This window comes from Mustela putorius, unplaced genomic scaffold, assembly GCF_011764305.1.
Source record: "Mustela putorius furo isolate JIRA1106 unplaced genomic scaffold, ASM1176430v1.1 tig00000549_pilon_pilon_pilon, whole genome shotgun sequence".
NCBI lineage: Eukaryota > Metazoa > Chordata > Mammalia > Carnivora > Mustelidae > Mustela > Mustela putorius.
This window is the reverse complement of record NW_025421411.1, coordinates 514,655-586,743: the sequence shown is the minus strand read 5'-3', so window position 1 is coordinate 586,743 and position 72,089 is coordinate 514,655. Positions and strand designations below refer to the sequence as shown.

General features: G+C 38.7%; 1 protein-coding gene and 1 long non-coding RNA gene across 9 annotated transcripts; one reads left to right on the top strand and one right to left on the bottom strand.

Annotated features, from left to right (window-relative positions):
- The first annotated feature begins 4,781 nt into the window (after positions 1–4,781).
- LOC101685613 lies at positions 4,782–7,958 on the top strand. The gene is made up of 3 exons (XR_201332.3): positions 4,782–4,949; positions 5,965–6,057; positions 7,732–7,958. It is a non-coding gene; the product is annotated as an uncharacterized LOC101685613 (long non-coding RNA).
- Positions 7,959–12,714: 4,756 nt separating this feature from the next.
- VSIG4 (V-set and immunoglobulin domain containing 4) lies at positions 12,715–49,650 on the bottom strand. Of its 8 annotated transcripts, none has more exons than XM_013049718.2 (8): positions 49,459–49,647; positions 43,829–44,185; positions 42,809–43,090; positions 21,139–21,201; positions 20,550–20,627; positions 16,008–16,112; positions 13,802–13,823; positions 12,827–12,984 (listed from the first exon to the last, which is right to left on the bottom strand). In XM_013049718.2, exons 1-8 carry the CDS (start codon positions 49,511–49,513, stop codon positions 12,969–12,971), a joined length of 978 nt encoding a protein of 325 aa, XP_012905172.1. In that variant the 5' UTR covers positions 49,514–49,647; the 3' UTR covers positions 12,827–12,968. The 8 variants fall into 8 exon arrangements, with proteins under 8 accessions (XP_012905171.1, XP_012905172.1, XP_004780067.1 ...); XM_004780010.3 differs by having other exon boundaries at positions 12,844–13,464; XM_004780014.3 differs by lacking the exon at positions 12,827–12,984 and adding an exon at positions 13,216–13,405.
- Between the last annotated feature and the right edge of the window lie 22,439 nt (positions 49,651–72,089).

Below are 72,089 nucleotides of genomic sequence, written 5' to 3'. Positions count from 1 at the left end.
GAGCTAAAACTTACAGTGGAAGACACAATGACTCTGACTCAAAATTCAGTTTTTCTTTCCATTCTGGTACTGAGTGAATAAATTGATGTGTCTACAGTGTGGGACTCCAGAACTGCCTAACAGCTCTCTCCATCCAACTCTCTTCTCCCTCATCCTAAATGGGCTAACCCAGTCACCACCCCCTAACCAAGGCAAAAGGCATCCAAAATGAGAGAATTGTGTATCTTTTTGGTGGACAAGAGACCTAGAGGAAAAGTTCCCTTTGTGCAAAGTTGGCCCTTCTCAACATGCTTTGTGCTTGTGAGGTAAAGAGGAACTTCAATCATCCCAATATATTTGCTCTAATTCAGATCTTCTGCATAGATGGCATGATTTGTAGGTCCTTCTGGCTCCTAATGCACTCTTTCATGGACGTACTGTGTGGTTCAAAGTGATCACTATTAATTACTATTTTCGGTAAAAACATTGTCTCCAAAATGCCCCTGTTAAAAAGCTAGTAGGTTATTTTAACTGATGTGTCAGGAAAAAAAAAAGAGTGGAAAGCTGAAATTACTCAATATCTGTGCAGTGAGTAGAAAGGAGGTAGCCCCTCCCTAAGAAAGTGTCCACAGGACAATCCTGACTCTACCCCAAGCTTTTAGTCAGAAACAAAAATAAAAAGGAACTGAATCTTTCCAGAAGCCATATCTGGGGAAACTGTTCTCAAGGCCATAGCCAATAAATCATTCTGGTAGAAGGAAATTTCTGCAAAGTAGTGTAACAGCAAGTGGGAATCTCTCCTAAGCTGAAGCCCACAGTGAGGGAGGGGCAGGGATAGAGAGGTTTATAAAGAAACTAGGGTTAAAGCCTCTGCCTTCAGCCCAGGTCATGATCCCAGGGTCCTGGGATCAAACCCCAAATCAGGCTCTCCACTCAGCCTGGAACCTACCTCCCCCGCCTTCTCTCTCCACTGCCTCTCTTCCTGCTTGTGATTTCTGCCTGTCAATTAAAAAAAAAAAAAAAAAAGCTTTGGCCTGATCTCAAATCTACCAAGTAACCATGTGGCAGAGGGTCCTCATTTCCATGTTTTGGTGGATTGGAAGGGATGATACAATCTCCCTGATTCACAGAAATGGTAGTTGATTGTTGAAAACATAACTAGCAAAGTACTTTAACAGTTGAGAGAAAAAAATGAGATATAAAATTAGGAGTTCCTCAGAGCAGACTTTACACAAAATTTTGCCCAGGGGACCCTGTCACTTAATTCCTTCCATGATGATCTCTAGCTACTTAAGAACTTCCCTTTATGTTACATTCTTTTTCTGGGGATTAACTTCCAAGTTCCATACTCTTTAACTCTGATAGCCCATTATATTGAAGTAATATTTTTATCTAGTGTTAAAAATCAAACCAGTTATATGAAAATTTTCATGAGTAATTATATTTCAATAGGTTATTTTACTTACATGTTTACATTTTTTTCATCTTCATTTTCTACTTTATTTTTTTAATTTAGTTTTATTTTTTTTTTATTTTCAGCATAACAGTATTCTTTGTTTTTGCACCACACCCAGCGCTCCGTGCAATCGGCGCCCCCTCCAACACCCACCACCTGGTTCCCCCAACCTCCCACTCCCCGCCCCCTCAAAATCCCTAGATTGCCCTTCCAGGCGCCCCACAGGCCATAGCCTTTTTAATGGCCAATCCATTTTTCTAGTGTCCATTTAGACACCTAGACCAGAAAACTCTCACTAAAGATTCTATGTGCTGGTAAGATGATCATATCACATGAGTAACATGAGAGGCTTGAGGGGTAGTGTTTGGAGGAAAGCAAATTATAGAAATGGAACTATTTTAGAAATATTAACAACCCCACCACTAACTTCCTACCCTGCTCCATATACCACCAGAATGTTGCTTATAAATTTACATCACCTAATTTCACTTGCTTTGTTATTCACTCATTAAACATTCAGCAAATATTTATTGAGTATGCATGAAGTGACAGGCTTTATGCTTAATGCCTGCAACACATTAAAGAACAAAATAAATTCCCTTTATTTTACCTTATTATACAGATATTGCAAGATTTGCAAGTTCCTTAATAGCAAAATGCATTTTCTTTTGTTCAAGTACTTAGTCTCTCCCTACTCTGGCCTAATGAATATTTGCTAAAATTAATGGAATTGAATGAAATAGGACAGATTAGAATGAAATACAATGTGTTCTGACCCCACATCCTACACCCAGGTCATGTTTGTCTTAGGCTGTTTAGGGCTTAAATAGAGGCAATGAAGAATGGCAAATGTAGCAAACAACTGAAAATATGTCAGTGTTTCCCAAAGTAAGATCTTTAGGGTTGCCTGGGTGGCTCAAGAGGTTGAGCGGCAGAGGGTGCCTGGGTGGCTCAGTGGGTTAAAGCCTCTGCCTTTGGCTCAGGTCGTGATCCCAGGGTCCTGGGATGGAGCCCCGCATTGGGCTCTCTGCTCGGCGGGGAGCCTGCCTCCCCCTCTCTCTGTTCCTCCCTCTTTTCCTACTTGTGATTTCTGTCTGTCAAATAAATAAAATCTTAAGAAAAAAAAAAAAAAGAGGCTGAGCGGCAGGCTCCTGAATTCAACTCAGGTCATGATCTCAGGGTCCTGGGATGGAACCCTGTATCAGGCTATACAATTAATTGGAAGTCAGCTTGAGCTTCTCTCCCTCTGGCCCCACATCCCTGCCATGTGCTTTCTCCCTCCCTCTCTCTTTCTCTCTCTCTCTCTCAAATAAATACATCTTTAAAAAAAAAAAGAACTTTAAGCCATAAGCATCAGAATCATCTCAGATATTTTTTAAAAGTCAAAATTCTATAACAGCAGTGCAGATCTACTAAAAGGAAATCTCCCAAGGAAGTCTGCAGGCATCCTGGAGACTCTTCAGCACATTCAGGTTTGAAAACCACTGCTTTTAACCTCAAGTCATAGCTGGAGACAATAAAACAATATTTGTTTTATTTGGCGCTCTGTTCTCAGAGCACCAAATCACTTATAAATGACTTATTTTTGTATCTCTTCAGTTGACTCAAGTTCAATTGCTACTACTTGGTAGACAAATGACAATTTTTTTAAAGGCTCTTTAGATAAGGTCCTGGAGTTGAGATGTTATCTGGAGCTTATCAAGCATCTGATTTGGCCATTGACTTTTCTGGAAGTTCTGCAAAGAGCAAACAGCTTTTCTCCAAAACTATCTAGTGATGACTTTCTTTGGTTCTTTTATTTTATCTGAATAATTAACTCAAGTAAATGCAGCTTTTTGGTCTAAAAAAAAAAAAAACAAAAACAAAAAAAGGAAACCAGGGAATATTTGAGTTGGAGAGGTCACTAAGAACATCTAGTCAAGCTTCTACTGAATAGTGAAAAACCAAAGCTAAGGGAGGAAACAGAGCTAACAGATCTGGGACTGGGGCACAAGGCTCCTTCCTGACTCCAGCATATAGGCTTTTCTCTTGAACCTTAATTTAAAAGACTGTATATAGCTTGGATAGATTATTCACCAGGGCTTGAGCACTGCTCAGGGTCCTACTTCTGTTATGTAGATTAAGGACTGGAATTTGAGCACTGCAATCATTGAAAGCAATCACAGGTATACCCTAAAACCATTGAAAAAATTGTCTCTCCCTTCTGCCATGTTGTCAGGATTCATGATGTAGAGCACTGCATAATGGGAATCCAACGTCTTCTAGACTGTGAATGGGGACTGCCCAAGGATTGCAAACACAAGGTGCTTGGAAGTCACTCACTTTCTTCTCACACTTTTCATGAAGCCTGAAAGACACAGTTGAACCTAAGGGTCTTTTACCATAATTTCCTTCTCAAGGTCAGCTACTTTATTCTCTCCTTGTAGCCATTGTGAGAGAGTAGAAAATGCTTAACGTTTGGAATAAAAAAGATATGAATAGGAATTCTGTCTTCTCCATTAATTCTTAATTTTGTTTTTGTAGGCAAGCCATTTCTCTTCTATGTGCCTCAGTTTCTTCATCCTCTCATAGGGATGATGATATCATAACAGAGAGTTGACGATTAAATGAGATAACACATGTAAAGAACATAATCTTATTATTAATAGATGTGAATTTCCTTCAAAGTAGCTGGATGCCAAAATATTATTTATAGTCAGAGATGTGCCAGCAAGGGCTAGCTTCATAGGCATGTGACCTGTAAAATTTCTCAGGTACCATGCTTAGAAGACCCCACACAAACAAGGGTTAATGTTTTGCTGTTACCATCCTGAAATTCTTCTTCTTATTTTTTTTTAATAGCAGGCCCTCATTACATTTTACACTAGGTCCTGCAAATTGTGTAGCTGAGAATCCATGTGTAGGTGAGAAGCCATGCCACAGGAAAGTAAAAAGGGTATATCGGGATAAGGAGGCATTCTAACAGTGAAAAAACACTTGTTTTGGAGTTGATAGAAGTGGGTTTAAATTCCAACTATGCCACTAATTTGCTTTTTGATATCAGGCATTTTCTTTCATCTCTCAGATGGTCTGTTTCTCTATTTTGACAATATGGATTTTCATTTGATAATGTCTCAGCTGTGACATCCCAGTATTCTCTCATTAACATTGGGAAAAGCATTAATGCAGCTTGGAGCTCCCTTATTGTAGCTTGGAGAACCAGTATTTGTTAGAGGTCAGCTTTGAGTGGGTGGGGGTGGGGGCTGAGGGTGGTTTGTGGCAGTGGGAACTGTTGCTGCAGTAGTGAACCCTTTCACAACAGCACTGTTTTGTCATTTTGCACCCAGATTTCCGTTGGCTAACCTCAGCCTTATCTTCCTCATTTCTGTTTCCTCTTGAAGACACCAAAGGCCCTTCAAAACACACGGCCTTCCTACTCCAGGCAAAAAGCTCAATTACATCTGGCCTCTGAAGTTTGCCTCATCACCAGGGAACCTTTGCCTCCTCTGAGAACAAGGCACCACTCCAGTAACAGGTATAATATCTGTTTGTTCTCTCTGCTTGAATTCCAAGTTTGAGGTAGTGTCCGTGGCTACCAAATATGGCTTGGACCTGCCTATCACACTTTCCTTATACTCTCTTCAGAGATTCTGGGTCAAGAGTGGGTGAGAGGAAGGTTCCCAGTGGTCTTCTATCCTAAAAATTCTAATAGTGAGAAGGGAGGATGACATTTCTTCTTTAAACATGCTTTTAAAGAGATAGCCTCATGGAAGTGGAATATTTTCTGGACTCAGGGGTCAGGAAATTGAGTAGTAGCCCTGATTTTGCCATTTACCTAGATATGCTTTTAGTTTTTATAACCCTTATTTTGATGGTTGTCAACTCTCTGTTGAGAAAGGACATGAGTGATGCTGAGTAAATATTTCTGGGTGGGGCTGAATGTGGTGATGAACCATGCCTAAAAAAATCCATACTGCCTCCAGTATATATGAGGAGGCCCAACTGGATGAGGTGCAGTGCAAGTCCTGTTGTTTGTTGTGTTAACCTTGCCAGGGTAGGTCAAGGGACAAAGGATGTTGTTTTATGTAGTATTTTAGATCAAGGGAAGAGCTTTCAGAGTTCCTTAATATTATTATGCAGTATTTGTATCTTCTTCCTATGGGTCTGACCAGCCTTTCTCAACTGAACCTGATTTTCTTATGTATACTATTGTGGAGAGTCAGGGACTAGAACATCAAGAGTGGAAATAAAACCTACCTAGTTTCAGCTCAGCCACTGACTCCTTCCATTAATACTAGAGTAAAATGGTCTCTAAGCCTCTTAATACTCTTTGAGTGTACTAAGAAGAAATCTTTAGCCACTTCATATATCTCTCTCTCTCTCTTATGAAGTCAGAAAGGGCTTTCAGAAGGATACTGACACCTCCAGTTTATCCAAGTCTTCTCATAGGAGGTGGTAACCAATGAGGGTAATGAGAGAAAAATGCACCAGTCCAGTTCTCTGTCTTGCCATCCTGAACTCAAACTCCATTAATCATATTTCTTGGCTAGGCACACCCACAGGGTCTGAGCCAAAGTGCCTGAGACCAACTATATGGGAAGCTCTGGAAAGCTCAACAAACCCTTTCCTAACAATTCTGCCAGGTAAGTCTTCTTTTCCCCATTTCCAGAGAAGACATCTGAAGCTCAAAGAAAGATTTTCCCTATGTCGTGATTGGCTGGTTGGTACCCAAGGCATTAGAATCCAAGTTTGTATTACTCTTCACACTATAACATATATGGTGGACCAAGATTATTGCTTTGGCTGAAAGACACACACTTCTGGGTGGCTTGAGGTGGATTGACTAGGAACAGAAGTGAGGGGATGGGAAAAACTCTTTGTAGTCTTATATTTTAAATCACTCCTAGATCTCAAATTTGAGAAGCATGTCACCCTCTCACCAACATACATTAAACCAAAAGAGTTGAGTTTTTTGTTTGTTTTGTTTTTAAAACAGCAATGTTGTTGTTGCTGCTGCCACTATTGTTGTTGTTGTTCCTGAAAGACAAGTCCCTCTACCTTGTCTTAACTGGGAGAGGTCATTCTGACCTCATGGGGCAGTTTTCTATTCCTGACAATCTTGCAATGTTTGCCACTTTTCATCCCAGTATTTAATATAGGCCAGCTACTATCTCACAGATCAATTGCCACAGTAGGGAGGGTGAGACATTTGACACAGACAACCTGGAATTTTTTATCAACAGGATCTGTCTGTTACCAAGGGAACTTCCCTAGAAGTTCCAGACCTGACCATGTTGCTGGCAGCTTCCTCATTTCCCTAATGGCTGTGGGTGGAAAGATCTGTGTGCCTCATTGCCATGTTTGCTCCTTGTCTTTGCCATCCTTGTGCATGTGTCTCCCTTTTCCCAGAGAGATATACATAACAGGGAGGTAACAGAACCAATGAGGAAATCTGAGAGGCACAATGGAGTGATATAGGGCACAGCCTAAACTGTGAACCACTTGTATAATCTTTAGCAACTCTCTTCCTCAGTATGAACCTTAATTTCCTTATTTGTATGAGTGGGTAAGATTAGATGATGGTCATTTTATAGCTGCCATTCTTGAGTCCTGATGGGGCAAGTGGGGCCATGTTAAGCAAACCTGAGACCATAAAGCATTCCTGTTTCATCTGTCCTGACTCTGTTAAATCAATTATCAATGGCCCTTGCTTTCCTTCTGGTAGCACAACCACCATTTTTGAACATTTGTTATATATCAAATACTGAATTAAAGGTTTTATATACATTATTTCATGCCATTTTCACAATAACTTATTAGGTAAGTACTCATACCCATTTTGTGCATGTAGAAAACAAGCTCAGAGAGATGAAATAATTTATCTGAGGTTTCCTAGCTGCTTAATGACAGAGCCAAAATTCAAGCACATGTTTAACCTCAAAGTCTATGTTCACAACTACAAGACTGTGGGAGGGTTGAGAAGGGGGTATGGACACTGACTCTGGGATCTAATTCCTTCCTGAGGTCAGAAAGGCAAGACAATGACCAAATTCCCTCCCTACTGCACATAGGAGCCCCAGTGAAGCTTGAAACACCAAGAAATGCCATAGCTATAGTACATAGGCCTGAGGACACCAACTTGAGCCCTCGGGCCTCATCTGTGATCTCAACTTAGCCTTCCCATAGGATCCATCTTCTGATTGGAATCCTTATGTCTATTTTGCTCACTTCCATATTCTGATGTTTCAGCTAGTCCTTATCCTCTGCAGTTTCTCTGGGGCTCAGGGTGTGACTCCTTTTTCTTTCTTTCCCTCCAGGGTCACATCTCCCAGGAAGATTTTGCCTCCCCACTGAAGCCCCTGGTCTGGCCTCCTGCAGTGTCATGCTCCGTGTATTTGACAAGCTGAGTTGGACACTCCATGTGGCAGAGTGTCAGTTTGTCAAATACCCCAAGTGCGGCACATGCCTAACAGCTCCAGGCCAGGGTAGTTGGGATATAACAAATAAACTGCTGCTGGATACAAGATCACTTGCCAAACAAAAACTAAGCTCTCACAAGTTATTTTCAGTGACTTTGAAGGGACTGAAGCATTGTATCTGAGGTTGCCAGGGGGAAAGTGAGATGATTCTTGAAGCTCCAGCCTATACTGTTTCTATATTGTCAGAACCTGAGGGAGGGATAATGGTCTTGGAAAAGTACATAGGGCCTAGGGATGGAAGTGCTCTTTGATTCATATTTCCTTTCTTCACATTACTCTACAGAATCTTCCAGTAAGGATACCAGAATTTTCACACAAGCTTCATGACAGGGCTTAGAAACTTACTTTCCTAATTCTCAGCTTTTTTTAAAATTTATTTTTTATTTATTTTCATAACAGTATTCATTATTTTTTCACCACACCCAGTGCTCCATGCAATCTGTGCCCTCTTTAATACCCACCACTTGGTACCCTCCCCGCCACTTCAAACCCCTCAGATTGTTTTTCAGAGTCCATAGTCTCTCATGGTTCACCTCCCCTTCCAATTTCCCCCAACTCCCTTCTCCTCTCTAACTCCCCATGTCCTCCATGCTATTTGTTATGCTCCACAAATAAGTGAAACCATATGATAATTAACTCTCTCACACATTTTGTTTAGCATAATCCCCTCCAGTTCCATCAACATCAATGCAAATGGTGGGTATTCATCCTTTCTGATGGCTGAGTAATATTGCATTGTATATTCCATTGTAAATATGAACCACATCCTCTTTATCTATTCATGTGTTGAAGGGCATCTGGATTCCTTCCACAGTTTGATCATATGGTTTCACTTATATGTGGAACATAAGAAATAGCATGGGGGACATTAGGAGAAGGAAGGGGAAAATGAAGGGTGAAAATCAAAGGGGGAGATGAACCATGAGAGACTATGGACTGAGGGTTTCAGAGGGGTGGGGATGGGGAGATGGGTTAGTCCAGTGATGGATATTAAAGAGGGCATGTATTGCATATAGTAGGTGTTACATGCAAACAATGAACTATGGAACACTACATCAAAAACTAATGATGAGCTGTGTGGTGACTAACATAACATAATTAAAAAAAAAACTGGAAGAGATTATGCTGAGTGAAATAAGTCAAGCAGAGAGGGTCAATTATCGTATAGTTTCACTTATTTGTGGAGCATAACAAATAGCATGGAGGACATGGGGAGTTAGAGAGGAGAAGGGAGTTGGGGGAAATTGGAAGGGGAGGTCAACCATCAGAGACTATGGACTCTGAAAAACAATCTGAGGGTTTTGAACGAGCGGGGGGGTGGGAGGTCAGGGTACCAGGTGGTGGGTATTATAGAGGGCACGGATTGCATGGAGCACTGGGTGTGGTGCAAAAATAATGAATACTGTTATGCTGAAAATAAAAAAATAAATTAAAAAAAAACACATTTTGACCTCATCAATCTTTTTCCTCTTCCCCATGTCTTTTTTCCTTCTGGCAATACTTTCTCCATTTTTCTGCCTATTCAATTATTTCTCATACTTCTGGCCCAGCCAAAGTCCAAGCTCTCCAAGGACTTTTGAATGTTAACCTACACATCTTTTCTTCTTTATTCAAACACTCCTTGTCTTGGTCCTTATATGTACCCCTTTCTTCTCTTATTGCCTAATAGCACCTCTTGAACTATTAGTAAACTTTTCCAGGTGATATTTTTTTAATTCCCCACTAAGTTGTGAGGACAACACAGTGTTTCCTTGATTGCTGTCTCCCCTTTCCATCCTTACCCCAGCATGTAGCTCAGTACTTTGGTTATAGAAAACAGTAAATGTTTACTAAATGATTGACTCTCTATTAAACCATTATCCTTGGTTTTGATTCAAAGTGCCATCTATGATTTTTGTGAAAAAAAAAAAAAAAAAACTAAACTAAACTGTTGTCATCATAATGCTGTAGGGTATGTGAGGGTTTTTCCTCCTAAGAAATATAGTCAGGGTTGGAGGAGAAAGGAAAAAAAGAAGTAGGCTCATATGTAGCCTTCAGAGGGCTAATATGTTTTAGAATTATTTGGTAATTCAAAATTATACAGGTGCTTTATTACAGGATTTTCAGAGCCTTTAATAGTCTAATGTTGCATTGGAAATTTATAATAGAGAGCTATAGAATGAAACATTTCTCATGCTTATCCAATTGTGGAATTTTTTTCTGTAGGCCATTTCTTGGCCAAAACTTGAAAAACTGCCCTAGAGGGACCTCATATCTTCTTCTTCTCTTGGGAATCTCCTTTAAACTTCCCCTGACTAGTCATCCACCTAAAACAATTATATATTATCATCCCATTTTTTTTTTTAGCCTATCCTGCAGCTTTGGGCTAGCCTTATACCCAAGACTCTCTTAATGGCTTGTCTGGTATGGAAAGAAAGTATTAGTTTTGGGGCAAAGATGATACCCAGAAGTTTTCTGCTGCAATGACTATGCTCCTAGGAGTTCATAGACCTGCTTTCTGGTCTCTGTTCTGTCATGATATATGAATTTAGACTGTTACTGTTCCTCTGTAGGTTTTATTTCCTCATTTATAATAAGGGAGAATTAAAATCAATGATCCCTAAGCTTTTTAAGACAAGAGACTCTGAAATATCCCTGGGAGTCCATAGCTTCTGTGCGGATAACAGGGGAGTGTCCCTGGGTTTGGGGTTCCTTTTATTTTTTTTAAAGATTTTATTTATTTCACAGAGGTCACAAGTAGACAGAGAGGCAGGCAGAGAGAGAGGGGGAAGCAGGCTCCCTGCCAAGCAGAGAGCCTGATGTGGGGCTCGATCCCAGTACCCTGGGATCATGACCTGAGCTGAAGGCAGAGGCTTTAACCCACTGAACCACCCAGGTGCCCCTGGGGTTCCTTTTATTAATGGACATATGATTAAGATTCTCTTCTTAATCCTAGTCATCCCCTTCTCTAAGGGTAGCAGGAATAATGTGTTGTTGTTGTTTTTCTCCTGAGACTGTGGGGACTGGACACAGCTTTTTTTTTTTTTAATTTTTTTTCATTTATTTATTTTCAGCATAACAATATCATTATTTTTTCACCACACCCCGTGCTCCATGCAATCCGTGCCCTCTATAATACCCACCACCTGGTATCCCGACCTCCAAACCCCCTGCCACTTCAAACCCCTCAGATTGTTTTTCAGAGTCCATGTCTCTCATGATTCACCCCCCTTCCAATTTACCCCTACCCCCTTCTCTCTAACTCCCCATGTTCTCCATGCTTTTTGTTATGCTCCACAAATAAGTGAAACCATATCATAATTGACTGTCTCTGCTTGACTTATTTCACTCAGCATAATCTCTTCCACTCCCGTCCATGTTGCTACAAAAGTTGGGTATTCGTCCTTTCTGATGGAGACAGAATACTCCATAGTGTATATGGACCACATCTTCCTTATCCATTCGTCCGTTGAAGGGCATCTTGGAGATTCCTCAAGAAATTAAAAATAGAACTTTCCTATGAGCCTGCCATTGAACTCCTGGGTATTTACCCCAAAGATACAGATGTAGTGAAAAGAAGGGCCATCTGTACCCCAAAGTTTATAGCAGCAATGGCCACAGTCGCCCAACTGTGGAAAGAACCAAGATGCCCTTCAATGGACACAGCTGTTTTGTGAAGGAAGCTGAGGTTTCCATTGGGTGGATCCCTGATTTAAAGGCTTGTAAGCATGATGGGGAAGAGTAAGTTGCTCCTTTCAGCAGCTATATTAATCTGACATATGGGGGGAAACACTGAAGCTTTGACCGTGGACTTGGTGGGTTGATGGTGATGAAGCAGTAGATTCCTTCTTGTTCATTTCTTTGTACTATTTTAACTTCTGTAGTCATCCCAAAGGGGAGAAGCACTTGGTAAAACCTGAGCTGACCTTGGGACTGCACTGGAATCAAAAGTGGCAAAAACAGCTTCCATGAAGAGCAAAGAAGTTGATTTAACATGAATTATCTGAGGGAAAGGAAGCAGTGTTGAGCCAGCCTAGAATAGGTCTTCAGAGCGGAAACTGAAATAAAGCTGTATGCATGTGTGCACATATGCAAATGGACACACACACACACACACACACACACCCCTACATTCCTATTTCCCATTTATGCTTGATGAAGAAGACTTCCTTGCTTTTTTTAAAGATTTTATTTATTTATTTGACAGAGAGAAATCACAAGTAGATGGAGAGGCAGGCAGAGAGAGAGAGGGAAGCAGGCTCTCCGCTGAGCAGAGAGCCCGATGCGGGACTCGATCCCAGGACTCTGAGATCATGACCTGAGCCGAAGGCAGCGGCTTAACCCACTGAGCCACCCAGGCGCCCGACTTCCTTGCTTTGACCCTCACTCTACATTGTAAGAAGAGGCCAGGGGATAGAGATGACCTATGATGAATACAACTACTGCAAAGAATTTAGGATTCCAGGAGGTAGAAATTTTTGAGGGTGGCGTATTCATACTTTGGAAAGAAAGGGAGTCCTTTATCTCTGCATCTACAGTCCCCTGAAACAGAGAAAGGGATCCTTCATTTTCAATTGTCCAAATAACTTAAGAGAGTCATCCAGGTGGAGATGGCAGGGTGACAAAGAAAGGAATGGAAGGCATTTGGGTACTAACCTGCCAAAAATTCATTGTGTCCCAGATGGAGGACCCACCTCTAAAGTAAGGTAAAGGTGGTCTGGTGAGAAAGAGAAAGACCAAAAAAGAAAAGGTGCTATTTATAATTCCAAGTCCCCAAACATCTCAACTAGTCTCACCTTAATCACTTGGTAGGTATTTGAGAGAAGACCAATACAACCAAGGTTGCTATCATGATTAGATATTTATTGAGCATCAAAAGAACACCAGAGCACTAGAGTCACAGTTCAGGAGCAAAACTGAATCCTGGTCTATTGCATACAAATCTTAATTAAAGGCTATCTGGCCCTAAAAAAAAGGAAATGATCCTGAATACAACTGGTCCTCTGAGCTGGCAAAGCTGAGTTTCCCTCTGGTCTTCTGGTGGCAAGAGGCCAAAGTTGAGCAGTGTCTGGAGGCAGGATGACCAAGTCTTAATGCTATGAGAACTTCCCTCTGGTGTTTAAAGAGAAGCAGTAGAAGAAGACAAAATATAAGGGTCTAAGGCCTGATCCAGTAGCAGGCTTGCTGATGTGCATATGGTAACTTCTTAGGCAAAACCAGTCACTCTTAGAAACCTCAGGGTTGGGCAGGGAAGACACGTTCAGTCGTCCAGGAAGAGAGGTAGCAGGGAAGATGGCTATGCAGAAGGCTGAATAGGAAATTATGTCAGTAGGCCCTGGCTTAGCAGGACATTTTTAGCAGACGCCAGTGTCCTTGGTGGCCAAAAGCTCATAATCTGTAGAAGCTGTGTGCAGCAGGTGAGCATAGTCACTGTTGATCCAGGCGATGGTCTGGTTCTCCTGGCCCAGGCAGGGATCCTCAGAGTAGTCATTGCCTGGAGTCTGGGAAGATGGCTCTTTGCTGGAGCAACACCCTGTGAAAATTCCCACTCTCCAGGCTTCACCAGAATTGCTGGCCTCTCTGGCATGTGTCCTGTGGCCCAAGATCCCACCACTCATAAAGAGGGACTTGAGCCTGGAATTCTAGTTTCCCATACTTCTGTCCTAAATTTGCCAACTAACCCTTAGGTTCTTGTTATCAAGGCATTCTAGGAACAGAAGGCTGATGGATCTGGATTATCCTGTGTGATCAGTGAGCCAAGAAAGAACTTCAGGAGGTTCTTCAGAGAGGAAAGAAAGCAGTGCTCTGACCCTGAAGGCCTTTGGGCTTAGAATTGGGTTTGTGTCAAGCTCCCTTTCCTTCATGCCAGTGATTAACAGAATGAGGGCAGGGGAGGGTTCAGAAGATGGAAAAGCAGAGGCAGTCTTACCTGGCCACTTCATAGACATGCTCTAGAAAAGAAGGAGGCATCGAGTCAGAAGTCTCCATGGGGAGTGGACAAGGGCCAAATATGGACACTGGTTACCAGTCAAAGGGAGGGAAGGGGAGACAGAAAGGGGGAATTGGGGGGTATTGGGAAGGTAAACTGAAGCACAGAGATACAAATTTCTCAGAGAAAGGTTGAGGAATCACATTTGGTTATGATCCTCTTTGGCATACTCTGACTCAGAACATTGGGCTGGAAGAGTTGCCTGTTGTGGTAGGGGAAGGGACACTGGAACTGGACACACTCACCACCCAGGAATCTTGCCAAAGATCCCAGGGAGTTTTTGTGGAAACTAGCTGGCCAGGCCAGAGCCCGGGCAGAAGGGGTTGAATTAATCTGTCAGGGACCATGACCAAAGCCATTCTCAAATGTACTCATCTCCACTGGGCACCCAGAAAAGGTCTTTAAGTAGATCACCATTGCCCCCTAGTGTCTATGGAGAAGAACTATCTCTATTCTGTGCAGGCTTAAATGTTCTATAACCTGGTACAAATATGGATGTCTCTTGACACTGCCTCCCGGAGTTTATAATCTTACAGGAATACAACTGGGAATGCATGCTTTAAGCCACAACAAAGCAAACAGAGAATGCCCTATACCATCTACTTTGTGATACAGCCATATGTTTCCATGTCTTACCTCTCCCACTGGCCTGGTAGCTTCCATAACACAGGTGTTGTCTTTTTCATTTTATATGGTCCCTGCCTGACTGATAGTGGGCAATCGGTAACTACATGTTAAATTGAATTGATGGCCCAAGGCTATCTCTCTCTCTTACAGAGAAGTAAATAATAGAAACTTTGGGAAGACAATCCAGAAGGGGAAAAGCATAAGGCCATGAGGTGTGTGGTCTATTTGCCTGTTGGACTTCAGTGATTCAAAATGAAAATAAGGAGTGGTGGGCATAAAGAAGATAGGCTATATCAGAGAGGGCCTTAAATAGAATGCATCACATTTTGACTTCTATCCCCTAAGCCATGAGAAGCCTTGGAAGGTTTTTGAGAGAGAAACAATAAAATATGGTTACAGTTTATTCCTAGTTTCATTGAGACCATGATTAATGGTTTTTAGTATTCCTGGGATTTGTGGCTACCTGGGACATCTCTACTTTCAAGTTCAACCTCATGAGTCATAGCCATGCTAACTGGCCAAGACCAGAACTTATACTTCAGACCCAGGAGAAGGAAATTCTTAAGGCTCCTTTCTCCCTTTTGGCTGGAGGAAGTCATGGTGGAAACAAGGCTACTTGGGAATAGGAGCTGCTACAGGAAAAAAAAAAAAAAAGACACTAATGTTAAGCAAAATGGTGAGTGCAGCAGGTATTGAAGCGTAGCTAGGTTTTACTTAGAAATGAATGTCCAAACTCTTTTCCTGCTCTGTTTGCTCACAGTTGTTAAATATCCCTGAAAAGTGCACCTTCATAATGTCACTCCTTTGCTTAAAAAAATTGGTGACTTCTAGTTCCTTTGGAAGACCTAGAGAAAAAATTCCAAGTTCCTTAGCCTGCTATTTAAAACACTCTATAATCAGAAGTAAACTTCCCTTTCCCCTGCATTTACTTATGTATTTTCTACACTGATGACCTCACTCACCGTCACCTTTTAAGCATTTGCACCTTACTTTTGTAGTTTCTCCTTCCTATAATGCTGCCTTCTAATTTGTTTTCATCATCCAAGGCCTGGTCTAAGTTCCTCCTCCTTCTAAGAGTTCTTGTTAATCACTTAGGCACTGACTCTCTTCTCTGGAAACCTTTAGTATTGATTGTTTTCTCCTGGCTTTGAGTCTATAGCCTTTATTGTTATGTATGTATATTGATAAACTTCATGTTTCTACTTTGAATCTTCTAAATAAATTCTAAGCAACTTGAGGCCAAGGATTGTGACTTCTGTTTCTCTTGCACCCTCGTTAGACCATCCATTACAGTGAAGGCTTGTACTAGGCTTTGTACCAAAGACTTCTAAACTAACTTAAATAAATCATATTGTTATTGTTGGCTTGCATGTCTGTCTCCATGAACCCTAAACTTCAATCCCAAAGTATGCTGAGAGCCTTTTGAAGTGCCTAGCACAGTGGTTGATGCAATTTATGCTTAACTGTGCTCTCAGAATGAATTAATGAACAAAGTCACTCAGTCATACTCATCACTCACCTTGTTGGGATGTCTTCCGGCAAAGCATAACATAAGCCATGATGAAGACCACGATACAGCACAGGGAAATGATGAGAACAATGAAGAAGATAGGCAGGTCCTTTCCTAGAAGGCAAAACAAGACAAAGAGGTGTGCTGTTGAAAATGAGTTCAGAAATAGATTCCAAGGATCAGCCCAGACCAGCCCATAACCCTTTTTTACCCATTTTTAATTTTCTCCTAGCTTTATTAGATAGCCAGAGAGACAAACAAGACCCAAGACCTATGAGAAAGGCTGGAAAGAGGCTAAAAACTCCATGTATAAACACATTCTTCCAAACCCACTAATTGATGACTGATTGGTCTGGGCATTTAAATTAGTTCTCCATGCTTTCCATGGAACCAAGACGAGGAGTTTGCACCTACTCTTAAAAGAAAGTAGTATCTGACTTCCCACTTTACAAAAATCTTCGTTATTGATATTCTAGTCAATTACTGCTAGCCAAATTTTTCCCCCCTTGGGGAACCACTTGAAAAAGTGAGAATGCAAACTGGTGCAACCACTCTGGAAAACATCATGGAGGTTCCTCAAAAAGCTAAAGATAGACCCATCCTACAACCCACTAATTGCACTTCTAGGTATTTATCCAGAGGTTACAAACATAATGATTCAAAGGGGTACATGCACCCTACCTAATGTTTATAGCAGCAATGTACACAATAACTAAAATGCGGAAAGAGCTCAGACATCCATTCACAGACGCATGGATAAAGAAGATGTGAGATATATATATAATACAGATATATATATATCTCATATATGTGAGATATATGTCTCCCAGGCATTGAAAGGAATTGAAATCTTGCCATCTGCAATGACGTGGGTGGAACTAGAAGGTATTTTGCTAAGCGAAATAAGTCAGACATAGAGAGACAAATACCATATGATTTCATTCATATGTGTAATTTAAGAAACAAAAAAGATGAGCATCGTGATGCCTGGGTGGCTCAATCGGTTAAGCATCTGCTTTTGTCTCAGGTCATGATCCCCAGATCCTGGAATGGACTTCCACATTGGGCTTCTTCTCAGCCGGGAGTCTGTTTCTCCCTATGCCTTCTCTGCCTGCCACTCCCCCTGTTTGTGCTCTCTTTCTCTGATAAATAAATAAATAAATAAAATCTTTTAAAAAAGATGAACATAGGAGAAGGTAATAAAAAATAAAATAAGCGGCTTTAACCCACTGAGCCATGAGAGACTATGGACTCTGAAAAACAGTCTGAGGGTTTTGAAGGGGCGGGGGTTCGGAGGTTGAGGGAACCAGGTGGTGGGTATTGGAGAGGGCACGGATTGCATGGAGCACTGGGTGTGGTGCAAAAATAATGAATACTGTTACGCTGAAAAAAAATTTAAAAAAATAGAAATATAATACTTCTTAGTTAAAAAAAAAGAAAAGATGAAAACAGAGATGGAGGCCAACCATAAGAGACTCTTAGCTCTGGGAAACAAACTGAGCATTGCTGGAGGTGAGGTGGGTGGGGGGTGGGGTAACTGGGTGATAAGCATTAAGGAGGACACTTTCTGTAATGAGCACTGTTTTGTAAACTGATGAATCACTAAATCCTACCCATGAAACTAATAATACACTATATGTTAACTAAATTGAATTTAAATTAAAAAAAATTATCATTCCAATTTTAGTATATATGCTGCTGAAGCAAATACTAAATTAAAAATAAAATTAAATAATTCTTTTATTCACACTCTTTGGGCATGTACTCAGGTTTCTCCTTCTTCAAAACATATTTCAAAAGATTCTCCTAAATAGCTATCCCAACTGTGCTACAAACTTAAGGAAACCACTGGTCTGGGCTTCCAGGCCTGGATCTGTTATTTACTTCTTGTATGACTGTGGTAAGCAGAATAATGGTTATCCAAAGATGTTCATATCCAAATCCCCAGGATCTGTGAGTATTTAAGTTTAAATTATAAGAAGAAATTAAGGTTGCAGGTGTATTTAAGGTTGCGAGTTAGCTGACAGTGAGTTGGGGAGATTAGCTTGATTATCAGGGCAGGCTCAATGAAATCAACAGTGTCATTTAAAGTGGAAGAGGGAAACAAAAGAGATCAGAGTTAGAGAGAGACTTGAGGATGATACATTGTCAGCTTTGAAAATGGTGGAAGGCAGCCAAGAGCCAAGGAATGTGAGTAGCTTCTAGAAGCTGGAAAAAACAAAGAAACTGATTTTTACCCAGAGCCTCCAGGAAACAAAAAACAAAAAACAAAAAAAAAACCACATCCCTGCTAATAACTTGACCTGAGCTCAATGTGTCAGATGTCTGATCATCAGCAGTGTATGATAATACATTTGCATTATTTTAAGGCACTAAGTTTGAGGCACTAATTTTTACAGCTGTCAGAGAAAAAATAAATATTGTGATGACTCAGGTGTAGTATTTTTTACCCATAAGTTCAATGAAAAGTTGTATAATGTCTAATATGCTGCAGCTACAATATTCTGAATCTAGGCGATAAGATTAGGAGATAAAGAGGGGTAGGAATTCCATTGTCCTTAGGATTTTTTGCTGCAACTGGCTTTATTTTTACCAATCCCTAAAATACTTTGTCTTGGAAATCTGGAATATTACTCAGTCATAAAAAGGAATACAATTTTGTCATTTGTAAAAACATGGGTGAATCTAAAAGATATCAAGACATCATGCTAAGTGAAATAATTCAATCAGAGAAAGACAAATACCTTATGACTTTACTCATGTGGAATTTTAGAAACAAAGCAAAAGAACAAAGAAGAAAAGAAACAACAACAAAACAGATTTAAATATAGAAAACAAACTGGTGATTGCCATCACGGAATATTTAGGTGAAGGGGATTAAGAGTATAGTTATCATGATGAGCACTGTCAATGTATAGAATTGTTGAATAATTAAATTATTTACCTGAAATGAATATAGTACTGTGTTAATTATACTTGAATTAAAAAAAATAAATTTAAAAAATCTGGTATTTGTGGTCCTCAGAACTGTGGTTGGAGCTGAGAAAACTCAATTTACATTTCTTGGTTTCCTGGTTGACCTATTCATTGTTTAGTAGCATATTCTTTCACATCAATGTATTTGTGGTTTTTCTAATTTTTCTTTTCGTGTGCTTGACTTCACATTTCATAGTGTTGTGGTCAGAAAATATGACTGCTATGATTTCAATCTTTTTGCACTGGCCTTATTTGTGACCTAGTTTGTGATGTATTCTGGAAAGTGTCCCATGTGCACATAAAAAGAATGTGTATTCTGCTGCTTTAGGATGGAATGAGAAAACCAAAGCTATAAACTGATGGAGATTAGAGGAAGGATCCCCCTTAGAAGGAGTCAAGGAGTAAACAAAACAAAACAAAAACTGATGGAGGATATAGGGCGCACACCCAATATCTGAGAATTCCCATTCTTCCTGGGTTATCTTCCCATTTTCTGAAACCAAGTCTCCAAAAATTATCTTCTAATTCCCTTGTGTTATTGGATGTTACTCTGCAAGAAGCATGGAGTTATGGAAGCCTTTAAGCCAAAGGTGGCAATGCAAAAATATCCCATAAAACAGGTTTGAAAGATGGCTATAAATAGGCAAAAAAAACCCTGTGCAACCAGAAGGGGAGAATTACATGGGCATTAAGGAATGCACAATTATTGAACATAATAAAAATAAGTTAAAAAGTCCTCTCCCCCACAAAAAACAATTTAAAAAAAGTTAAGAAATCCACAATTAATGATACACAGAGGATGAAACCAGTCATGATAGTCATTACTATTTAGCATCAACTAATTGAAACAGATGCTTACTGTAAACCTGAATTCTCAGAAGTCCCCTGTTATACTAGACATCAACAACTTTTGTTGCGAGACCATGTGTGGTATGCGGAGTCCTAAGGGATAAGGTAGAGCAGCTCAGGTGATAATAGGTTGCTCAGTGATTAAGGAAATCATCTAATTATCAACTACTGTAACTTTTTTTTTCACTTTTAAACAATAAATGCAGTCATATTAGTGCATACAAGCTGACTATAAGCTTCAGGTGAAACACAAAAAAAGCTTCTCTTTGGGGTTTGTATCTTTGAGATCATAACTTAAGGATTCTTGAAACTTTGGAGAAATCATAAATCAGCTGCAAGCTGTTTGGTGAGCCCTGGGTAAGAGCTCAAGTAATGAAACCCTGAAATTACCCTTAGGTACTCCAATGTCCATCTCCCAAGGAAAGTTGGCTGAGGTCATGGTCCCATTCCTATTCCTGCTTAAAGTGTTTGGGAGGTGTATTACTATGACAACAGAGGACCAGCTAAGAACACATCTACCACTTAACTGCACTTTGACTTTGCTCGTTACTGAATTTGTATCTCTCCCTCTCCATATCACCCACCTTGCTCATCTTCAGGGCCTTTGACCATTGTGTGGCAATGTTTTGAAGAATTAAATTCCACAGAACAGTGTGTATTGTGGGAAGTTTTATTTGCAAAGTTCAGAGCCAAAAAGGAAGGATGGAAATCCTCAATTTTCCTTACCTGGCTCAGCATTGGTCTTCCCAAGATAGCCATCCACTTCAGTGGTCCAGTTCCAAATCAGGTTCATTGTAGATGTTGCTATGAGAACAAAGTGTTTGGCTCAGAGGGCTCTTTTCCAGCCAAGAACTATGAGGTAGAGGGTGACTGCAAAATTTGGGTGCCTTCACTGGGCATCAATGCTGAGCTTGCTAGAATTTCTGGTCATGTATTGATCATTATTACTATGAGATGAGGTATCTTAGTTTCTTATTGTTAGTGGTAGAAAGAGGCCCATGGAGAGGGTGGTGCAACATATCAAAAGTTCCATAGAAAGATGAGCAACAAAACAGAACTTTCTTTTTTCCCATATGTGCATCCCAATTCTCTCTTACTTTTGACTCAGAAGTCTTCACAAAGAGGAGTATACATATTTATGATTCCACTTTTTCACAACTTTTTAATCATTGCTACCTTTCTTTTATTTCCATTCTGTTATTTCCATGTGTCCTCTGAGGAACCCAGTGACCTCTTATTACCCATATAATGGCTCCTTTAGCTTCTATGGCATCATTTCAGGACTCTATTACACCTGAACCATAGTGAAACTCACCTTCCAAGGGATATTTCATGGTTGTAGGTGTTTCAGTCTTAGTCTTGATTGATTTTGAGGAGTCTGCAAGGAAAAGGGAGCCCAGTCAAGGGTGTTGGCACCCTACAGTGAACAGTTGCATTCTCTGGGGGAAATAAGTAAGTAAGAAAGCCAACTAAGAGGAAGTAAGTAGAGGCCAGTCAGGTCTATACCTGGACCTCTCTCAACACTTTTCTCATGATGTTGGAAAGGTGGGTGTTACCTGTTCATACTTCACATCATTTTAAGGTATAATTATTAAACCAGAGTTCATAGACCCCCAAGGAATGTGTAACTAGACTCCAGAGTGTCTTTCCATATGAAATGGAAAGACATTTTGTTTTTACTAACTTCCAAAATTTAGCTATTAATTTTCTTGAGAGGGACTTAGAAGGTATTACAAGGAAGGTGGCTATGGTTGATGTCAATGGGATTGGTAGAGTTATGACCTCTGGACACTTGTTTCTTCACAAAAGAAATACAATAACTGAGAACATTTTTAAAAATCAGTATTTTTTCCAAAATTAAAAAAAATAGTCAAAGGTTTGCATCAATCCAGGGAACATTTTTTAAACAAAACAAAACAAAACAAAATGCTTCCTTGTTAATAACAGCAGTTTTGTGCCATTTAAACTTCCCCTAACCCCTTTACTCCTCCCCAGGACAATAGTAGGTTTGAGTGAGCTGAACAGATTAATTTCCAAACCACTTGTGAAGTGGTTTCCTGACTCAAAGTCTTGTCTTTTGGTTATCCAGTGCTAAAACTCTCCCTTGGGAGAGGGGTATAGGTGTCACACAACTGTCTGAGACAATGGATAAGAGTTGAGTGAAACAAGAGACTGACCAAAACACTTAGAAAGGAAAACTGAAGAATGAAATGTCAACTAGAGCTTTGAAAATCTCTGACACATTCTTAAGAATCTGGAATTTCACTGCCAAGCATAGTGCTGTGTGCATGCTCATGAAAAGGTCATAAACTTGAGACTCCATGTAAGCAAGAAGTAAAGGTTATAGCACCATTATAAACTACCTTGGTGAGTGCTTAAGACATATTTCAACAGGAAGCTGAGCCCTTTAGAAAAGACTGGGGAATTTATTGGTTTTAGGTATTTAAAATATCTCAATTTAATCATTAGCTGACTACTAAGCTAATATAGTAGAGACTTCACCGGACATCTGTGACAAATAATACAAAAACTATACTGGATTAATTCAGAAAAGTCACTAAACAAATAAACAATGATTAGCACAACGAACAATGTCAACAAGAAGCCCTGGAGGAAGAGTAAGAATCAGACTTCCATAATTGTCACATTATATTACTTAAAAACTCCAGTTTTCAACAAAAATATGAGGTATTAAGAAAAAAACTAGAAAGCTCATAGACAGGTAAAAAAAATCAATAAGTGGAAATTGTTTCTGAGGGAGCAAATGTATTAGATTTGCTAACCAAAGATTTTGAACAAATTATTTGAGACTATGTTAAAAAATAAAGGAAATCATGCCTAAAGAACTGAAAATATGAAACTGATTCAAACCAAATAGAGAATAGCAATAAAGAAACATACATTATAAAAGAGGAAATAACTGGAGTTGAAAGGTAAATCACAAAAAAGTCATGAAGGGCAGAAAATTTTAATAGAGCTGGTCAAAGTGGCAAAAGAAAGAATCCATAAATCTGAAAAGATGAAAATTGAAATTAGCCACAAAAACAGAAACAAAAAAGAATGAGGAAAAATGAGCAGTACCTCAGAGACCTGTGGGATGTCATCAAGTGTGCCAATGTACACATAATAAATGTTCTAGAAATACAGGAGGAAAATGACAGAATATTATTTGTGAATAATGTCAAAAAGCCCCAATTCGATGAAAAACAGTATTCTGCAAATAAGAGAAGCCCAAAGAACTCCAAGTAGGAAAATTAAAAAAAAATCTACACCTAGATACATAATTAAAAGCCAAAGCCACGAAACAATAATGAAAGCAGCAAGAGAGAGTCAAGTCGTCATGTATAAGAGATTCACAATAAGATTTATGACTTATTAAAAAAAAGATTTATGACTGATTTCTCCCTATGGAAAACCGAATAGGGGTTCATCAAAAAGTTAAAAATAGAACTACCTTATAACCCAGCATTTGCACTACTAGACCCTTAACAATAAAATAGTGATTTGAAGAGTCACATGCACCTGAGTGTTTGTAGCAGTGTATATAACCATATTTTGTTATATTAAAGAGTGTAAATGGGTTTTTTTTGGTAACTACTTTTCTTCTATCTGATTTTAAAAGACAACTACACAGTCTCCAAATGGCTGAGTAGTAGGGTAAAATATGGAAACATGGAAAGAGCCTAAATTTTCATCAACTGATGAATGGATATATATATATATATATATATATATATATATATATATATATATAACATCTTCTTTATCCATTCATCAGTATGTGTATTTATATATATGTATATACATATATATATATATAACTCAGCCATCAAAAAGAATCAGATTTTGTCATTTGTGATGATGTGGATGTAACTAGAGGGTATTATGCCAAGGAAAATAAGTCAGTCAGAGAAAGACAGATACCATATGATTTCACTCATATATGGAATTTAAGAAAAAAACAGAGGAATATAGGGGAAGGGGAAGACAAGCAAGATAAGATAAAGATAGTGAGTGAGACAAAGCATAAAAGAGTCTTAACTATAGGGAACAAACTGAGGGTTGCTGGAGGAGATAGGGTAATTGGGCATTAGGGAGGACAGTTCATGCAATGAACACCGGGTGTTATATGCAACTGATGAGTCACTAAACTCTACCCCTGAAACTAATATTACATTATATGTGAACTAACTTTAATTTAAATAAAATCTTTAAAGAAAAAATATTTATTGCTGATTCCTTACTGGAAACAAGGGAAGACATGATACACTGAGATACCATTCAAATTCTAAAACAAACATCCCATCAATCAAGAATTCTAAATTTAGCAAAACTGTCTATATTTAGCAAGAACATAGGAGAAATTAAAGCATTCTAAGATAAAAAATAATTGGGAAATTTTGTCACCAGCAGACTTGTCCTATGAGGAATCCTAAAAGGAATTCCTCAAACTCAAATAAAAGGACACTAGGTAGTAACTTGAATCAACATGAAGAAATAAAGCATCTGTATAAGTAAATATAAAGCAACTGCATAAGTAAATATAAAGAGTATAAATGTTATTTTTTGTAACTACTTTTCTTCTATCTGATTTTAAAAGACAACTAACTACACAGTATCCAGATGGCCAATTAGTAGGGGGACCCTATGCTTGCTTGACTTGTCCCTCAAACACAGCTAAATAAATGACAAATCATTCTGAACACCCAAGAAATTAATCTGAGGACTGAGAGAGAAAATTGCACATCTAGAGGCAGAAAAATGGCCACACTATGGAAGGTAGATATGGAAAGTTGAATGAGGGAGGAAAGAATTGCAGGGACTGCAGAGGCAAGAGACCCCTGATCACAAAGAGAGAATTGAGAGAAAAAGAGAGAGAGAGAAAGAAAGATTGAAAGCAGTGTGCAAGAGAAAGAAAGAAAGAGAAAGAAACTCTTTCCCAAAACCACTGACTGGGAAAAAGAGAGGGACTGACTATCACAAGTTTTTATAAGCAGGGGAACTCAAAGTTTGAAGTTTTAGAAGTCTGCAGCATTAACATTGTTATGCCTAGTGGGCTTAGCATTGTTCCTGTGGAGAAGGAAGGCAGAGGCCAGGAACAGATTGTGTGGTCTGAGGATTCCCTAGGTTGCATGGGGAGAAACAGTTCCCTCTCTTGGAGTGCATTTGGGAGAGGTGGCACTGTCTCTCAGGGGACAAAAGAGAATATGGGTGCTATGGGGTGGTCCCATTAACTAGTATTGCTGAGGACAGCTAACCTAGAAGCCAGCATTTGGCTCTGTTTTACTGTAAGCTCCTCGTTCCACATTGTTATGTGACTACATTTCTAGGGAAAACAATAACAACAACAGCAGCAGCAGTCATAGCATGGTGAGACCATCCCCCAGAGGATCAGTACAGATAGGGCCTGTGCCAGGTCCTTGAAATTTGGAGCTTTGAAACCCAGACACATGCCTGAGATAGACACAGGAGTAAAGTGTCACCATGTAAACAGAAGACTCAGACACAGAGTGAAGGCACAAGAAGGAACGCAAGAGGGGAGATTGTTCACTCTTCTGTGAGGGCTTTCTAAACATCAACAGGTGAAAACTTCCCTTTCTGGAGATGAGAGAGTGCGGTGACACTATTTTAGCCCTGCCCATTAGAAGGGACTGAATTCAGTGAGCAACACAGTGCTCCCAGTGGAGGCTGGAGCAGCTTACCTCAAACCCCACACTACTATGCCCTGCAGGTACATCTATACAAGGACAAGTAGCCTGAGAACCAACACAGCACACCTTTGCCCTGGAAAACTAGCACAATACCCCTTCCTGCATGTGCAAAGTCTACTGGTCATAGACTGCTGCAAAGCTTCAGTTCCTGGGGAAATAGGATCTAGCTTTTTCTAACAAGCACACCAAAATGCACCTAGTTAAAAGCTGGCACACGCTGGACCAGGTCCAAACACTCCAATTCTGCAGAGGACTGATCATAAGGAAAGAAGAGCCAAAACACAATAGTGGAGAGCACACAGCATACAGCAAAAAAACCTTCTTAAAGCTCCATGCTCTGGACAGTATCTTCTTAGTATAACCATTACTTTCAAGAGCAGGAAACATAACGGCCTTTCCTAACACACAGTAAACAGAGGTCTAAACAAAATGCCAAGATGGATGAATTCATTCCAAAAGGAAGAACTGCAAGAGATCATGGCCAGGGATCTAATCAGAACAAACCTAAGTTGGCCAGGGGGAAACATTAAGATAGTGGAGGAGTAGGGGACCCTAAATTTGTCTGGGCACTGGAATTCAGTTAGATAGTTATCAAAGCATTCTGAACACCTAAAAATCAATCAGAGATCTGAGAAAATAAATGTTGCAATTCTACTAATGGTAGAATAACCATTTTTTTGGAAGATAGGAGGTGCAGAGACTTGAATCCAGGCTGACATATTGGGGGATATGGCAGAGAGGAAGGTGCTGCTTAAGGAGGCTACCACAAAAAAAGTGAAAAGCAGCAGAGCACAAAATCAGAACCTTTATAGGTCTTCTGCGGTAGGGGGCATTCTTTGCTTACAGGTGTTCAGGTGCCAAAGCAGAGTAGAATCCCAGGTGGGACAGCATGGTCTCAGGAATCTCAGAGTCACAAGAACAAGGGTGCCTGAGTTAGGCAGAGTTCCCAGACATAAGAATGGAGAAGCCAGCTGCAAAGAGTTTAGGTGCTGCCTTTCTGCACTATGTTGCTATAAACTGCAAACTGTTGCATGGTCGGTCATGCCTCCAGTATCCTGGCAGAGGCCCAACAAAAGGCAGAGTTATGGCAAGATCCACCCTTTCCACTGGGAGGAATAGCATGGTATGTGCTTCAGGAGTTTACAAAAATTGTAGTCTTGAAACTCAGTTGCATGTGTCAGATGAAAATGCTTAATCACAGATCACAGGCTGGGTGGACACAGAGTTCAGACAGGAAGCAGGGAGATAAAAGTGATTGACTGCTTCTCTGTGAGGGCTCACTGAAGAGTGGTGGGACACAAACCTTAAGCCTAAGAAGTAGAGAGTGGAGTGCTGCTATTTTCATTCCTCCCATCAGTCCTGAAATCCTTCAGAGAGCAAAACAGCACAATATAGTGGATTCTGAAACCACTTACACTGAGCCTGGTCCCATAGCAGGGAAGGCACATTTCTGCAATTTCAAAAGCACCTGAGAATCATCTCAACAGACACTTCCTGCAGAAGACCACCAGGAAAAACTGGCTATCACAAAGTTTACAGGTAATAGAGAACTGAAAATCTTTAGCTCTTGAGGAAAACAAAATATAGCATTTGTGGGTTTCTTTAAATTCTTTAGTCTTTTAATATTATTTTTCAATTCTTTTTTACTCTTTTTAAAATTTTTATTTGATATATTTGTTATATATATGCATATATATATATATATATATATATATATATATACACATACATATATGCATATATATATATAAATGAAATCCTGGATCCTATTTTGGGATCTCGTCTAAGTAGTTAAGATCTCATTTCTTTTAACAAGCAGACCAAAACACACTAAGGATCTAGGGTTTGTGTGTGTGTGTGTGTGTGTTTTGTATATTTCTGTTTTGTTTCTTATTTGATTCATTCTTATTTTGTTTTGTTGTTTTTAGTTCTTGTTTTTACCCCTGTTGTTCTTGCTATTACTGTATTTCCTTTTTCTTTTATTTGTTTTCTTGATAAAATGACAAGATGGAGAAATTCAACCCAAAAGAAAGAACAGGAAGTAGAACTGACTGCCAGGGATTTAATCAATACATATACAAGAGAGATATCTGAACTAGAATTTAAAACAACAATTATAAGGATACTAGTTGGGCTTGAAAAAAAAACATGGAGAATACTAGAAAATCCCTTACAATAGAAATAAAAGAACTAAAATCTATTCAGGTCAAAATTTAAAATATTATTACCAAGATGCAGTTACAAATGAAGGTTTTAACAGTGAATATAAATGAGGCAGAAGAAGAGAGTCAGTGATATAGAAGGTAAAATGATGGGAAATAAGGAGGCTGAAAAGAAGGGGAAAGACAAGTATTGGATTACAAAGGGAGACTTAGAGAACTCAGTGATTCCATAAAGCAAACTACTACCCAGATAATAGAGGTGCCAGAAGATGAAGAGAGAGAGAGGGGCAGAAGGTTCATTTTGACAATTTGTAGTTGCAAACTGCCCTAATTTGGGGAAGGAAACAGGCATTCAAGTCCAGGAGGCACAGAGTACCCCACTCAAAATTAATAAAAATAAGTCAATACCTTGACATAAGATAGAGATGCTTGCAAATTTCAAAGATAAAGAGAAAATCCTGAAAATAGTTTGGGACAAGAGGTCCTTAACCTACAAGGGTAGAAACATAAGGCTGGCAGCAGACCTATCCACAAAGACCTGGCAGGCCAGAAAGGAATGGCATGATATATTCAAAGTGCTAAATAGGAAAAATATGCAGCCAAAAATACTTTATCCATCAAGGCTCTCATTTAGAATAGAAGAAGAGGTCAAAAGTTTCTAGGACAACAGAAACTAAAGGAATTTATGAACACTTAAGCAGGCTTACAAGAAATATTAAAGGGGTTACTTTGAGTGAAGATAGAGCCAAAAGGTAACAAAGGTCAGAAAGGAACAGAGGGAATCAACAGAAACAGCAACTTTATAGGAAATACAACGACACTAATTTCATATTTTTCAATAATTACTCTGAATGAAAATTGACTCAAATACTTTTGATACTTTAATCAAAAGACATATGGTATCAGATTGGATTAACAAAAAAGAAGGCTCAAATACTATTGACTCAAATGCTATTGACTCAAATACTTTTTGATACTTTAATCAAAAGACATACGGTATCAGATTGGATTAACAAAAAAGAAGGCCCACCAATATACTGACTACAAAAGACTCATTTTAGACCCAAAGAAATCTCAAGATTGAAAATGAGGGGGTGAAGAACACATTTACCATGCTAATGGGCATTAAAAAAAAAAAAAAAAGCTAGAGTAGCAATCTGTAAATCAAAAGAACTAGATTTTTAAACCAAAGGCAGTAATAAGACATAAAGGACACTATATCATAAGGAAAGGGCCTATCCAACAAGAAGATCTAACAATTGTAAATACTTTTGCCCTAAATTGGAAGCAGCAAAACATATAAATAAATTAATAGCAAAATTAAATAAACTCACTGATAATAATACAATAAGAGTAGGGGATGTTAATACCTCATTTACTGCAATAGACAGATAATCTAAGCAGATCATCAAAGAAACAAGGGCTTTGAATAACATAGTAGACAAGATGGACTTAACAGATATTTTCAGATCATTTCATCCTAAAGCAGCAGAATACATATTCTTTTCAAGTGCATATGGAACACTCTCCAAAAAATAATCACATACTTGGTTGCAAATCAGGTCCCAACTGGTAGCAAAAGACTGAGATTATACCATGCATATTTTCAGACCACAATGTTTTGAAACTTGAAGTCAAAGACAAGACAAATTTGAAAGAAACACAAACACAAGGAAGTTAAAGAGCATCCTAATAAAGAATGAATGGGTGAACCAAGAAATTAAATAAGGATAAAAAAATACATGGAAGGAAATGAAAATGAAAACATGACATTTCAAACCTTTGGGATGAAGCAAAGATGGTCTTATGAAGGAAGTATATAGCAATACAGGAATTTTTCAAGAAACAAGAAAAGCCTCAAATATACAATATAACCTTACACTAAAAGGAACTGGTAAAAGAAAAGTAAATAAAGCCTAAATCCAGCAGAATAAGAGAAATATAGTCCTTAGACTATATAAGAGCTCAATGTTATAGAAATGAAAAAAAATAGCAGACTAGATCAATAAAGCTAGGAGCTGGGCCTTGAAAGAATTATTTAGATCAATAAACACCTATCTAGACTTATCAACAAGAAAAGAGAAAGGAATAAATAAGATCAAATAAATAAAATCAAGAATGAAAAAGGACAGATCACAGTCATCATTGAAGAAATACAAAGAAATACAGGAGAATAGTATGAGAAATTATATGCCAACAAATTAGGCAATCTGGAAGATATGGATGCATTCCTAGAAACATATAAACTACAAAAACTGAAAGAGGAAGAGAGTGAAAACCTAAACAGACCCATAACTAGCAAAACAATCGAATGAGTAATCAATAATATTCCAACAAACAGGAGTCCAGCATCTGATGGTCTCCCAGGGAACTTCAACCAACCATTTAAATAATTAATAACTATTATTCTAAAATTGTTTCAAAAAATAGAAAGGGAAAGAAAACTTCCAAATTCCTATGAGGTTAGAATTACTTTGACCCACAAACCAGAAAAATACCTCACCAAAAAGGAGAATTACAGACCAATATCCCTGATGAACAAGGATGCAAGAATTCTTAACAAGATACTAGCTAATAGGATTCAACAGTACATTAAAAGGATTATTCACCATGACCAAATGGGATTTATTACTGGGCTTCAAGGGTGATTCATCATCCACAAATGCATGTGGTACACCACTATGGATAAAGGAAAAGAACAAATCAGTGATATAGAAGATAAATTTATGGAAAATAATGAAGCAGAAAAGGAGAGGGGAAAATATTTGATCATGAATGTAGACTTAGGGAACTCAGTGACTCCATAAAGCATAATCACATTTTTATCATAGGATTCCCAAAAGAAGAGAGGAGAAAAGGGACAGATGGTTTATTTGTGCAAATTATAGCTGAAAATGTCCCTAAACTGGGGAAGGAAAATGACTTCAAAATACAAAACACACAGAGAACTCCTATCAAAATCAATAAAAAGCCAGCCAACACCAAGACATATCATAAAAAAAAAATTCACAAAATACACAGACAAGGAACAAATCCTGAAAGGTGCAAGGGGGAAAAAAAAGACCTTTAACCTAAGGCAAATCAGGGTCACAGCAAATCTCTCCACAGAAAATTGGAAGAGAAGAAAAAAAAGTAACATGATATATTAAATGTTCTGAATTAGGGGAAAAATGCAATAAAAAATACTTTATCCAGCAAATCTGTCATTCAAAATACAAGGAGAGATATAGTTTCTCATAAAAACAAAATGTAAAGGAGTTCATAACCACTAAACCAGCCCTCCAAAAAATAATAAACAGGACTCTGTGAGTGGAAAAAATAGACCAAAAGCAACAAAGACTAGAAAGGAACAGGGAACATCAACAGAAATACCAATTTTACTAACATAATTGAGCTAAATTCATATCTATCTATGATCACTCCAAATTTAAATGGACTAAATCTTCCAAACAAAAGACATAAGATATCAGAATGGGAAAACAAACAAACAAACAAGACCAATTTATATGCTGGACACAAGAGACTCATTTTAAACCTAAGACACTTGCAAGTTGAAAGGAAGGGGATGGAGAATGATCTATTATTCTAATGGACATCAAAGAAAAGCTAAAGTAACCATACTTAAATTAGACAAACTAGACTTCAAAAAAATACACTATTTTCATTGATTCTTCTCCTACCCACTTAAGCCCCCATGTTGCATCACCACTTCCTCATATCAGGGAGATCATATGATAGTTGTCTTTCTCTGCTTGACTTATCTCGCTAAGCATGATACACTCTAGTTCCATCCATGTTGTCACAAATGGCAAGATTTCATTTCTTTAGATGGCTGCATAGTATTCCATTGGGTATATATACCACATATTCTTGATCCATTCATCTGTTGATGGACATCTAGGTTCTTTCCATAGTTTGGCTATTGTGGACATTGCTGCTATAAACATTCAGGTGCACGTGCCCCTTTGGACCAGAAGATGGGATTGGGAGGGAGACAAACCATAAGTGACTCTTAATCTTACAAAACAAACTGAGGGTTGCTGGGGGGAGGGGGATTGGGAGAAGAGGGGGTGGGGTTATGGACATTGGGGAGGGTATGTGCTTTGGTGAGTGCTGTGAAGTGTGTAAACCTGGCGATTCACAGACCTGTACCCCTGGGGATAAAAATACATGTTTATAAAAAAAATAATAAAAAATTTAAAAAAACACTAGTAATAGATGAAGAAGGGCACTATATCTTAATTAAGAAGTCTATCAATCAAGAAAATATAAAAATTTCAAATATTTATGCCCCAAACTTGGAAGCACTCAAATATAAAATCAATTAATAACAACCCTAAGGAAACTCACTGATGATAATACAATGATAGTAGGGGAACTTAACATTTTATTTACAGCAATTGACAGATCATCTAAGCAGAAAATAAACAAGGGAATAATGGACTTTAATGACACACTGGATAAGATGGACATAACAGATAAATTCAGAATACTTAATCCTTAAACAGAATATATATTCTTTCCAAGTACACATGGAGCATTATCCAAAATACATCACATACTGGGTCATACACCAGGCTTCAGAAAATACAAAAAGATTGAGATCATACCATGCATATTTTCAGACCACAATGCTATAAAACTTGAAGTCAACTATATGAAAAAAAATTTGTAAAGACCAAAAATACATGGAGGTTAAAGAACATTCTAGTAAAGGATGAATGGTTTAACTATAAAACTAAAGAAGAAATTTAAAAAGTACATGGAAGCAAATGAAAATGAAAACAGGACAGTCCAAAATATTTTGGATGCAACAAAGGCAGTCCTAGGAGGGAAGTATATAGCAGCACATCAAGCAAGAAAAGTATCAGATACAAAATATAACCTTACACCTAAAGGAGCTAGAAAAACAATAGAAAGTAAAACCTAAATCAACAGAAGATGGGAAATAATAAAGATTAGAACAACAAGAAATATAGAAACAAACAAGAAACAGTAGAATGGATCAACCAAATGAGAAGGTACTTCCTTGAAAAAAATGATAAAATCGATAAATTTCATAAAATTCTATAAAGTCTATAAAGTCTAGCCAGCCTTATCAAAAGAGAAAGAGAGAGAGAGAGACAAAGGGCACAAATAAGTAAAAATAATGAATGAGAGAGGAGAGGTCACAGCCAAAACAGAAATAAAAACTATCACAAGAGAATACTGTGAAAAATCATATTTCAAAACAGCTGAGCAATCTGGAAGAAATGCAAAATTACTATAAACTTACAAACTACCAAAACTAAAACTGGAAGAAGAAAAATTTGAACAGTCCCATAGCCAGCAAAGAAATTGAATCAGTAATCACACTTGATTCCAAAACCAAAGACTCCACTAAAAACAAGAATCACAAATCATTATCACTGATGCAAAAAACGGATGCAAAAATTCTCAACAAGATGCTAGCAAATGGAATCCAAATTTACATTAAAAGAATTATTCACCCTAGTCAAGTGGGATTTATTCCTTGGCCTGTAGGGGTGATTTGATATTCACAAATTAATTAATGTGATATACTACAATAATAAAAGAAAGGATATGAACTACAGTATCCTCTCAATAGATACAGAAAAAGCATTTCTTAAACATGCCATCCATTTTTAGATAAAAACCCTCAACAAAGTAAGGATAGAGGGAATATATCATAAAATCATAAAATATATATATATATATTTTTTTTCCTCTATGATCAGAAAGAAGATGGGTATGTCCCCTCTCACAATTATTATTTAACATAGTACTGGAAGACCTAGGCTCACCAAATAGGCAACAAAAAGACAAAAAAGAGGCATCCAAAATGTCAAGGAAGAAGTCAAACATTAACTGCTTGTAGATGACATGATGCTCTAGGTAGAAAACCTGAAACACACACACACACACACAAAATGCTAGAACTAATACACGAATTCAACAGTCATAAGATATAAAATCAACATACATAAACCTGTTGCATTTCTATGCACCAATAATGAACCAGCAGAAAGAAAAATCAAAGAATTGTTCCCACTAATCTTTGCACCAAAACCCATAAGATACTTAGGAATAAACCTACCCAAAGAGGTAAAAGATGTGCACTTTGAGACTGCACTTTGAGACTTATGAAAGAAATTGAATAGGACACAAAGAAATTGAATAGGACACAAAGAAATGGAAAAACATTCCATGCTTATGGATCGAAAGAACAAGCATTTTTAAAATACCTGTACTAAAAAAGGCAATCTACACATTTAATGCAATTCTTATCAAAATACCAACAGCATTTTTTTTAAAGATTTTATTTATTTATTTGACAGAGAGAAATCACAAGTAGATAGAGAGGCAGGCAGAGAGAGAGAGAGAGGGAAGCAGGCTCCCTGCTGAGAGCCCGATGCGGGACTCGATCCCAGGACTCTGAGATCATGACCTGAGCCGAAAGCAGCGGCCCAACCCACTGAGCCACCCAGGCGCCCCCAACAGCATTTTTCACAGAGCTAGAATTTCCCTAAAATTGGTATGGAACCACAGAAGATCCCAAATAGCCAAAGCAATGTTGAAAAAGAGAAACCAAGCTGGAGGCACCATGATTCCAGACTTCGAGGTATATCACAAAGCTATAGTCATCAAGACAATATGGTAGTGACACAAACAGACACATATTCAATGGAATAGAATAGAAAACCCAGAAATAGACTCAGAACATTATAGTCATTTAATCTTCAAGAAAGCAGGAAAAATAAACCAATGGCAAAAAGAGACTCTTCAACAAATGGTGCTGGGAAAACTGGACAGCAACATGCAGAAGAATGAACCTGGACCACTTCCTTACACCATACAGAAAAATAAATTAAAAATGGATGATGATGCATGGAGCACTGGGTGTGGTGCAAAAAAACAATGAATACTGTTATGCTGAAAAGAAATAAAAAAATTAAAAAAGGGATGATGACCTAAATTTGAGACAGAAAACCATAAAAATCCTAGAAGGGAACACAGGCAGCAACTTCTTTTACCTGAGCCATAGCAATTTCTCAGTAGGCAGGTCTTTGGAGGCAAGGGAAACAAAAGGAAGTATGAACTATTGGTACTTCAGCAAGATAAAATGCTTTTGCACAGCAAAGGAAACAATCTGAAAAACTAAAATACAGCCTTTGGAACAGGAGATGACATTTGCCAATGACATATCAGATAAAGAGGTAGTATTCAAAATCTATAGGTAACATATTTCTTTTTGAAATTCAGAAGAATTTTTAATTCACCCAGAAAGAACCAAAATGACTTTCCTCACCCACATCGAGGGTTTATGAGCATCTTCCCCTCTTATTCTTCCGCTAGTATTTCTGTGTATTTGTTTTTGTATTTTACTATATAAATCTTATTCTTGCGGTTCATTTTACTTAGGTTTTTCTTTTTCTTTCTTGTATTTTACTTTAGTCTAATTTTTTTTATGTTATGTTAGTCACCATACAATACATTAATTTTTGATGTAGTGTCCCATGATTCATTGTTTGCATATAACACCCAGTGCTCACAGTAATATGTGTCCTCCCTAATATCCATCACTGGGTTCACCCATCACTCCAATCTCCTCCCCTCTAAAAACCTCAGTTTGATTTCAGGAGTCCATAGTCTCTCATGGTTCATCTTCCCTCTGATTTTCCCCACTTCATTTTTCCCTTTCCTCTACTAATGTCCTCCATACTATTCCTTATGTTCCACATATGAGTTTAACTATATAATAACTGTCTTTATCTGGTTGAGTTGTTTCACTTAACATAATCTCCTTCAGTTCCATCCCTGTTGATGCAAATATTGGGTATTCATCCTTTCTGATGGCTGCGTAATATTCTATTGTATATAAGTACCACATCTTCTTTATCCATTCATCTGTTGAAGGGCATCTTGGCTCATTTAACAGTTTGGGTATTGTGGACATTGTTGCTATGAGCATTGGGGTGCAGGTGCCCCTTCTTTTCACTACACCTGTGACTTTGGGGGTAAATAACCAGTAGTACAATTTCTGGGTTATAGGGTATTTCTATTTTTAACTTTCTGAGGAACCTCCACACTGTTTTCCAAAGTGGTGTACAAATAACATATTTCACTCACCACCCAAATAATCCAGTTAAGAAACGGGCAGAAAACATTAACTGACATTTTTCCGAAGAAGATATCCAGATGCCTGACAAACATGAAAAGTTACTCAACATGACTCATCAGGAGGGAAATACAAATTAAAACTACATGGAGATATCACCCCACACCTTTCAGAATGGCTAAAAAAACAACAATACAAGAAACAACAGATACTGGAAAGGGTGAGGGAAAGGGGAAACCTGCTACACTAGTGTTGGGAATGCAAACTGGTGAAGCCACTCTGGAAAGGAGTATGGAGCTTCTTGTATAAGTTAAGAATTTAAGAAACCTATGATCTAGCAATTGTATTACTAGGTATTTACTCAAAGAATACTAAAATATAGATTTGAAAGGGTAGATCCATCCATTTTTTATAGAAACATATCAACTAAAGGTAAACCATGGAAAGAGCCTGAGTGTCCATTGACTGATGAATGGATAAAGAATAGATGATGTATATATCACAATGGAATATTACTTAACCATTAAAAGAATGAAATATTGCCATTTTCAATAACATGGATGGAGCAATAGTGTATTATGCTAAGTGAAATGCCAGTCATAGGAAAACAGATACCATATGATTTCATTCATATCCAGAATTTAAGAAACAATACAAATGAACATATGGGAACATATGGGAAGGCCAAGAAGAGGGAAGGAAGCAAACCATAAAAGGATCTTAGCTATCAAGAACAGAGTTGATGGAGGGACTTTTGAAGGGGATTGGCTAAACAGGTAATATATATTAAGGAGGGCAATTGTTGCACTGAATATTGAGTGTTAGATAGATGTGATGAATCACTAAATTCTATACCTGAAACCAAATGAATTTTACCATATATGTTAACTAACTATAATTTAAATAAAAATTGAAAACCTTCCTTTTTACCTTCCTCAAGACCAAAAGCTTCTGCACAGCGAAGGAAACAGTCAAAAAAAAAAAAAAAAAAGAGGCAACCCACAGAATGGGAGAAGATATTTGCAAATGACACTACAGACAAAGGGCTGATATCCAAGATATTTAAAGAACTCAAACTCAACACACAAAAAACAAATAATCACATCAAAAAATGGGCAGAAGACATGAACAGACACTTCTCCAAAGAGGACATACACATGGCCAACAGACATATGGAAAAATGTTCAGCATCATTAGCTATCAGGGAGATTCAAATCAAAACCACATTGAGATACCACCTTACACCAGTGAGAATGGCCAACATTAACAAGGCAGTAACCAACATGTGTTAGAGAGGATGTGGAGAAAGGGGAACCCTCTTACACTGTTGGTGGGAATGCAAGTTGGTGCAGCCACTTTGGAAAACAGTATGGAGATTCCTTAAGAAGTTAAAAATAGAGCTACCCTATGACCCTACAATTGCACTATTGGGTATTTACCCCAAACATACTGATGTAATGAAAAGAAGGGCCATCTGTACCCCAATGTTCTGAGCAGCAACAGCTACAGTTGCCAAACTGTGGAAAGAGCCAAGATGCCCTTCAACAGATGAATGGATCAAGAAGATATGGTGCATATATGTATTGGAATATTATGCTTCCATCAGAAAGGATGAATGCCCAACATTCGAATCAACATGGATGGGACTGGAGGAGACTATGCTGAGTGAAATTAGTCAAGCAGAGGGATTCAATTATCATATGGTTTAACTTACTTTTGGAGCATAAGGAATAACGTGGATGACATTAAGAGAAGGAAAGGAAAAGTGAATTGGGGGAAATTGAAAGGGGAGACAAAGCATGAGAGACTGTGGACTCTGACAAACAAACTGAGGGTTTTGAAGGGGAGGGAGGTGGGGGGTTAGATGAGCCTGGTGGTGGGTGTTAAGGATGGAACATATTGCATGGAGCACTGGGTGTTGTGCATAAACAATAAATCTTGGAACACTGAAAAAATAAAATAAAAGTTAAAAAAAAGAGGAAATAAAAATAATAAAACTGAAGTTACTTTAAAATAATGATGAATATCTAACATTTACATTGACATGGATAGGACTGGAGGGTATTATGCTAAATGAATGAAATAAGTGAGGCAGAGAAAGAAACTCATCATAGGGTTTTACTCATATGAGAAATACAATAAAATAGCCCAGGGGATCATAGAGGAAGGGAGGAAAAAATTAATGGGAAGAAATCAGAAGGGTGACAAACCATTAGAGACTCTTGGCTCTGGGAAACAAACTGAGGGTTGTGGAAGGGGGTGGCTGGGACAATGGGGTAACTGGGTGTTGGGCATTAAGGAAGGCACATGACTTGATGAGCACTGGGGTGTTATAGGCAACTGATGAAACATTGAACACTACATCTGAAAATAATGATGTACTCTATGTTGGCTAATTGAATTTAAATTTAAAAAAGCACATTTAATGGTAAGACTGAATGCTTTTCCACTAAGATCCAAAACAAAACAGTAATGTCCACTCTAACCATGATTATTTGCAACTGTACTGAAGGTTTTTGCCAGGGAAATTATGTGAGAATTAACAAGCATCCATATTGGAAAAGAAGAATACAAATATTTACATCTTCAGATTACATTATCATATTTAGAATATCCTAAAGAATTAATAAAACAATGATTAGAACTAATAAATGAGTTTAGCAAGGTTAAAGGACTTAAGAAAAATATACAAATATTTGTTGTATTTCTTTTTTTTAAATTAAATTTATTTCTTTTCACCATGACAGTATTCACTATTTTTTCACCACACCCAGTGCTCCATGAAATCCAGGCCCTCTATAATACCCACCACCTGGTACCCCAACCTCCCACCCGCCCACCATTTCAACCCCCTCAGATTGTTTTTCAGAGTCCATAGTCTCTCATGATTCACCTCCCCTTCCAATTTCCCCCAAATCTCTTCTCCCTAACTCCCCATGTCCTCCATGCTATTTGTTATGCTCCACAAATAAGTGAAACCATATGATAATTGAATCTCTCTGCTTGACTGATTTCACTCAGCATAATCCCTTCCAGTCCCGTCCATGTTGCTACAAAAGTTGGGTATTCCTCCTTTCTGATGGAGGCATAATACTCCATCATGTATATGGACCACATCTTCCTTATCCATTCATCCGTTGAAGGGCATCTTGGTTCTTTCCACAGTTCGGCGACTGTGGCCATTGGTGCCATAAACATTGGGGTACAGATAGCCCTTCTTTTCATGACATCTGTATCTTTGGGGTAAATACCCAGGAGCGCAATTGCAGGGTCATAGGGAAGTTCTATTTTTAATTTCTTGAGGAATCTCCACACTGTTCTCCAAAGAGGCTGCACCAACCTGCATTCCCAACAACAGTGTAAGAGAGTTCCCCTTTCTCCACATCCTCTCCAACACATGTTGTTTCCTGTTTTGTTAATTTTGGCCATTCTAACTGGTGTAAGGTGATATCTCAATGTGGTTTTCATTTGAATCTCCCTGATGGCTAGTGATGATGAACATTTTTTCATGTGCCTGATAGCCATTTGTATGTCCTGATTGGAGAAGTGTCTGTTCATATCTTCTTCCCTTTGATATGTTTGCCTGTTTTGTGTGTGTTGAGTTTGAGGAGTTCATTATAGATCCCGATATCAACCTTTTGTCTGTACTGTCATTTGCAAATATCTTCTCCCATTCCGTGGGTTGCCTCTTTGTTTTGTTGACTGTTTCCTTTGCTGTGCAGAAACTTTTGATTTTGATGAAGTCCCAAAAGTTTATTTTCGCTTTTGTTTCCTTTGGCTTTGGAGACATATCTTGAAAGAATTTGCTGTGGCTGATATCGAAAAGATTACTGCCTATGTTCTCCTCTAGGATTCTGATGGATTCCTGTCTCATGTTGAGGTCTTTTATCCATTTTGAGTTTATCTTTTTGTATGGTATAAGAGAATGGTCGAGTTTCATTCTTCTACATATAGCTGCCCAGTTTTCCCAGCACCAATTATTGTTGTATTTCTGTACTCAAGCAACAAACTATCCAGAAAAATGAAGTTTAGAAAACAATTCTATTATACTGGCATCAAAAATAATGAAGACATACAAGTGGCTATCAGACACATGAAAAAATGTTCATCATCACTAGCCATCAGGGAGATTCAAATTAAAACTACATTGAGATATCACCTTACACCAGTTAGAATGGCCAAAATTAACAACACAGGAAACAACATGTGTTGGAGGGGATGTGAAGAAAGGAGAACCCTCATACACTGTTGTTGGGAATGCAGGTTGGTGCAGCCTCTTTGGAGAACAGTGTTGAGATTCCTCAAGAAATTAAAAATAGAACTTCCCTATGACCCTGCAATTGCACTCCTGGGTATTTACCCCAAAGATACAGATGTCATGAAAAGAAGGGCCATCTGTACCCAATGTTTATAGCACCAATAGCCACGGTCGCCAAACTATGGAAAGAACCAAGATGCCCTTCAACGGATGAATGGATAAGGAAGATGTGGTCCATATACACTATGGAGTATTACGCCTCCATCAGAAAGGAGGAATACCCAACATTTGTAGCAACATTGACAGGACTGGAAGAGATTATGCTGAGTGAAATCAGTCAAGCAGAGAGATTCAATTATCATATGGTTTCACTTATTTGTGGAGCATAACAAATAGCATGGAGGACATGGGGAGTTAAGGAGGAGAAGGGATTTGGGGGAAATTGGAAGGGGAGGTGAATCATGAGAGACTATGGACTCTGAAAAACAATCTGAGGCGTTTGAAGTGGCGGGGGGTGGGAGGTTGGGGTACCAGGTGGTGTGTATTATAGAGGGCATGGATTGCATGGAGCACTGGGTGTGATGAAAAAATAATGAATACTGTTATGCTGAAAATAAATAAATTAATATTTAAAAAAAAGAAATACAGAGGGGTTGATATGTTCTAAGCAAAGTTCTTCCCAGATGGGCTAGGAACTAACTCACAGAAAGGTGAGAATGCTCAACTTAGGTCTTTATGAAGTATACATTCTTGGACTTTCTGGCCATGCTATGTCCTCTCTGCTTGCCCATATTGTCAACTCTCAGAGAACTGGGCCATATAATTCTCTACAAGTGAGATTGCCCTTGTTCCCCCAACAACTGGTAGACCAGTATCTACAGCACACACATACTCATTACAACTCAGCCTTGGGAAACAAATGCTTCCAGGCAAATACAGGAGTCTCAAACCAACATTAGTCTCCTAAATCAAATAGTTAGAGCCAGTTTGATTATCTTCCTTATACAGTGCTATTTTTTAAGGATAGTAATTTTCAGGTGGCTCTGAGGATAAGTCCCCAAAAGCAGTTTTGGTAAATGGCAATCTTGTTGAAATAAGTTCCTTCCCTTCCAAGTTGATCTCTCGGAAGGCAACAAGATTCATTTAGACAAATCACTGCTGGGCTGTTCATTTAAACCCCAGCCTGCAATATTTATGTACATGGTTTGTAATGCTTCCAAGATAATGCTGTAAGAAACAGCCAGACCTTCATTAACCAGAGTCAATCTTCATTGAGACCTCAACCAGAACTTGCATTTGACTTTAGGAAGAAGATTGGGGGGGTGGTCCTTAAAAATCTATGTAGATATCTGGGCTTTATTTCATGAAACAAATTCAAACACAAACAATAAAATAAAAATAAAAATCCTCACTGAACAAAACAAACAAAAAGAGCAATAAGATATCACCTTACACCTGTCAGAATGGCTAAAATAAAAAAGACAAGACGTAACAAGTGTTGTGGTGAAAAGGAACCCTCATAGACTATTGGTGAGAATGTAAACTGGTAGAGCCACTGTGGAAAATAGTATGGAGGTTTTTTTAAAAAAATAGAAATACTATATGATTCAATAATTCTGTTATTTGGAATTTACTCACAGAAAATAAAATCACTAATTTGAAAAGATATATGCACCTCTGTGTTTATTGCAACATTATTTACAGAAGTCAAAATATGGAAGCAACCTAGATGTCAATAGACAAATGGATAAGGAATGTGTAGTGTATACATACAATGGAATATTACACAGGCATAATAGAGGATAAAATCATGCCATTTGTCCCTCCCCCTCCACTGTTTGTGCTTTCTCTGTCACTCTTTCATAAATAAGTAAATAAATGAACAAACAAGAAAATAAATGATAAAGACAAACACCATGTGATTGCACTCATATGTGGGGCCTAAAAAATGAATAAATAAAAGGTAGAAACAGACCTATAAATGCAAAGAACAAACTGATGGGGAGGAGAGTGGGGCGATGGGCAAAGTATGTGAGGAGAAGTGAGAGATACAGGCTTCCACTTAGAGAATAAAAGAGGAAAGAAGACAAAGCAAAAAGAATATAGTCAATGGTATTATAATAATGATATAATGGTAGCTACACATGTGGTGAACATAACATAATCTATAAACTTGTCAAATCACTATGTGATGTACCTGAAACTAATGTAACATCATGTGTCAGCTATACTGAAAAAAAAGAACAAATAAAAAAGTTTCCAAAGGGTGACCAGGAGCTAATATTCAACCGTAAGAGATAATCAGACATAATGGAAAGAGTAATTGTTCTGTGTGCAAGTTCCAACTTGAACTTCCTAACTGTGAACTCCTGGGAAAAAAAAAAAAGAAAAACAAACCTTCTGATTTTCAGTTTCTCCTTCTGTAAAATGAGAATAGTGATAGCTATCTCATGAGATAGACATGGGATTCAATTTTAGAATGTGTGTTGAGTTCTTGTGAATTGTATCTGGCAAATATGATTGGCTTAGAGAATGTCACTTTCCCCTGTAAGAAGACAGGCATTGTCTCCAGCGTTATTATCATCAGTCCAGAATTTTTCTTTGCAATTGTAGAACCCAGAACACTCTCTCTCTTCACACACACAAACTCTGTTCTCTGGAATAAAGGCACTACTGAGGTATCTCCAGTGCAATGTAGTCCATTGCTAGGATCACCAAGAGAAAGGGTTGCTTACCTTCGACCACAAACTTCACAGTGTTGCTGCGCTGCTCAGAGCCTACCCGGGCCTTGGCAGTACAGAAATAGGAGCCTGAGTCAGCCACCATGGCAGGCTTGAAGAGTAAGGTACTCAAGACTGCTACTTTGATGGGTTCTGGATTGTTGGTCTGTTCCTTGTACCAAGCATAATTGATGGGAGGAGAGCCCCAAGCCTGGCATTGAAGGCTAATACTCATTCCCTGGGGCACTGTGAAGCCATAGCCACTGCCAGTCGTCACTGTGGGCTTGGAAACAGAGACTGCAAAGGAAAAACAAGAAACGAGGCTCTGGAAAGTTATAAGGATATGTGAAGACAAGGGTGAGTCATCCTTGCTGAATATAGGGGTAATTGTATATCTGCAAAGTGAACTAAAAGGAGCTCCTAACTTGGAACGGGGTAAGAAATAGGATAATGTAAATAAAAATAGTTTTGTTTGGAAGGTTAGATATTGTTTTGTGTTATATATGGTTTTGAAATATTTGGAGTTAAAAATCTACTGATTTTTTTTTAATATAGAGGGACTTTTTAGGCTTTAGTAGATAGAGTTTTAGATTATCTGCAGTTTTGGATTACCAAGGCCAGGTTTTCATAAAATTGTCAAGTCAGCAAAATGTATCTTGGCTAACCCCAATAACCCTTTCCCCAGAGCTTCTATCTTAGCATCTATTTACTCTCCAATATCCTGATCAGATAGATTGACTCACTTTTATTAGTTTTAAAATCCAGAGCCCAAGGAGAGAAACCAGGGTGTGGATGCTAGAATTTCAGGGATGCTTGAAGGGGTAGAGATTTGAAAACCAGAAATCCTTCCCAACACTTCTTAAATTATACTATGAGAGTGATGACCCTGTCCACTTTCTCTGATTAGCACATACGACTGAAGAAAGAATGTGTACAAGTAAACAAAATTCTCTGGGTTTCTAAAGCTTTTCTAGTATTATACACCTCTATTTGGTCTTTGTCTATCAGTGCTTTCCTATCATCACAGTCACTCACATTTCCGGACACGGAGCTCAATGATCTTATCTCTCACCACTTGGTTGCCATTAGGGGTCTGCCAAGTGACTTCACATGTGTAGTGGCTCCGGTCATCCATCTCCAGGGTATTCAGCTGGAGGGATACATCTCCTGGAATCTTGTGGTTCACTTGCAGGCGACCCCGATATTTTGCTTGCTGGATATGGTCTCCAGAGGAATCATGTAGGAAGATGGTGACTGGATCCAAGCCATGATGTACCAGCCACTTTACCAAGACTTGAGTGTAGCCTTGCAAAGGACCATAGGTGCAGGGAATATTCACATCCCCTTTCCAAGGTCCTGTCACACTCTCAGGTGCTTCCAGGATGGGGTGGCCTGAAAAGGAAGAAGAAAATGGACATAGATGGCATACCCATCTGGGAGCTAGGATGGCAGTGGTAGATCTCAAAAGACTTCTGAAAAACACCTCTAAAATTTCCTTCCAGCCTACTTTCAGATTCCATGTGCTCTTTTATTCTCTGCCTGCCTTCCCATAAATCAGAAACACATGCTCAGAAGAAAAACTCTTAACACTGTTTGGCTCTTGTCAGTTTCAAGTTCCTTTCCTGTCACTGCCTTGCTGTGAGATGACCCTGGATAAGCCACTTTGTACCACAAGGACTCATGTTCTTCATATATAATGTAGAGAGTTTGAATGGAATGATGTCTAAAGATTCTTTAAGCTCTGAAGCTCTGTAAGTCTATGAAAAAGAACCTATTTCAATATTTTCCAAAAGAAGTGTAGGAACAAATGCTGAACAGTTGTGTCTGGTCCATTTTATTATGTAATTATATACCTGGAGAAATGTTTGTGCTGCAGGGCTAGGAACGAAAGGGCCATATTCTCTGCTTATTCCCCATTGTTCCTCAGAAAAACTCAGTATTTGGGTCCCTGACCCTAAGCTTTTCTCTGGAAGGGAGGCTGGATGCATACAGGGCAATTCTGAGGGTGGAAACTTGTGTGAAATGTACTTGTGTTTTACAAAATCATTAGTTATTGCTAAGTTTGAAATTCTCACTTTGTAAGCCTAACCTTTTTTTCCCCCCTGATTTCTCTTTATTTACCTTTTGGTTTCTCTTAGATTTCACCAAAGGTACACTGAAAAATTCTATCTTGAGGAGGAACAGAGAGGGAAATGTCAGGAAAGGAAAAGGGTCTGAATAAATCCTAAAGCTGGCTGTGGTAGAAATAGTAGTAGGACCAAAAGGAGATTCTTCCTTGGTGTGTGGGGGACCTTCATCTCAGGTCATGATCCTGGGGTCCTAGGATTGAACCCTGCATCGGGGTCCCTGCTCATGAGGAGTGTTCTTCTTCCTCTCCCTCTGCTCCTCTCCCTGCTCATGCTCTCTCTTTCTATCTTTGAAAAAAAAAAAGTAAAAAAAGAATTTTTCATTCATAAGCTCTTATTTTGAGGATTTTGTGTTTTATTTAACTCCAACCAGGAGTGAGGTATTATATGTAGACAATTAATTTATCTCTGTCCTAGAAGAAGGAGGTTCAAAATATGAAATATTGGGGCACCTGGGTGGCTCAGTGGGTTAAGCCTCTGCCTTCGGCTCAGGTCATGATCTCAGGGTCCTGGGATTGAGCCCCACATCGGGCTCTTTACTCAATGGGGAGCCTGCTTTCCCCTGTCTCTCTGCCTGCCTCTCTGCCTACTTGTGATCTCTCTTTCTCTCTCTCTCTGTCGAATAAATAAATAAAATCTTTAAAAAATGTGAAACATTACTGAATAAATGCCTGTTATGTAGCCCAGGATTCTCAGGCTTCAGTCAAACAGATGGTAGGGTAGAGACATGCCTTCTGTCTACCAGAATTTATTGCCATGTACCAAGTACCAGGCCTCTAGCTTTTGCTCACCAGAGATTCTTACAACATCACTAGCATATTTTGACCAAGATAAAAGCCTTGAATAGAAATTAATAAATAAACACGAGTCCATGTTGCTAAATCAACCACATAGTCTCTGGAGGGTTTCAGATTGGGCAGGGAGCAGAACTCAGACCCATGAATGGGAGTGCATTAGGTCTGATTTTGGTTTGTCCTAACAGTGAACTTTGTAATTAATCAGAGTTTTTATTATTTTTTAAATTTATTTTCAGCATAACAGTATTCATTGTTTTTGCACCACACCCAGTGCTCCATGCAATCTGTGCCCTCTCTAATACCCACCACCTGGTTCCCCCAACCTCCCATCCCCTGCCCCTTCAAAACCCTCATATTGTTTTTCAGAGTCCATAGTCTCTCATGGTTCACCTCCCCTTCCAATTTCCCTCAATTCCCTTCTACCCTTTGACTCCCCTTGTCCTCAGAGTTTTTTATTCATGAACTAAGCAGTCTGGGAGAAGTTCTGATCTTTTTTTGGGTCTTGGACAACATTACTCTTTAAGGTCCCTTCAATCCTAGATTGTTCAATGCTAATAGGGTATAATGGAGATGAAAGTTAAATAATTACATTTTCTATCTGGTGGTAAACTTTCACCAGATGGTGGTGTTTCACTGTGCTATTGCTATTTCAGGCCTCCATATGCATGCAGATGCAGCTTATAATCATCATGAACATGCATGTGTCACTTAAAGCACACATGTATCAGCCTTAAGCCCCATGAAAACCATCTGAGTCTTCCAGTTTAATGCAATCTTTACCATTATTTTTTTCCAGCTATCACAAATCTTCCACTCATCCTCTGAAAAGCATTCTTTCACTTTTTCTGACAACAAAGCAACATTCTGCTCTTGGGACATCTGGAACAGCTGAAAATGACTTTGTCTATGCATATGTATGTCTTTCCTCTGAACTTGGAGGGAATGCAAGGCTTGGTTTGCATTACCCTCTCTGGGAACTTCCTGGGGACTCTCACATAGCCCACTCTGTCAATTATAAAAACAGCCAGTCTCAATTTCTCAATCTTGAAACTCACTTCTAAAAGTAGGTCAGGCTTGACTCCTACATTCCAGAATAGGGTCATGGAGCAGAGTTAATCAGACTTCTAAGAATTACATGTTTTTCCTCTGTTTACTTCTCCCCTCCTTCCTTTGCCTTTCCTTCCTTCAACTCATCTTTCCATCTGGCTTCTATACTTCCTCCTTCTTTTATTGTCTCCTCTTTATCCTCCTGCTTCATTAGTATTACAGAGACAGTATATGGTAGGCACAGGGCATCACACACATAAAAAAAAAAGACATTGTACGTCATGTCCTCTGATCTCCAAAGTGAAGGTAACCTCAATAGAATTGACTTACACCTTTCTACTATCTTTTGGTTCTCAGAAAGCCTAGAGAAACACTGAATAGAAGCACCTAGTGAGGTCAGAAGAATAGTGAAGGAGCACATGGTGTAGTAGTCCAAGGTCTGTCTTAACATGTGACCCATGTCCCCATGTCTCTACGTGACCCTGAGTAAATTGCTAAACCTGTCTGAGCTTCATGTCATTATCAATAAAATGGAGGCTAATAATATACCTTCCATGGAGGGTTATGTTGAAGAGCAAATGAGATTATAGGTGTGAACGCACCTAGAATAATGGCCGGTATTCAGTAGGTGCTGGATAGATTAGCTTTATAAAATATTTGTAATGTTGGGGCGCCTGGGTGGCTCAGTGGGTTAAGCCGCTGCCTTCGGCTCAGGTCATGATCTCAGGGTCCTGGGATCGAGTCCTGCAATGGGCTCTCTGCTCAGCAGGGAGCCTGCTTCCTTCTCTCTCTCTCTCTGCCTGCCTCTCAGTGTACTTGTAATTTCTCTCTGTCAAATAAATAAATAAAATCTTTAAAAAAATATTTGTAATGTTTATAAAATAAAAATGTTTGGGATTTATTTTACTATGATCATTTAAACATGTGCTTTGACAGACTAGCTGTTTCTGCCCCCTTCACTTTTAAAAGTAAAGCTACAGTCATACAGAGATGTTCAGCTGGCACAGCTGTTTGAGGCCAGCAAATTGATTCCCTCACTGTAAAAATAGAATGGAGACACTGAGATCCAGGGAGTGGGAATGTGTTATTGGTCATTCAGTATGTCCTGAGCTTCAGGTCTATAGTGTTAAACACTCCACATAAAAGAAAGACCGTTTCCAGGGCTAGAGGCTCTCACAGGCTGAGGATGGAATGATATACATGAGAGCACTCACATGTACACACAAATAATTTAACTTTCACATGTATATCATGTTCCCCTGAGCCCTAGTCCTGCCTCTGTAAGTATAAGCTCAAACCAACAGATTTGGAGAAGGTAGAAAAGGATCCTCTAAAACATGTTAGAGAATGTAAATATTGTATTTGCAAAATAACCTGTATTATTTAATAGTATTAACTCTGCCACTAATGCTCTGTGGCTGGAGGACATTCTTCTCCCTCTCAGGTGACTTATTTAGTGTCCTTTTTAGCTTTGAGGCTCTAGAATTTGATTGGTCACAGAGCCCCAGGATAGAGTTAGCATAATTTGAGTCAGCTATGAAAAGATGTTCTTTCTGACACATAAGGGGCACCAAGCCAACATATATCTGGCTGCTCCCTGTAAAGATATGAAATAAGTAGATATGCGGAAAAACCCATTTGCTATATCTTGGATCTCACTTAGCAATTACTTAGACTTAGTTACCAAAAAGTCTATTTCAATTCTCAGGGATATAAAAGAGGATGGAAAAATACCTGAAGAAATAATGCTTCTATGGGATAGGGATAGTAAGACCTCTTTTTGGAGATATCTCTCTATCTATCTATCTATCTATAAAATCATCTATCTATCTATGTAGATTTGTAATCTCCAGCATTAATTTCTCAGAAGCAGCCTGGACGAACTGGGCTATATTCACAGGGAAATGAGTTACCCAAGGATATGGTAAGAAGCAAATCCTGTGAAGACCATTTGAAGGAGTTAGGGCTAGTTTATCTTGAAGAGGAGATGACAAGAGGACACGATGTCTGCCATTAGAACTCTAAAGGGCTGTCGCAGCATCGAGGGAGTAGATATGTTCTATGTATCTCTAAGAAAGAGAGCAGGGGCCTTAGGATGGAAGCCACAAGGAAGTGCATATAGTTCAACTCAAGGAAGAGCATCTTAACATTTGTAACTGTCCTGGACTAGACTGGATAGATTAGATAGTCTGCAAAAATCAACTCTCAGTCACTGGAAGTATGTGAACAGATATTTTGAGCAAAGTTCATAACAGCAAAGCATTGGGTCTAGGTTACTTTTAAGGTCCAATCTTGCTCTTAGACAACATTCTTTCTTTGAAGGTTATATATATTAACAGGGATCAAGACCTGGAGAGAGAAGGGTTAAGGTAAAATGGTAGAATTTCAGGTGAAATAAGATGGAGGAAAGATTTGGGTGTCACTGGCAACCTTCTTAATGTCCCTGAGATATGACAAGTACTAGAAAAATCATGTGATTGTTTTTCAAGAAAAGTTCTTTTTCAATTTCTATGGAAACTTACCTCCTGGCTTCTTCAGCAGGCTTCAACTACACAAAGCTGAGAGTCTGCAGCACTGTCTGAGAACATTTAACTATTCAACAGGAATAAGTTTTCCCCAGTAGCCATTCAATCCCAAACTCCCAGCTTGTTGCTGGTGTGAGCAGTGGTAACCAGGTCCCCATTTGCTTCCTTACCGTAGGTGACCACTGTTAGGTGGTCCAGAAGCAGGAGGCCCAATAAGAGCCCCATCACAGCCAGAGCCACTCTTATCCTTTCTTCTAGCCTCCTGCTGTTAAAAAGGCATGAACCTCTGATGGCTGTCAGGGTCTGTGCCTGCTCACTTCCCTTCCTTCTCTATATCTCTCACTTGGACTCCCAGCCCCATCTCACATTCTCCTTCCTTCCCTATTTCAGTCTAAATCATGTGAGTAACCCTCCCACCCCTGCTTGGGATTGGAGGTTTGGTGTGAATGAAGAAGTTACTCTCCCTGCTAGGGTATTGACTTGACTTTCCATGGAGTCAGTAATGTTCTCTGGTCTTTGATCTCCCAGGCTGTGTTTATTTTCATTTTCTTCCACAAAAATCAGAAGTTGGGGGAGTAACATTTGGGATGAATTTTATCCTTCCAGTATGGGGGTATTTTCCTTTCCAGTGGTCCTGGGGAGGAGAGATCAACATTGCTGACCTGTGCAATATTCATCAATCATACTGTTAACTCCTGCCTTATACACCTATGCAAATGAACAGAGTGTTGGGCGTGGGTGCCTGTGGGCTTCAGAGTATAAGAGTATAAGAGATGATTTCAGAGTATAAGAGATGAAAGTTTGAAAGAACTTTCTACAAATAAAAGCTTAAATATTTCTCAAGCCAATGGATAAAGTTGTTATGGGGATATATACTCCCATATCTCATATACAGGAAGCTCTTTGAATCACTTTCTCCAATAGCTCCACCTCTTTGGTGGTAAGTGTTCTAATCAGTGCTAATTTGGGTTCTATTATTTATTTCTTAAAGGGAAAGTTAAGTTTAACATACAGTGTGCTTACCCATTAACCTGGTAGTGGTATGCTCTATTAGATTAATTTTTCAATGACTTTTAATTGGTATATATCTGTGATCAGCAAGAGATAGGCATTAGACTTACTAAGAAGCTTAATTTCTTCTCTTCACAAGCCCCAGAGTGTAATTTCACCAACAGTCTACTCCTAGGTTTGGCACTGCTCAAAGCCTATTAAATATTGAAAATATGAACACCTCCAAAAGGAGAATACATCCAACAAATTCATACCAAACTATAAGTAAAGTCTACGCTTGGGCTATTCTTTTTTAATTGAAGGGCTAAGAGAGGGTTTGGCCAGGGGAGGGGTGAGCTTTGCAGAAAGGGGTAGTGAGATCCTGGCAACAGACAGTATCTCCTCCACATGCTTGCCAAGGGATAGTTATTTACAGACGATTTGGGACTAGAAAAGGTTAAGATGAATGTCCAGCATTTCAGGCCCCAACATTGTTACATAGAATTCTGTTAACACCTTTGTCTCCCAGATTCAGCCCCTCTTGTCTGGATGTCCCTTGACATTTGGTTATTTCATTCAGTCTACGTCATTTGAAATTCTAGTCATTGTTTTTCATTGGGTTCCTCACTCAGAGAGCCCTGAGCTTAGGAGAGCCCTTTTTTGTATTTTACAACTGACACCCTAACATAGACACACACACACACCTCCCCTTTACGGTATTTACTAATGAAAAGCTGAAAACCCATACCTCATTGGACTAGTGTCAATTTCTGTCTGGCATGGTGGCTGTATTTTTGAACTGCCTCCGGCCTCTTGTTAAGACCCTTTAAATGTGAAGATAAATGTTCCAGAAAATATGAACAACATTTTTCTGAGGAAGAATTGCAGTCCTACATTGGGATCAATAGCCTTGAGAAGAACATTGGAGAGGAAGTCAGGAAAGATAGAGAAGAGCCTGGCTCTGCATCTATTTTATTCTGAGAATTTGAACAAGTTAAACATGAACTTCAGCTTCCTCAATTGTAACATGAACACTGTTAGATTGGATGTTTACATCATTTCAGATTTTAAAAATCAAACAACTCTATGCATACAATAACAACAATAAAAATGACAGCTGCTATCTCTTGATCTTTTACTCTTCCATGCACTGTACTAACAGTTTTCATGGATTAATTCATTTGGTACTTACAATCTTTCATGGAAAATTTTGAACTCTTCCCCTTTTTGCAGTTTTTACTTTAATTACAGTGAGTTAACATATAGTGTTATATTAGCTTACGGTACATAATACAGCCATTAAACACCTCCATAAAAACCTGGAGCTCATCACAGCAAGCACATTCCTTAACCTTCATCACCTATTTAACCTTGCCCTACCAAAATCCACTCTAGTAACCAACAAGTTTGTTCACTATAATTAAGAGTCTGATTTTGACTTTTCTGTCTCCCTCACTGTCTCTCCTTCCCTTGGCTCATGTGTTTTGTTTCTTAAATTCCACATACAAGTGATATCTTATTATATTTGTCTTTCTCTGACTGACTTATTTCCCCTTTTAATTTCTATTCAGCGTAACAGTATTCATTGTTTCTGCACCACACCAAGTGCTCCATGCAATATGTGCTCTCTCTAATACCCACCACCTGGTTCCCCCAACCTCACACACCCCACCCCTTCAAAACCCTCAGGTTGTTTTGCAGAGTCCATAGTCTCTCATGGTTGTCCTCCCCTTCCAATTTCCCTAAACTCCCCTTTTCTCTCCAACTCCCCTTGTCCTCCATGCTATATGTGATGCTTCCCAAATAAGTGAAACCATATGATAATTGACTCTCTGCTTGACTGATTTCACTCAGCATAATCTCTTCCAGTCCCGTCCATGTTGCTACAAAACTTGGGTATTCATCCTTTCTGATGGAGGCATAATACTCCATAGTGTATATGGACCACATCTTCTTATCCATTCGTCCGTTGAAGGGAATCTTGGTTCTTTCCACAGTCCAGCAACCATAGCCATTGCTGCTATGAACATTGGGGTACAGATGGCCCTTCTTTTCACTACATCTGTATCTTTGGGGTAAATACCCAGCAGTGCAATTGCAGGGTCATATGGAAGCTCTATTTTTAATTTCTTGAGGAATCTCCACACTGTTCTCCAAAGTGGCTGCACCAACTTGCATTCCCATCAACAGTATAAGAGGGTTCCCCTTTCTCCACATCCCCTCCAACACATGTTGTTTCTGGTCTTGCTAATTTTGGCCATTCTAACTGGTGTAAGGTGGTATCTCAATGTGGTTTTAACTTGGATCTCCCTGATGGCAAGTGATGATGAACATTTTTTCATGTGTCTGATAGGCATTTGTATGTCTTCATTGGAGAAGTGTCTGTTCATATCTTCTGCCCATTTTTTGATATGATTATCTGTTTTGTGCATGTTGAATTTCAGGAGTTCTTTATAGATCCTAGATATCAACCTTTTGTCTGTACTGTCATTTGCAAATATCTTCTCCCATTCCGTGGGTTGCCTCTTTGTTTTGTTGACTGTTTCCTTTGCTGTACAGAAGCTTTTGATTTTGATAAAGTCCCAAAAGTTTATTTTCGCTTTTGTTTCCTTTCTTTGGCTTTGGAGACATATCTTGAAAGAAGTTGCTGTGGCTGATATCGAAGAGATTACTGCCTGTGTTCTCCTCTGGGATTGTGATGGGTTCCTGTCTCACGTTGAGGTTTCTTTTTTTTTTTTTTTAATCCATTTCGAGTTTATCTTTGTGTACAGAGTCAGAGAATGGTCAAGTTTCATTCTTCTACATATAGCTGTCCAGTTTTCCCAGCACCATTTATTGAAGAGACTGTCATTTTTCCACTGTATATTTTTTTCCTGTTTTGTCGAAAATCATTTGACCAGAGAGTTGAAGGTCCATATTTGGGCTCTTTACTCTGTTCCACTGGTTTATGTGTCTGTTTTTATGCCAGTACCATGCTGTCTTGGTGATCACAGCTTTGTAGTAAAGCTTGAAATCAGGTAATGTGATGTCCCCAATTTTATTTTTGTTTTCAACATTTCCTTAGTGATTTGGGGTCTCCTCTGATTCCATACAAATTTTTGGATTATTTGCTCCAGCTCTTCGAAAAATACCAGTGTAATTTTTTTTATACCAGTGTAATTTTGATTGAAATGGCATTAAAAGTATAGATTGCTCTAGGCAGTATAGACATTTTAACAATGTTTATTCTTCCGATCCAAGAGCATTGAATGGTCTTCCATCTTCTTGTGTCTCCTTCAATTTCTTTCGTGAGTGTTCTGTAGTTTCTCGAGTACAGATCCTTTACCTCTTTGGTTAGGTTTATTCCCAGGTATCTTATGGTTCTTGGTGCTATAGTCAATGGAATCGATTCTCTAATTTCCCTTTCTGTATTTTCATTGTTAGTGTATAAGAAAGCCACTGAATTCTGCACATTGACTTTGTATCCTGCCATGTTGCTGAATTGCTGTATAAGTTCTAGTAGTTTGGGGGTAGAGTCTTTTAGGTTTTCCATATAAACAATCATGTCATCTGCAAAGAGAGAGAGTTTGATTTCTTCATTGCCAATTTGGATACCTTTTATTTCTCTTTGTTGTCTGATTGCTGTTGCTAGGACTTCTAATACTATGTTGAACAACAGTGGTGAGAGTGGCCATTCTTGTCATGTTCCTGAACTCAACGGTAAGGCTGCAAGCTTTTTTCCCATTGAGGATGATATTTGCTGGGGGACTTTCATAGATAGATTTTATGAAGTTCAGGAATGCTCCCTCTATCCCTATACTTTGAAGCGTTTTCATCAGAAACGGATGCTGGATTTTGTCAAATGCTTTTTCTGCATTGATTGAGAGGACCATGTGGTTCTTCTCTCTTCTCTTATTAATTTGTTCTATCACATTGATTGATTTGTGAATGTTGAACCATCCTTGTAGCCCAGGGATGAATCCCACCTGGTCATGGTGGATAATCTTTTTTTTTTTTTTTTAAAGATTTTATTTGATAGATCACAAGTAGGCAGAGAGGCAGACAGAGAGAGAGAGGGAAGCAGGCTCCCCGCTGAGCAGAGAGCCCAATGCGGGGCTCGATCCCAGGACCCTGAGATCATGACCTGATCTGAAGGCAGAGGCTTAACCCACTGAGCCACCCAGGCGCCCCTGGATAATCTTTTTAATATGCTGTTGAATCCTGTTTGCTAGGATCTTGTTTGAGAATCTTAGCATTCATATTCATCAGTGATATTGGTCTGAAATTCTCCTTTTTGGTAGGGTCTTTGCCTGGTTTGGGGATCAAGGTAATGCTGGCTTCATACAAAGAGTCTGGAAATTTCCCTTCTGCTTCAGTTTTTTTTTTTTAATTTATTTTTTCTTTATTTTCAGCATAACAGTATTCATTATTTTTTCACCACACCCAATGCTCCACGCAATCTCTGCCCTCTGTAATACCTAGCACCTGGTTCCCCCAACCTCTTCAGTTTTTTGAAACAGGTTCAGGAGAATAGGTGTTATTTCTTCTTTGAAAAATGGTAGAATTCTCCAGGGAATCCCTTAGGTCCTGGACTCCTGTTTTTTGGGAGATTTTTGATCACTACTTCAATCCTATTACTAGATATCTGTCTATTCAGGTTGTCAATTTCTTCCTGGTTCAATTTTGGGAGTTTAGAGTTTTCCAGGAATGCATCCATTTCATCTAGGTTGTTTAGCTTATTGGCATATAACTGTTGATAATAACTTCTGATGATTGATTGTATTTCCTTGGTGTTACCATGACCTCTCCCTTTTCATTCATGATTTTATTAATTTGAGCTTTCTCTCTTTTCTTTTGCATTAGTGTGGCCAATGGTTTATCAATCTTATTGATTTTTTTTTAAAAAACCAGCTTCTAGTTTCATTGATATGTTCTACTATATCTCTGGTTTCTACCTCATTGATCTCTGATCTAATCTTGATTATTTCCCTTCTTATGTGTGGAGTTGGTTTGATTTGTTGTTGATTCTCCAGTTCTTTAAGGTGTAGAGACAGCTGGTGTATTCTGGATTTTTCAATTTTTTTTTTTTGAGGGAGGCTTGGATAACTATGTATTTCCCCCTTAGGACCGCCTTTGCTGTATCCCATAGGTTTTGGACCAAAGGGTCTTCATACTCATTTGTTTCCACGAATTGTTTAAGTTTTTCTTTGATCTCCTGGTTGATCCAAGCATTCTTAAGCAAGGTGGTCTTTACCTTCCAGGTGTTTGAGTTCCTTCCAAACTTTTCCTTGTGATTGAGCTCCAGTTTCAAACATGTGATCTGAGAATATGTAGGGAATACTGTCAGTCTTTTGGTATTGGTTGAGTTCTGATTTGTGACCCAGTATTTGGTCTATTCTGGAGAAGGTTCTATGTGCACTTGAGAAGAATGGGTAATCTTGTTTTAGGGTGGAATGTTCTGTATATATCTTTGGGGTCCATCTGGTCCAATGTGTCATTCAATGCTCTTGTTTCTTTATTGATTTTCTGCTTCGATGATCTGTCTATTACTGAGAGAGGCATGTTAAGATCTCCTACTATTAATGTATTCATATCAATATGACTCTTTATTTGATTCATAGTTTTCTTATGTAATTGGCTGCTCCCATATTGGGGGCATAGATATTTACAATTGTTAGATCACCTTGGTGGATAGTCCCTTTAAGAGTTATATAGTGTCCTCTGTATCTCTGATTACAGTCTTTAGTTTAAAATCTAATTTATTTGATATGAAAATCACTACCCTGGCCTTCTTTTGTGGCCCATTGGCATGAAAGATGCTTCTCCATCCCTTCACTTTCAGTCTGGGTGTATCTTTAGGTTTAACATGGATCTCTTTTAGATAACATATGGATAAGTCCTGTCGTTTTATCCAATCTGCAACCCTGTGTCCTTTTATGGGCACATTTAGGTCATTCACATTGAGAGTGATTATTGATGTATATGTTTTTATTGACATCATGTTACTTTTGAAGTCTTTCTTTTCGTAGATTGTCTCTTTATTTCTGTTCAATGCTATTATTAGGATTTTTCCTCTTTTATAGAACCCCCCTTAATATTTCCTGCAGTATCGGCTTGGTGGTTGCATAGTCTTTTAAGCCTTGCTGGTCCTGGAAACTATTTATCTCTCCATCCGTTTTGAATGTCAGTCTTGCTGGATAAAGTATCTTGGCTGCATGTTCTTCTCATTTATTGCCCTGAATATATCTTGCCAGCCCTTTCTGGCTTGCCAGGTCTCTCTGGACAGGTCTGACATTATTCTGATGGGCTTTCCTCTGTAAGTAAGGAGCCTCTTTGTCCTTGCAGCTTTCAAGAGATTATATCTACAATTATAATTTCTCAATTTGACTATCAGGTGCCTTGATGTTTTTCTGGAATGTATAATCTTGGGTGGAGACCGTTCGGCCTCCAGTACATGAATGTTGGTTCCATTTGTGAGATTGGGAAAATTTTCATGAAGAACTTGTTCCATTATATTTTCTAGACTTCTTTCTTTCTCCTCCCCTTCAGGGATTCCAGTAATTCTGACGTTGGAACATTTTGTGGCATCATTTATTTCCCTGATTCTGTCTTCGCAGTTTCTAAGCTGTTTGCTCTGCTTACTCCTGATCTTTTTTCTCTATCTCTTTGTCCTCCAGATCACTAATTCTATCTTCTGTCTCAGTTACCCTAGCTTTGAGAGAATTTTGATTAGATTGGAACTCATTGAGAGAATTGTGAACCTCATCCCTGGTAGCTTTCTGTTCTGCCCTAACATTGTGAACATCATCCCTGTTTTCTCTTGTCTTATACTTTTTTTTCTTGTCATATACTTTTTTTCAGTTCTGCCCTAATCAATTCTGCTTGGTCATCCATGAGTTTCTTCAACCTAGCTATTGTCTGGATAATTGTTAGCCTGAATTCTCTTTCTGACATATTATCTATGTTGATAGCCGTTAGCTCTGTTGCAGAAGGCCCATCCTCTGTATTTTTCTTCTGTTGGGCATTCCTCCTCCTAGTCATTTTGGTGAAAGATGACTGAACAGATGTAGCTGGATATATTGACCGTGGTGCAGTCAAGGTGTACCCTGGAACACTTCTGAGCAATCAGGATTACTTACCCAAATGAGAGAAAAAAGAAAAGAAAAAGAAAAAAGAGAGAGAGAGACAGGAAAAGGAGGGAAGATAAAAGAGAAGGTTCAGCCCAAATGGGGCCCAAGGTAAGATTTATGAAGTAAATCAAAAACAGACAAAAACAAACAAAAACAGACAAACAAAAAGATTGATAAAAGTATATGACAAGAGAAAAAAGTATATATAAGCAAATAAAGGAAGATCCTCGTAAAAAAGAACCACAAGTATAAGATTTATACACTATCAGGACAAACACAAAAACACAGAAACACTGGTGCAATAACAAGATGGGAATGTTGTTATAAATTCTCTGTGTGGTGAGGAAGGTTGTTTTGATTCTTCCTGGATGTATCTTGATATCTTTGTTAAAGAACTCAACTTTCCTAAGATAAAGGGGAATTAAAAAATTGGTTTACCTATAGGGGTACCATTGATTGGGGAAAAGGGATTACCTTGAAGTTTAACTCTATATGAATATTAGAAAATAAAAATAAAAAAAAGGAATAAACTACTAAACGAAACTAAAAATTAAAAAAAAATTTAAAAAGAGAAAAACACAGGTGCATGTATCAAAAAGTTCAGGTTAGAAGGTTATTATGGAATTTGATGTACTGGACATCTCACTGTGATGGTAAGTAGGTTAAAAATTTATCTATATATATTTTTAAAAAATGAACCAGAATAGTGGGAATGAGTTAAAAATAAATGTTGTCCTATGAAGTAGTGGTGGTTGCTTTCTTGTAGTCTTTGTTTTTTTTCTTTTTCTTTCCTGATTGGTTTTCTTGGGGAGGGGCCTGCCACGTGGGTTTTCAGTCAGTGATGTTCCCTGAGTTAAGTCCTCCCGCCCCCCTCAAGGCTCTGAGGAAAGCATTTTTTTTTTTTTTAGGCTTTTATTCTCTGGAGGTTTTTATGTTTGTTCACTTCTTTTTTTCTCTCACCTTGACCACTTTTGATGGTTTTTGTAGGTTTAGAGGAAAGCAAACTGCACCCTGACCTCCCTCTCAGAGAGAAGCTTCAGTCTGGTCTCCTATAGGTGCTGGAGAGCCCATATAAATTTCCGCCTTGGCGACTGGCAGAGCAGGCTCTGAGTCACGGTCCCTGGAGATGCAGGATCTTTTGCTTGTACCCCAAACCATGGCGGCGTGGTTGTCTGGGCAGCTCCAGACCACTAGAGAGGTTCCAAGCCGCGATTGCACACTGAGATTTTCTCACTTAACCCAGGCTGGGAGTGACTGGTCTTTCTGGGTCTAAGAGCGCTGGGCTTGAGCGCACCTCTCTCAGGGGAGGCTGTGGGTCGCGCATGCAATCTCAGGCTCTGATACCAGGGCACGGGTCGGAGAGCACCAGGCTGGGCCTTCTCGCACTTCTCTCAGGGGACGGTTTGGGGCACGTGTGTATCTCAGGCTCTGATACAATTGCGCGGGTCTAAGAGCCCCGGACTGGGCCTTCGCTCACCTCTCTCAGGGGAGAGGGAGGGGCGTGCACATCTCAGGCTCTGTTAGCACAGCTCAGCGTTCTGCCGTCTGGCAAGGCTCCCAGCACCTCAGAGGAGCCGGACCCCATGTGTTCTCAGGCCCGCTGGAGGCCCAGGAACCAAGACCTGGTTTCTCCACCGCACTCTCTCTGGCTCAGTGCCAGGGGAGGCTGTCCTGGGTTGGAGGACTTGAGCCCCTGTCCCTAGGGACCCCGATTCCCACAACCCCCCCCACCCCGCAATCCTTTGCTGTTTTTTAGTGATTTCAACCAGACTCCATGTTAATGCTGGTCCCCAGATGCAGGGCACTCTTGTATTAGGGGTATTACTTTCCAGTCGGTGGCCTCTGGTGGCTCCCTCTCCCTTTTGTTTATCTTCCAATATCAGCCCAATGTTCCTACTTCACTTTACCTGCCCACTGGCGTCTTCTGCCCTTGTAGAGATCCAGACTTGTATAATTCTGATCTCAGGCTGATTACATGGGTGATCAGAGTTCTTTGGTAGGTAATCAGCTCACTTTAGGGTACAGGTTGAAACGGAGCCTCCTTCTACTTCCCCACCATCTTGTCTCCAAGAGCTTATTTATTTTTTTAAAATTTCTTTTCAGTGTTCCAGAGTTCACTGTATATGCACCACACCCAGTGCTCTTTTTTTTTTTTAATGGAGTCTTTATCTGGTTTTGGTATCAGGGTAATGCTGACCTCTTAGAATGAAATTTGAAGTTTTCTTTTCTTTTCTGTTTTTGTTTTGTTTTTTTTTTTTTAATAGTTTGAGATGAATAGGTATTAACTCTTCTTAAAAATTTTGGTAAAATTCACCTGTGAAGCCATGGGTCTTGGACTTCTGGTTTATTTAATTTATTTTATTTTATTTTAATTATTTTATTTATTTTAACTAGTGACTCAATTCTTTTGCTAGTTATCAGTATGTTCAATTGTATATTTCTTTCCATTTCATTTTTGATAGTTTATATGTTTCTAGGAGTTTATCCATTTATTTTGTCCAATTTGTTGACATATTTTTTTCATAATTTTCCCTTATTAATGTTTGTACTTCAGTGGTTTTGGTTGTTATTTCTCCTCTCTTATTTGTGATTTTGTTTATTTGAGTCCTTTATATTTTCTTTTTGATAGGTCTGGCTAGAGGTTCATCAATTTTATTAACTTTTCAAATAACTAACTCCTGGTTTCATTGATCTATTCTATGGTTCTTTGTTCTGTGTTTTTTAAAGATTTTATTTATTTTATTTATTTGACAGAGAGAGAGAGATCACAAGCATGCAGAGCAGTAGGCGGTAGAGGGGGGGAAGCAGGGTCTCTGCCAAACAGAGATCCCAACGTTAGTCTCAATCCCAGGACCCTGAGACCATGACCCAAGCTGAAGGCAAAGGCCCAACCCACTGAGCCACCCAGGTGCCACTGTTTATGTGTTTTTATTTTTAGTTTCTATATCATTTATTTCTGTTCAAATTTTTATTATTTTCTTCTTTCTCCTGACTTTAGACTTCATTGTTCTTCATGTTGTTCTTTTCCTAGCTCCTTTAGGTGGAAAGTTAGGTTGTTTATTTGAAACTTTTCTTGCTTCTTGAGGTAGGCTTGTTAGGCATGTTAGGACCACTTTTGTTGCATCCCAAAGGTTTTGAAACATGTGTTTTCATTTTCTTTTGTTTCCAAATATTTTCTCATTTTTTTCTTGTTTCCCTAGTTTACCCATTCATTATTTAGTGGCATGTTGTTTAGCTACCATGTATTTGTGTTCTTTCCAGAATTTTTCCTTGTGGCTGGCTTCTAGTTTCATAGTGTTGTGCAAAAAAGTTGCATGGTTTGACTTTGGTTTTATTCTATTTGTTGAGTCCTGATTTGTGACCAATATGTGATCTATCCTGGAGAACATCCCATGTGCACTAGAAAATAATGTGTATTCTGCTGCTTTAGGATGGAATGATCTGGATATATCTGTTAAGTCCGTTTGATCCAAGGGGTCATTCAAAGCCACTGTTTTCCTTGTTGATTTTTTCTTTAGATGATCTGTCCGCTGACATAAGTGGGTTGTTAAAGTCCCCTGTTCTTAATGTATCATTTTTATTTAGTTCCTTTACATTTGGTATTAATTGTTTTATATACTTGTGTGCTCTCATGTTTGATACAAAAATATTTATAATTGTTAGATCTTGTTTGATTGTCCCCTTAATGATTCTATACTGTCCTCATTTGTCTCTTGTTACAGTCTTTATTTTATTTTATTTTATTTTATTTATTCAGTCAATCATGTTTTGGTGGCACAAAAACAAATTCATTATACGGACTTTAGAAACAGTCTGTTTTAAAGCCTAGTTTGTTCAGTATAATTATTACTTCTTTGGCTTTCTTTTGACATCCATTTGCATGATAAGTGTTTCTCCATCCCCTCACTTATAATCAACAGGTGTCTTTAGGTCTAAAATGAATCTCTTGTAGGCAGTATATAGATGGGTCTTTTTTTTGTTTTGTTTTATCAATTCTGACACCCTATGTTTTGATTGGAGTGTTTAATTCATGTATATTAAAAGTAATTATTGATAGATAATAGATACGTACTTACTACCATTTTATTACTTGTTTGTCATTCTGGGAATTTTATTTTATTCTTTCCTTTTTTGTCACTTTTGGTCTTTCCTTTGCACTCAAGCTATCCCATTTACTATTTCTTACAGGTCTGGTTTAGTGGCCATGAAGTCCTTTAGTTTTTCTTTGTCTGGGAAACTCTTAATTTCTCCTTCAATTCTGAATGATGATAGCCTTCCTGGATAGACTATTCTTGGCTCCAGATTTATCCAACTCAGCAGTTTGAATATATTATGCCATTCTCTTCTAGTTTGCCAAGTTTCTGCTGAAAGATCTGCAGCTAGCTTTATGGGTCTTCCTTTGTAAGTCAGAGATTTACTTTGGCTTGCTGATTTTTTTACCCATTTTAAAATTTGTTTTAACATCTTAATTTCATTTTCTTTTCATATTCCAAGATTCAGTGCTCCATGCAATATGTGCCCCCCTTAATACCCACCACCAGGCTCACCCATCCACCCACGTCCTTCACCTCCATAACTCTCAGTTTGTTTCTTAGAGTCTACAGTCTCTCATCTTTCACATTCCCCTCTGATTTACCTCAATTCACTTTTCCTTTCCTCTCTTAATGTCCTCCATGTTATTCCGTATGCTCCACAAGTAAGTGAAACTATATGATAATTGACCTTCTCTGCTTGACTTCTTTCACTCAGCATAATCTCCTCCAGTCCCATCTACGTTGATACAAAAGTTGGGTATTCATCCTTTCCTATGGCTGTGTGAAAAGAAGGGCCATATGTACCCCAGTGTTCATAGTAGCAATGTCCACAATCACCAAACTGAAAAGAGCCAAGATGCTCTTCAACATACAAATGGATAAAGAGGATGTGGTCCGTATATAAAATGGTTTGCTGCTTTTAAGACTTTTTTCTTTATCACTGTATTTAGCAAATACAATTTGCTATGTAATTTGCTATGTCTTGCTGTTGACCTGATTATATTAATTTTTATTGATACCCTATATTTTTGGATTGGAGCATTTAGTCCATTTAAATGTAAAGTAATTACTGAGTGGATATGTATTTATTGTCATTTTCTTAATTGTTTTGTCATTGTTTTGGAAATTTTCTCTTGTTCTTTCTTTTCTTTCTCTTTTTTGCATTTTACTGATTTTCTTTAGTGGTGTATTTTGGGGGGGTTCCTTTTTTATTTAAGTTAATTAACATATAGTTTATTATTAGTTTCAGAGGTAGAGTTAAGTGATTCATCAGTTGCATAGAACATCCAGTGTTCATTCATCAAGTGTCCCCCTTAATACCCACCACCCAGTTTCCCCATCCCCACACCCTCTTCTCCAGCAACCCTCAGTTTGTTTCCTATGCTTAAGAGTCTCGTATGGTTTGTCTCTCTCCCTTATTTTATCGTGTTTTATTTTTCCAGGGTTTGTTTCTTTTACTAGCCAGAATAATGCTGTATGTATTGTTCTTTGATGTGCTTGTTGGAGATGTTCTCAGCCTAGCACAATCCTTTTATTCATTATATATTCCACAGAATTAGTATCACTGTTTGAATTCATTCTGCTGTTATAATTATGACCACTTTTGTGCACAAATTTGAGCACAGCAGCTGGATTTTGAGGGAAAGAGTGTCAGTTTGAGCCCTTGGCAATCTGAGGTGAATCTGTGTTGACTTGGCATTAAACAGGTGCCACCTGTGCATGCTGACTCAGGCAAGAGGGTGGCTGGACTGTGAATTTGGGACCCGCAGGCCAATGGCATCATGTGTGACAGGGATGTGGCTGGTTTTGCTTTTATTTATTTATTTATTTATTTTTTCTGCGAAACACTATCTCTCCTTCTATTCTAAATGAAAGCCTTGTTGGATAGAGTAGTCTTGCAGTAGATCTTTTTTTTTTTCCTTTTAGCAGTTTGAATTTACCATGCCACTCTCTTCTGATCTGCAGAGTTTCTGCAAACCTACTGATTGCCATATGAGGTTTCCTCTGTATGTCACCACTTTCCTTTCTTTTGTAGCTTTTACAATTCCCTCTTTATTCCTCTTTATTACTACTTTTAGCCATCTTACTACTTTGCATCTTGATGCAGACCTCTTTGGGTTGGCCTCTCTGTGCCTCCTGGATCTGAAGTTCTCTTTACTTCCCCAGATTGAGGAAGTTGCCAGCTTTTATTTCTTCAGACAATTCTTCTACCCCCTTTTCTTGCTTTTCTCTTTCTGGGATCCCTATTATGTGACTGTTATGCTTTATAGTGTTGCTGAGTTCCCTGGGTCTATTCTCATCCCCCCCACCCCCCCCCGCATCTGCTCAGTGTGATTACTTTCCATTACTCTGTCCTAAAGGTGGCTTATCTGTTGTTTTACTTCCTCTTGTTTGCTATTCATTCCAGATGGTCTATTTTTAATTTTATTTCCATTTAGTGAGTCCTGCATCTCTATTTTTTTTTTATTTTTTACATTTCCTAATTCTTTGTGGAGGGTCTCAAAAAGGTCCTATACTCTTCTCAAGTTTAATGAGAATCTTTAGGAGCATTTCTTTAAATTCAGTATCAGACATATATATTCTTACCTCCATTTCACTTAGGTAAAATGTGATTTTGTTCTGTGATTTTGTGATTAGGTATTGTAATTTTGTTCTGTTCTTTCATTTGGGACATATTCTTCTGTCTCCTTCTTCTGTATATTGCTGTGTCTGTTTCTCTGTGTTAGGAAAGTCAGCTATGTCTCCCATATTTGAAAGTGCAATGTCTCCTTTTCACCAGAAAATGGCGTTTTGGGGGTGTCTCCTCTGTGTGTTGCTACAGGGGTGTTCTACAATTGTGGCAGAGCTGTGTTTGTCTTCAGTCCAGCCTGTGATGGTTCTCAGCCTGTTGTGGGCAGAGTCTGGTTCCTGTGGTGTTAGTGAGCCATTCAGGTGCTGCCTTGGGCTTGAGTTACATGAGAGCAGACACTTATCAGAAATGATGTAGCATCAAACTGAAGGCACTTTCCCTGTCTGGTCCCTGAGAAGCTTTTCTGGTGGCTGGAGCCAGCAGTCAGACAAGCTGCCTGCCTAAAGACCACTGCTGGGATCATGGTCGTACTGTTGTGTGGTTATCTTCTCCTTTCCCTGTAGCAAGACTCACTTTGGACTTGTGTTGGCCCTAGTCTAGGCTGCTTGCACACTGACAGGCTTGTGGCACCACTTTGATGGGATCTTGCCAAGAGCAGTTAGAGGGAGTGGATCTGCCTCACTGTGGCCTCTTGTCTGTGTTGGGCTGCAGAGGATCTATTCTCCTAGCTTCCCAGTTGCTTTCTGGGTTATCTATGCCAATGTGGGTGTTCTCTAGGCAGCCACGTGGAAAGAGGTGAGTCCAGGGTCCTCCTACTCTGCCATCTTCTCAGAAGCCTCCTCTTTGTGAAGTATTTTACTTTCTCTTTATTCTTTGCATATTTATTATTGTTTTTTAATCTATTATTACCATTAGTTTGTATATAACCTTTCCTGCAAAGAGCAGTCTATATTAAATTTATGGTTAAAGTTTGAGCCATTCATTTTCCCTTTCCTACCACACTTTAGGTATATATTATCATATTTTATACCCTTTCTGTGTAAATTCCTTGACTGATCTTTTATTGACAAATTCACTTTTACTGCTTTTGTGTTTCTTACCTTTATACTGTCACTTTTGGTCTCTCACCTACACTCAAAAAGTCTCTTTTACTATTTCTTGCAGAGCTGGTTTAGAACTAATGAACTCCATTAGTTTTTGTTTGTCTGGGAAACGCTTTATCTTTCTTATACTGAATGATATTCATGTTGGATAGAGTATTCTTGGCTGCAAATTTTCCCCATTCAGCACTTCGACTATATCATGCCACTCCCTTCTAGTTTTCAAACTTCTACTGAAAAGTCCCCTGCTGGCCTTATGAGTTTTTCCTTGTAAGTTACTGTCTTTTTTTTTTTTAACCGCTATTCAATTTTTTTCTTTGTCACTGTAATTTGACAATTTAATTACAGTATGTCTTGTTGTGGATCTGCTTTTGTTGATTTTGATAGAGGTTCTCTGGGCCTTCTCGATCTGGATATCTGTTTCCTTACCCACATAGGGAAGTTATCATCTATTTTTAGTTCAAATAATTTTTCTGCCCCCTTTTGTTCTTCTGGAACTCCTATAATATGAATGTTATTATGTTTGATGGTGTCACTGAATTCCCTAAGTCTCTTTTCATTTTGAGTCCTTTTCTCTCTTTTGTTCAGCTCAATTAATTTCCATTACTCTGTCTTCTATACTGCTGTTCATTTCATTACTTGTTTTGTTCATTTCATTTATTTAACACTTTATCTCTACTCTATTATTCCTTATCTCTGTGTTAAAGGTCTCATTCATGTTTTGCACTCTTTTCTCAAGTCCAGTGAGTATCTTTATGATTATTGCTCTAAATTTTCCATGAGGCATGTTAGTTATAGCTGTTTTACTTAGATGTTTGGCCACAGCCTTTTCCTGCTCTTTAATTTGGAATAAATTTCTCTTTCTCCTCATTTTTTCTGCTTGTCTGTGTTTCTCTGTGTTAATAAAGTCAACTATGTCTTCTGTTGAAAGAGTGATTTTATGAAGAAGAGATCCTGGAGTATCCTGGTGTGCCAAGTCCCTAGTTCACCAGAACCTGGCTCTTCAGGAGAATGTTCTATGTGTTGCCTACTCACTGCTATTGTGTCTCAGTAATTATTCCATCCAGTGCAGCTGTGTACAGTTCTTCTTCTGTTATTCTTTAGTTACACAAAATATACATGCAGAGATACATAGAACACAAACACATAAAATAGTAACACAGACCAAATATACACAGCCATGCACAGACACCCAAAAAGCATTGAAGCACTAATCTATGTACCAAAGCAGTGCATAATCAGAAAGCACACACATATTAAGCATATAAATACTCATGTAAACATACAGATACACACATAAAAATATTAAACCAAATATATATAAAAAGACAGGCAGGGTTGTTTAAAAGCACACTAACAGTAACAGATCTCACGAACTAAGGAACAAGGGAATAACAGAATCTCATTTGCATAATGGGAGTACAGAGGCAATTAAAAAATCCCTGGATTGCTGTATGAGTTCTAGTAGAACTCATACAGCAATTCAGTAACGTGGCAGGATACAAAGTCAATGTACAGGAATTAATGGCTTTCTTATACATTAACAATGAAAACACAGAAAGGGAAATTAGAGAATTGATTCCATTTATTAGAGCACCAAGAACCATAAGATACCTGGGAATAAACCTAACCAAGAGGTAAAGAATCTGTACTCGAGAAACTACAGAACACTCATGAGAGAAATTGAAGAAGACAAAAAGATGGAAGACCATTCCATGCTCATGGATTGGTATAATAAACATTGTTAAAGTGTCTATACTGCCTATAGCAATCTATACTTTCAGTGCCATTCCAATCAAAATTCGACCGGTATTCTTCAAAGAGCTGGAGCAAATAATTCTAAAATTTGTATGGAATCAGAAGAGACCCTAAATCCTTAAGGAAATGTTGAAAAAGAAAAATAAAACTGGTGGCATCATGTTACCTGATTTCAAGGTTTACTACAAAGCTGTGATCACCAAGACAGGAATGTACTGGCATAAAAACACACATAAACTAGTGGAACAGAGTAGAGAGACCAGATATGGACCCTCAACTCTATGGTCAAATAATCTTCGACAAAACAGGAAAAAATATACAGTGGAAAAAAGACAGTCTCTTCAATAAATGGTGCTGGGAAAACTGGACAGTTATATGTGGAAGAATGAAACTTGACCATTTTCTGACACCATACACAAAGATAAACTCAAAATGGATAAAAGACCTCAACGTGAGACAGGAATCCATAAGAATCCTAGAGGAAAACATAGGCAGTAATCTCTTCGATATCAGCCACAGCAACTTCTTTCAAGATAGGTCTCCAAAGGCAAAGGAAACAAAAGTGAAGATAAACTTTTGGGACTTTATCAAAATCAAAAGCTTCTGCACAGCAAAGGAAACAGTCAAGAAAACAAAGAGGCAACCCACGGAATGGGAGAAGATATTTGCAAAAGACAGCACAGACAAAAGGTTGATATCCAGGATCTATGAAGAACTCCTCAAACTCAACACACACAAAACAGATAATCATATAAAAGAAATTTGCCGAAGATATGAACAGACACTTCTCCAATGAAGACATACAAATGGCTATCAGACACATGATAAAATGTTCATCATCACTAGCCCTCAGGGAGATTCAAATTAAATCCACATTGAGATACCACCTTACACCAATTAGAATGGCCAAAATTAAAAAGACAGGAAACAACATGTGTTGGAGGAGATGTGGAGAAAGGGGAACCCTCTTACACTGTTGGTGGGAATGCAAGTTGGTGCAGCCTGTTTGGAGAACAGTGTGGAGATTCCTCAAGAAATCAAAAATAGAGCTTCCCTCTGACCCTGCAATTGCACTGCTGGGTATTTACCTCAAAGATGCTGATGTAGTGAAAAGAAGAGCCATCTGTACCCCAATGTTTATAGCAGCAATGTCCACGGTCACCAAACTGTGGAAAGAACCAAGATGCCCTTCAACGGACAAATGGATAAGGAAGATGTGGTCCGTATACACTATGGAGTTTTATGCCTCCATCAGAAAGGATGAATACACAACTTTTGTAGCAACATGGATGGGAATGGAAAAGATTATGCTGAGTGAAATAAGTCAAGGAGAGAGTCCATTATCATATGGTCTTACTTATTTGTGTAGCATAACAAATAGCATGGAGGACAAAAGGAGTTAGAGAGGAGAAGGGAGTTGTGGGAAATTGGAAGGGGAGGTGAACCATGAGAGACTATGGACTCTGAAAAACAATCTGAGGGTTTTTAAGGGGCGGGGGGTGGGAGGCTGGGGGAACCAGGTAGTGGGTATGGAGCACTGGGTGTGGTACAAAATCAATGAAAAGTCTTATGTTGAAAAAAAAAATCCTTGGAATTCAATGATCTAAGAAGGCTCCTTAAAGAAGCGGGAATATGGGCTGGGCCCTGAAATTAAGTTAGCATAAACAAGGCAAAATGAAGGGGGAAGGAATTCCAGGTAAGAAGTTAGGAGAGAGAGAGGGGGAACCAGGTAGTGGGTATGGAGCACTGGGTGTGGTACAAAATCAATGAAAAGTCTTATGTTGAAAAAAAAAAATCCTTGGAATTCAATGATCTAAGAAGGCTCCTTAAAGAAGCGGGAATATGGGCTGGGCCCTGAAATTAAGTTAGCATAAACAAGGCAAAATGAAGGGGGAAGGAATTCCAGGTAAGAAGTTAGGAGAGAGAGAACTAAAGCCCAGTGGCAGCAAAGGTAAGAAGAATTCTGGTAAAGAAGGAGAAAATTAGACTTTAGCTTGTTGTATACACAGAAATGTAGGGGCAAGAAACGCTTGGCCAGATGGTGGTAGTTTTTGAAAATCGAGCCAAGATGACTCAAATTGACCTTATAGGCTTCTATGGCAGTTATAGAAGGTTTTAGAGTGCAGCTGGCATCTGCTCCTGCTGAAAGAGGTATTTTGGGGCCACATCTGTTGGCAGAATACCAATAGAATAAGGTCGTAAAATTGGAGGAAAGGCAATGGGAGACTCTTAGGCTATTGGCAGCATAATAATGGAAAGAGCACTGTAATGGGCATTGGGAGGCCTGGATTCATCTTCTTTTCTTAGCCTCAGTGCTCCCATCTGTATAATAACAGTGTCATATTCACCTACAGATTTTTTTTCATTACCACTAAGCCAGCCTTTTTTTTTTTTTTGCTTTTTTTTTTTTTTAAAGATTTTTTTATTTATTTATTTGACAGAGAGAGATCACAAGTAGGCAGAGAGGCAGGCAGAGAGAGAGAGGAGGAAGCAGGCTCCCTGCTGAGCAGAGAGCCCGATGCGGGACTCGATCCCAGGACCCTGAGATCATGACCTGAGCAGAAGGCAGCGGCTTAACCCACTGAGCCACCCAGGCGCCCCTTTTTTGCTTTTTTTTAACTTAAAAAAAATATTTCTTTTCAGTGTTCCAGAATTCATTGTTTATGCACCACATCACCCATGGATTTTTAAGCTAAATTATGAGGATCTCTAGGAGTCTTGTAAGAGTGTTGCTATAGGGAGAATTGGGAGGTTTAGGTGACTATATTAACCATGGGTGCTGGAGCCCACTTGAATCCAATGAGCTAATTATGCACATTTCATCCCAAATCCATGTTCAGTAATATCATGTTGGTACTTTGAAATCCACTATGATGGAATAGTTTCCATGACAAAAATAAGCAAATGTTGGGGCGCCTGGGTGGCTCAGTGGGTTAAGCCGCTGCCTTCGGCTCAGGTCATGATCTCAGGGTCCTGGGATCGAGTCCCGCATCGGGCTCTCTGCTCAGCAGGGAGCCTGTTTCCTCCTCTCTCTCTCTCTGCCTGCCTCTCTGCCTACTTGTGATCTCTCTCTGTCAAATAAATAAATAAAATCTTAAAAAAAATAAGCAAATGTATAAGCCAGGGCTTCTTTGATGATGATGGTAGGCTGGTGGTGATGATGATGATAAATTAGCCAGCATATAGTACATCATTAGTTTTTGATGTAGTGTTCAACAATTCATTAGTTGTATATAACATCCAGTGTTCATCACCACACACGCCCTCAATACCCATCTTTTTTTTTCTTTCAGAGAGCTTGATTTTAAATATCTACCCATATATTATTGGTTTCAATTCTCTAAACCCACATTAACCAAAATAAGTCTGATTTTATCTGCTAGATCTATTGGGGTTCTAACATGTCATTTGTCTGAAAATGACAGGGCTGGTTTGTTATTAAAGGCCCTTCTAAGTCAAGCTTTACAATGTCTAGTTATAAAGTCAAGCCCATGCATGATAGTAGGCAGTAGGCACATAGTAGATACTGAACAAATGTTTATTACATACCTTCAGTGCTTTTGATTCTGTACCAGGTACGGGGATATAACAATGATCCAAACAGAAATAGAGCTGAGTGTCTAATGGGAAGTAATCAATATTGAACAAACAACCAGAAATATGGAAATGGAGTCCCATCAGCATAAATGCTGAATCTTGTTTTCACCACCAGAATTGTCTTTGAATTTATTGGGAGGATGGGAAAACAGGAAATATGCATGAGTGTGTATGTACAAGATTTGCATGAATGGAATTAAGGGTGTGAATGCGAGCTAGATTCTCATTGTCTGTAAAAGATGAAAGAAGGAATAGCAATATAAGGGTGCTAATTAAATTTATATAGTCAAAACCCCCAAAAGATCAGTGAAAAGAGTTGAGAATAATTGTCTCTGAAAAAGGGAAAATGTTTTAGAAAACATTGCAAAACTATTTGATTTTTTTATTATAAGCATGTTTAACTAGAAAATATAAGTATTGAATATAATGTGGCAATGGTGATGATTACCATGAAATTAAAATAAAGAAGTGTAATGAGACAGAGAGTGTGGTTAGCAAAATATAGGACCCCCCCAAAATGTCCAGTGATTCCCAGAATTTGTGCATATATTAAATTACATGGCAAGGGGAGGTGAACCATGAGATAGTATGGACTCTGAAAAACAATATAAGGGTTTTGAAGGGGCGGGGGGTGGAAGGTTGGGGGAACCAGGTGGTGGGTATTAGAGAGGGCACAAATTGCATGGAGCACTGGGTGCGGCGCAAAAACAATGAATACTGTTATGCTGAAAAGAAATAAAAAATTTTAAAAAATTACATGGCAAGAGAGAATTACATTTACAGATGGAGTAAACGTTGTTAATCAACAGCTCATTCAACACTGAGATTATTTTGCATTATCCAGATAATATCAGTGCAGCCAGTAAGGTCTTAAAAGTGAAAGAAGGAGGAAGATGAGTCAGAGTTGAGTGGAAATGTTACTATGGATAAGAAGCACAGCAGGGTACAAAATTGCTGGCTTTGAAGATAGAAGAAAGAAGTAATTAGCTAAAGAATGTGGGTACCATTTAAAAGCTGAAAAGAGAAAAGCTGAAATAGGTTATCCCCTAGAGTCTCCAGAGGAGAATGTAGACCTCTTGACATCTTGATAGTAGCTCAATAATATCCATGGCAGAATTTTGGTTTCTGGAACTGTAAGATAGTAAATTTGTGTTGTTTTAAGCCACTAAGTTTGTCATAACTTGTTATGGCAGTAATATAAAACTAATACAGAGATTAATGAGGTGACACATATTTCCTGAGAAAGTGACATTTGAACAGAGATTTTTAAAGTGAGGGATCAGGCTTGGCAGATATCTGAAGAAAAGTAATTCTAGGAATGGAAGACTGTAAATGGAAAGATCCTGAGAAGGAAGCATGCCTGATATGTTCAAGTAATTGTGGTTAGAGCGGACTGAGTAAGGGAGAAAACTGGTAGAGGGTATGTGGGAATGGGGATGGTTGAGCAGGAGTAGATAATGAAGGATCTTGTAGGTCATTTAAAGGATCTTAGCTTTTGTTATGAGATAAGGAATGATTGGAGGGATCTGAACATGTTTGAAATGACATGATTTGATGTGTGTTTTAGAAAGATTTCCCTGGCTTCTCCATGGTAGATTCTAGAGGGGCAAGGGTAGAAACAAGTGAGACAAGTCTGGATGATTA

What these genes read in the sequence shown, in the direction of transcription:
- VSIG4 (XM_004780010.3), bottom strand. Translation starts at nt 49,513, where the DNA reads ATGGGGCTCTTATTGGGCCTCCTGCTTCTGGACCACCTAACAGTGGTC. An exon ending in TGAGCTCCGTGTCCGGAAAT is followed by an intron (nt 43,091 to 43,828) that starts GTGAGTGACTGT and finishes TTTCCTTTGCAG; the next exon opens with TCTCTGTTTCCAAGCCCACA. An exon ending in GAAGACCAATGCTGAGCCAG is followed by an intron (nt 16,113 to 20,549) that starts GTAAGGAAAATT and finishes TTTGCCTTCTAG; the next exon opens with GAAAGGACCTGCCTATCTTC.